At 38.9% G+C, this 72,089-nt stretch overlaps 2 protein-coding genes across 8 annotated transcripts; one reads left to right on the forward strand and one right to left on the reverse strand.

Annotated features, from left to right (window-relative positions):
* The first annotated feature begins 24,277 nt into the window (after window positions 1-24,277).
* Window positions 24,278-28,260, forward strand: LOC104211267 (inorganic phosphate transporter 2-1, chloroplastic). Its single transcript, XM_009760299.2, has 3 exons — window positions 24,278-25,313; window positions 26,888-27,079; window positions 27,215-28,260. The coding sequence occupies exons 1-3, from the start codon at window positions 24,567-24,569 to the stop codon at window positions 28,037-28,039; spliced, it is 1,764 nt and encodes a 587-aa protein (XP_009758601.1). The 5' UTR covers window positions 24,278-24,566; the 3' UTR covers window positions 28,040-28,260.
* A 422-nt stretch (window positions 28,261-28,682) lies between these two features.
* On the reverse strand, window positions 28,683-34,010 carry LOC104211265 (beta-arabinofuranosyltransferase RAY1). Of its 7 annotated transcripts, XM_009760293.2 has the most exons (7): window positions 33,690-34,003; window positions 32,880-33,196; window positions 32,617-32,692; window positions 31,871-32,123; window positions 31,012-31,785; window positions 30,544-30,790; window positions 28,683-30,328 (listed from the first exon to the last, which is right to left on the reverse strand). In XM_009760293.2, the coding sequence occupies exons 2-7, from the start codon at window positions 33,076-33,078 to the stop codon at window positions 29,886-29,888; spliced, it is 1,992 nt and encodes a 663-aa protein (XP_009758595.1). In that variant the 5' UTR covers window positions 33,079-33,196; window positions 33,690-34,003; the 3' UTR covers window positions 28,683-29,885. The 7 variants fall into 7 exon arrangements, with proteins under 7 accessions (XP_009758595.1, XP_009758599.1, XP_009758598.1 ...); XM_009760297.2 differs by lacking the exon at window positions 32,617-32,692 and having other exon boundaries at window positions 31,012-31,779; window positions 31,871-31,920; XM_009760296.2 differs by lacking the exon at window positions 32,617-32,692 and having other exon boundaries at window positions 31,871-31,920.
* Between the last annotated feature and the right edge of the window lie 38,079 nt (window positions 34,011-72,089).

Consider the following 72,089-nt stretch of genomic DNA (forward strand, 5'->3'; position numbering starts at 1 on the left):
ACTCCGAGCTCACGAAAAGCGGCCTTCAAGCCTAAACAAACTCGATGACTCGGAGACTGTCATTAATTGCCATGCGCTGGAAAACCCAAAACTGTAAGACCCCGAGCGGAAAGACTCGACGTAACCAGATATATTCTACATTACAACAAAAACTGAAAGACCTCAACAGGCATGACAAACTGTAAGACCTCAATAGGCATGACAAACTATAAGACCTCAATAGGCATGACAAACTATAAGACCTCAACAGGCATGAAATTTAAAATCCCAAAGTTTAGGCTATACATCATATTTGTAAGAATCCCGAAAGGGCATACCCTCGGTGTAGACGTCGAAACTATTAATTGGGATCAAAAATAGCTCCGGCTAAACACATGTACGGTCAAAACGATTGATACAGCCAAATTAAACGCGACTTAGGGACGCCCGACCATCGCTAATCAAAATCGCATGCCATTACTTCAAATATACTTCGAAAAGAACTAGTTAAAACAGGTTTCCCTCAACAGGCATAAACGAGCTTCGTCCATGTCAGCTCCAAAATCACAAGGCTTCGACCTACTCAACCTATGAGCTAAGAACCTTTCGAGGTGCTCTAACACCGCCGCTAACGACTTGAAATCGAGATTCTTCCAGAACCGACGACGGGTCAGGCAAACTCATTTCAAAAGACCTTAACGAGCGGAAAACAAAGCCTACAAAAAGCCCACGGGCAAAAAGCGTAAGAGCCATTGTTGCCAGCCAAACGAGCCTCCGGGCCGCACATTAAAAGGTCTCAAAGACCCAATAACGTAAGAGCCATTGTCGCCAACTTGCAAAATGAAAACTTGAGGATTAAAATGAGCTCGAATCGTAACCCGATTTGGAGACCGGATCCAAAATAGTTAACTACACATGCCTAAGGGCCACATATATAGAAGGTCGCTCCGACCCAAGGCGTAAGAGCCACTATCACCAGCCCATACAAACGCAAAACTTGAGGGTAAATTAAGCTCGAGTCAGATCTCGACTCGGAGACTAAACCCGAAGATGGTTAAAGCACGCAAGCCTAAGGGAAAGTCCGAGGTCGAATCGACCCAATTGGAACTCCAACAAGCAGAAATACAGAAGATACAAATTGCGGGGTTCCCCCTCTTATTTCTACATATTGACGATGGAGCACAATCTCAGCCTATGACATATAATGAAAGCTATATACATAAAAAAGAAGGAAGGGAATAGACATTCCCCCCTTTTTCCGGCAGCTATGGCCCGGTGGTCTCCTCCTCATCGTCCTCAACATCAGACAGTAGGAACTTGGCATCATACTCCTCTCCTTTAGCTTGCTCGATCTCCCCCGAGAGATCAAAGCCCCTGGTATGAATCTCTTCGAGGATTTCCCTCCAGGATCTGCACCTCACATACTCCTTGCTATTGTTTGCACGATCGAGGGTCTTCTTCAGCTCAGCTTTAGCAGTGGCAGCGCTTCTTGAATAAGCCGCCATTTTCTATCCCGCCCTGGTATTATTCATCACAACCTCGGCCTGGACATTCACCACCTCGATTTTCTCCCTCAAAAGCTCGGATAAGAGTCTTGCGATCATCTTTGCCTAAGCATAATCATTCGCACGGGCGACTTGAATTTGCGCCTCAAGAGCGGAAGCCCCGGCCTGAGCCCTCTCTTTGGCCACAGAGTGGGCATTCATATGTGCCTGCAGCTTGGTGAATTCGCATTTGGCTTTGGCAACCTCGTCCCAGAGTTGTTCTAGCTCATCCGCCTTATCCTTCAACTAAAATAGCAAAACATCAAGGCGGCGAGACAAAAAGGGAATGCAGGCTAGCGCGAAATGCAGGGTACCTATTTCTCCAAGAGGGCCTCCTAGGCTCAGCTCCGGTCCACCTCACACCGTAAAGAGACGAGCTTTTTTTCCTTTGCTGCACAAAGAAGTTTGAGAGATTTCTCCCTATCTCGACCCTCCCACAATGGGGCCTCGCAACAGAGCAGTTCGGCTTTGAGCCTATCAAAGGCCTGAGAAAGAAAGCCAGGTAAATAAAAAAGGGGGAGGAGCATAGGGCCATAACATCCTTACAGTAGCCGAAACTCACCATAAGGCCAAAATGCTGAGCCTCGCCGAAGGCCGAAGCAACGTCCGACGGTGCATCAATCCCGGAGGGTTGCCGGTCGGCCGAATCGCTTCCCCTTAATGTCTGCAAAGAAGTCACCTCACTACAAGCCTTCTCGCACCCCGGAGCATCTTTCCTTTTATCGGCGCTCCTTGAAATCGGTGCCAGTAGTCTCTCCTCCTCTCTCGGGGAACTCATCCTCGCTTCGAAAAGATTCCTGACACCTGCAGCAGATAAATCAGATGAGCCAGCAAGAAGGAAGCCATCTTTTAGGGGGGTAGAATGCCAGGCACCTACCATGATGTTTTGCCTCCCATCTCCCTTTTGATAGATCTCGCCACCGGCGCCTATCGTAAACCGAGCAAGCTGCTAGCTTACGAGACCATTCGGCTAAATCGGGGACCTCGTCGGGAAACCAATGAGTTGCTATAAACAAAGAATAGAAAGATATCATTACGGGGCCAACCTCATGTTGAGATAAAGGCAGATCAAATGGAGCACTTACGTGTGAAGTTCCATTTCTCAGGAAACGGCAAAAACTTTCCAGGGATAAAATAGGTCGTCCGGATTCGAATGAACCAATTCATCCATCCACTGTCCTCATCCTCTATGCTGCCAATTACAGAAGCTCGAGTGGATCTGTGCTGAAGAGAAATCAGGCCCCGATAGCGCAATAGCCGGTATAATCTCACGAGGTGGCTGAGGGTGAATTCTATATCGGCCTTGTCAGCAAAATATCTTATCGACTACACTATTCTCTAAAGAAAGGGATGAACCTGCGCCAACGTTACTTGATATCTTCTACAGAAATCAAGCACGACCTGGTCCGGGGAACCCGACGCAAGAATGTGAATATACACACTCAAGAATACCTCAACATATGTCATGACACTCTCCTCGGTGGAAGGTGCTTGCAAAATCGCGCCTTCCCCCATCCGCATTCTTTTCTGATCATCTCGAGGTTTTCCCCCCTCAATAATGAAATAATCCTCGACACATGCTCTCAATGGCCTAGAACACTAGGAGGCCTCCCCGGTGTGACAGCCCTCCTCGAGGCAGGATACCCCGAGCCTCTCTCTCCTGACATCGGAGGCGAACCGCTGGTACTGACCAAAAGAGAAACACAAGTGGGACTCTCCTTCGTCCGAGGATCAGGAGTCAAAGCAGTGGCCATGACTATGGCAAAATAGGGGGAAGAAGATGAGGATCCAGGCAAAATATTTTCTGAAACAGGGAAGCGGGAGGACTAGCACAAAGCGCCAGGCTCTGCAAAGGAGATAGGCTTATCAAGAACTACAAAATCGCCGCTTAAGAGGCAGATGAGAAAATATATAGAGGCAAAGCGACAACTGCTCGCTTGCCCAAGAGGTCCAATTAATTCTGCCCGTGTTAACGTCACCCTCTCCTAGGGGAGTGTACTGGCAGAATCACCCCGGCTCTCACATGACTCATAAAACTGCGAGACCTCGGGAGATCCCCGACGTCATAAAATTGGTTTGGAGGAGCTATCGATTTAACCTCAGGACGTGTCCAGTCTCGGGGCCACGGTTTGTCCAAAGAAAAGGCCCCGAAGGGCCGACGCTGGAACGCAAAAGAAAAAAGCAAAGAGAAGGGCTGACAGAATGAAAGCTCCTTTTATACATTGACAAAAAGGAAAAAATGTCTTTACACTATCCGTTTCCCAGGGGAGGGAAAAGCATACGAAGCAAAAAGAAAGGCATACAAAAGGACTCAGAGACTACTCCTCATCACTATTGTCTTCGCCCTTATCAAGGGCAATCAATGAATATATGAATCCAAAACGTATCTGAATACGGGGTAAAAGGTCAGGTATGAGCAGCAAGATTGGCCTTCTCCCGGAGCGCCGTTTCCAAAGTGACCCGAAGCTCTCCCAACTCGTTATCTCCCCGGGAAGAACAAGCCTCTGAATCCTGTAACTTCGAAGCAATTTTCTTACGCTCCTTTTCATGACAAGAAAGTTCCCCGCGGAGCCGAAGGATGGTATGGTCATACATCTCCTTAGACTACGGCACAATAGAAAAGTTAGAGAGATGACGAATGACGCCTGAGAATGAAACAAATACATGAGGAATGACTATCACCTGCTGCATGGACTTCTCTGCTGCTTTAACGGCGCCAGAAATATCGAGATCAACTCTGTCAATTACGCCATCGAAAATGTTGGCAATAAAGTCTCCCCCTTTGGGATGAGTCCCAGCTGTGGCGCCGATTATCCCTTGGGCGCCCTTAGTTCCCCTGATTAAACTGGAAAGTTTGAAATAAAGTCGTTCGGTTCACCAATTTCTCCAAGTGGAAACCCACATTCATGGAAGGCCCCGAGCTCCGATCCCTCAGGATCAACGCCAACGATCCTCCTAGCAGAAGCTACACCAAATCCAGTTGTACGATTCGAAGATATATCAACATCCTCTTCAAGGACCCCCGGCCCACGAGCCTGGCCGGAGCCAGCCGTTTAGGACTCAGCAGCTTTCGACCGGGGCGCCTGCAAGTCTCTTGCACTGGACCTTGTTCTCCTCCTTAATGGGCTTCCATCATTGTCCTCCCTTTCAATATCAGGATTCGACCTCGAGGTTAGAGCAGTAGTCCCACCAATGGCTCGGCATTCGGGTGACCTAGTTTTTGTTGCCGCAGAACGGGCAACGGCTGCCCTGCTTTTCCTCTTCTTATTCGTGCCAGGCTCCAAGGCCCCTGCTTCACCATCAGGGGACAGCCTCATGTGCATATTCTCGCCAAGACCTGCACCAACACAATAACTGCGATACGCTTTCGCTAAGGGCTCAAAAGGAAACACAAAATACGAAGCATAGACGTTAAAGGAACCTCACCGTGATTCTTGGCCCCCAATGCTTCTTAGCCAGGACGGTCCAAGATCGAACGCGGTACGGAAATTTCTCGCTTAACCGCATGATCCATCCCGACAAATCTGGGACCACCTCCAAATGCCAAGCAGCGGCTGTAGAAAGCACAAAGAGATTATTATGACAAACGAAAGAGTAGTTGAAAAAAGTGGCTAAAGGGAAAATCACTTACGTCGGCCGTTCCTCCGCTCCGGAAAGGGAATTCTCCATGTTGGGATGATATACAAGGTCCTCACTCGGATAAACCTACTCATCTATCCTCGGTCCTTCTCCTCGTCAACACTCATGAAAAAAGATTTTTTGGACCGATGGCAGAGCTTGATTAAGCTTCGATACAGTTGAGGGCTATACATTTTGATCAGATGAATAAGGGTAAAAACCCCACCTTCAACCCCTTCGGTGAAATGTCGAAGCATCAACACTATCCTCCAAAATGAAGGGTAGATCTGACCAAGTGTCACCTGGTATCGGTCGCAGAAGTCAAGAATAAACGGGTCGATTTCCAAGGGAGGAGACTCGACGGACTTATTAGGACCCAGGGTGAATGGGTAAGTGTATACATAAAGGAATCCAACCTTGAAGTCAGTAATATTATCGTCGGGACCGGGAATCTCCACCTCCACTGCCTTGCTCCATCGGTAGTCCTCCCTCACTTTGCTGACATTGGTCACAACACTAATGTATCGGGACGCATGCTCACACCGGCCCAGCGTAGATGAGGTAGTCTCGACATCAAAATCCGTTGACGTGTCGAGATCGGGTGGGGTATATTGTTCCAAAGTGGGAATCGATCTGGTTTCTTCCTTTGGTAATCGGGACGATGATGCAATATTGTTCCGTCGGGGAACCGTCCTAGAAGTCCTAGCCATATAAAATGGTAAAAACCCTTTTGTGAAAAGAAGAAAGAGTGTCAAATACAAAATTCTGACTCACGGGCTTGTGAGTGGGGTGAAAATGGGAAGTATCTAGCAACCGATACATTTATAGGAATCGCTGGGGAAGTAGAAGGGATGAGCTGATGGCAGTTCGTGGGTGTCTTGATTACCGCATCTGACAGTGGCCTTGCACGGTTCTCTGGGGCATGGCATTTAATGCTCTTAGATGGTTGATGTCACGACAATAATGACCTCGAGACGATGGTTCAATATCATTTCTTATTACTTCATTCTAGGAAACGCGGAGACTATCTGTATGCGGTGAAATCAGGGGGATCTATTTCTCGCCGTTAAGGTACATTCGGAAAGTCATATCAGCGTCTCGAGGCTGTAGGATTACGATCGAGCTCCCTCCCTCGAGGTTCGTCCACGACCCAGCAAAGATTTCGAGGATAGGGAATTTGTCCGCGGCCCAACGAAGGTACCAAGGATGGGGGATTCCCGAGGCGAGCAGCTAGAATCAACAAACACTAGTACCATGCCTAGCTGTCCCATCCCCGTATCTTTACATTCAATGCACTTTGTACTATATGGTATTCCCTCTCCTATATAAGGGGAATCCAAGCCACTTTGTAAAAGGCTGATGTTGCTCCATTTCTCCACAAGTGCAATAATATCTCTCTCTCTCTCTCTTTTCTTTCTAACTTGCTCGTTCTCGCTGGCCCGAGGACACTTAAATATTTATCGCTTTCTTACTTGTTCTTCATTCTATCGCTTAGTATTGGCCATATTGAGCTTTATTTGATCATAATTTAGCTGTTATCCCATTCTCGGCTATCTCCGATAGCTCGAGCTCGACCCGGACATCGACCCCGAGGTCCCCATCAACCAGTCCTATATCCGGGCAGCAGGCCCTTCGGTTTGATTACTGCCTCATTTTAGCTTGCATTTCATCATTAAACTCCACACTCTTAGCATCAACTGCTCTAACAACTAGCATAAAAATAGATCACGTATTTTTAGAATCCTATTTACAAATTTGATTTATGTTACCATTTTCACGGTAAACAATACCGCATCTTATGACTCCAGATGTCATAATTTTCGCCATTCAGTTTGTCACCCTTGTTCAAGTCAGCAATGATACTTTTCAATGTCATGTCTGTTATTAGAGACAATACTACAAGTTTAACTCATCAATATATACTTCAGCTAATTTATGCATGTGATTACACACTCAAGTAAATTAATTATAATATTAATTCTACATTTAGTATAGAATCGAACGGTCACTACATTTCCATTCATTATCTATATCTAAATATTTTAATTAATATTAAAATCACTTCTTAGTGTGTACTTTATTTCAAGTCTCAATCCATTACAAACAAAAATATGATAAACAATGTATGTAACCGGTAATACAAGTAACATAATTTAAATTTTATTAAGATAAATCACATAATAATAATTCACATATTTGACCGGACATACATGTATCAATCGAACACTAACTCTTGCACATACACGCTAAAAGGTGCACTAGGCCAAATATCATGATAAATCTCAGTTAAAATTTCACCCCAAGGCTCTCGAAGAGAGTCCGCTACAATAGGTGATGCTTCTCAATTAGTAATTTCTGTGTAATTAACCAATTCAGCTCTTTTTAACTGAAAAAGGTGTACATGTTCAGGAATAGAAACATCAGGGCCCATTTTAAATTCATTAAACTCCCTAAATTTCTTTTCTCTTTCCGTTCGTTCAGCCCTTCGATTCCTTAACTTATTTTGTCTCTCCCTTGGGACATTCCTGATGACTTCAGGATCCGAGTCTGAATCATTATAGAAATAAGTCCTGCGATGACGTACCCTTCTACGCTGTCCCCTTCCTTGACTTCGAGAACTCCCACTTGGAATAATTCGAACTTGTCCATGTTCAGCCATATCTGAAATAGGACCATGGAATCAGAAATATGGTTATCACTATTTAATGCAACAACGTATGTCACAAATTTCGGGTAGAAGACAAAAATGATCATAAAAGGGTTTTTAAAGTTGGAAGATTCCGTTTCACATAAAAAATATTTTCGGAAAGCCCAAAACGAGTATGTCATGAATATATAAGTTTTAGGCAAAATATTTAACAAGTTATTTCAAAAATGATGAAAACAGAAGCAGTTTTTCAACAAAAATAGTCAAAACTTATCAATTTTCAAAAAATCATATCTCACTCATTTTTAATCCGTTTTTCACATATATTATATTTTCGGAAAGCCCAAAATGAGTAGAACATGATTATATAAGTTTTAGGCAAAAACTTATAACAAGTTATGGCTAAAATGCTGAAAAAAGAAGCAGTTTCGTCAGAAAAATAGTCAAAATATTTCAATCTTCAAAAAATCAAATCTCACTCGTTTTTAATCTGTTTTTCACATATAATATATTTTCGGAAAGCTCAAAACGAGTAGAACATGATTATATAAGTTTTAGATAAAACAGTTTAACAAATTATGGCCAAAACGCAAAAAAAAAAACAGAAACAATTTTCTCTTAAACTTGTCAAAAATTAGCTAACAACAAAAAAAATCTCAAACTAAACTTATAAAACAACGATTTCAAGACAATTTACATGAATAACTGGATCATTCATGTCACGCCCCAAACCTAGGGAGGCGTGGCTGGCATTCAGTCCCGTACTGGCCCGAGCGAACCATTATGTAACTCATTCTTTCTGTGACCATCGTGGGGTAACATCGCAACAACTCATAGTGCATAACTGTAAGTAGGCGAATACTGTATCAATAACTATCGTTCTTAAAACATGAATACATATGAGCCGTCACGGCCTCTGACATACTATACAAAATGAACCTCTGTGTCTACAAAACCTCTAAGATTATTCGACATCAATGGGACAGGGTACCTGCCTACCCATAATCTGTAGTAAAATTCTGACACGATGACTCATAGACTCGGCTGCACTCCGAATGACGTGGAGTCTTACCAATCCTTCACTGAATGCTAACCTCGTCTACCATGAGAGCTCGTCAAACTGATTATCTATACTTGCAGGCATGAATGCAGCGTCCCCAACAAAAGGACGTCATTACGAATAATGTACCGAGTATGTAAGGCGGAACTGTAACATAACAGTAAGTCAATATTAATTAAAGAAATAGAAGAAACATGGAGTAAATGACTCAATCTGTAAGTCTGGATAGCTCTGTAAATCATGAAAAATTTATAGTGTCATGCATATGCGTATAAATATCATGTAATGCATAGGTCTGTACGTACATACATCAAGCCTCTGAGGGCATCCCATTATATCATTTCAGCCATTGTGGGCAATATCATCATCGTATACCACCTGATCAGGTGGTGGTGCGTATATAATACCATAACCTTTTTTCATATCCCATATATATGCGTATATAATGTCATCTGAGTCATGGATAAATGCACATGTATAAATGAATACAATGCATAATGAAGTAAGTTAATATGATCTCTTGGAATATTATGAGACCCATGAATAGACAATATGGTAGTAGGACATATGGGGAATCAGGAACATGCAACCTTAGTACTTCTAAGAATAGAATCATTTCTGAAACTTGCATGCTTATTCATTTTGTTGTGCCATATGGATCATGTTAAAAAGGAAAGAAGGGATAATCTTAATATACTTGGGGTAAGGAAAAATCCGTATGATATTCTTGAAAAAGGTTGTACCATATTCCTTTAGATCCGCAAAATTTTACGTTGCTAAGGTCGTAGCAATTCTCGTTGGAATTGTTTGGTTGCAAGAAGTCACGTTGTAGTATTTTTGTAGGAATGTGTAGGGATTTGCAAGAAATCATATTACTAATGTATATAAAACTTCACATCTGATTGGTATTGAAAATGTTGGAAACGTTACTAACTTTTGCCAAAGCTTCATATTTGATTGTATGGAGAATATAATGTTAGAATTTATGTGTCTTACTTAGCATCTTATACATGTATTCAAACTATCAGATGCTACAATGCTTTCACCACTACCTTCACACAATTTAGCAAAAGTTAAAGAAGGTTGTTGAAACTTTACACTGTTTGATCAACGTAAAAAGGGAATGATAGACAAGAAAGATAAGTACCACTCTCTTCCTTTAGTTAGAAAATCAAACAACCCTTCCAATTTATTTATTTTTTTCATTTTTTCCAGCAAGCCAAAGTGGGACAAAAAACTAAGTGACTCTAAATTATTTCCATCTTGAACCGACCAAGATACAAGAGGAGAAAGACAAACACTTGTACTTGCCAAATTCTCAAATCTTGCCACATATATCAATTAATGCATGAGTCACAAATTTTGCTAAGGCAAAATCTGCCACATAATGGTCTTATCTTAGATATTTTAAATAATTATCAATTACCCGCATAATTAAGAATTATCTCAAACTACTTAAAATACTACTGGCTTTTAACATACTTTATATAACTTACTATTATGGTCATGTGGTACCATATAAAATCAATAAATACACTACTATTTTATTAAAATATTCATGTAAAAAATACATATATATTTTCAACTTATAATTTTTCTAATCTCATATAAAGGGTACAAATTTACGTACGCTTCTTTTCTTATGACGAAAAAAATAATTTTTATCTTTACAATAAAAAAAATCTCATAAACTTTCTCATATCAAGCGTATAATTTAAAGCATATTCGAAAGTAGGAATATTAATAACTACTATAAAATCATATTTTTCAAACTATTTTTAAAAAATATTTCACTCAAAATATCATAGCAAATGTATACGGTATCAAGGTTATTAAATTTACGTGGTCTTATAATAATCTAGTCATGAATCCTCTATAATCTCGTGAATGGTCTTAATCCCTTCGAGCTAATATGGGTTACTAGGACTTATCCTAATATAAAAGTACGGGATGCAACAATTCAACCATTGCTCTGATATCAATGTAATAAAAATAATCGCGGGGCGAGAACAACATTAGCGTACCTGCCAATGCAACGGAAGAATTGTTGAACTCACCACCAAAAGAATTGCACCAAGTCGAACTTTGAATCTCTTGGAAACAAAGTTAGAATTTCACGAACTAAATGTCTTCTTGTGTTGAGTGGGAAGAGATTTTTGATCTCACTCTTACTTTTATCTCTATTGTCTTTTAGAAAAGAAGAAAGCGTATGTTTATATGGAGAGGGAAGATAACAGTTATGGGAAAACTGCTCCCACTACACTTAAACATGTAGTAACCTCTTTGAAGAGTCCCACTACACTTAAACGTGTAGTAACCTCTCTTTAAAGAGGTTATTTTAAATCCTATCTCTTCTAAAATTCTTTCTTTTCCAAATGGGTTGGGCCAGTCCTCATGGAGCAACCCGATACCCGAATCCAATATCCAACAGTTACTATCTAATTTGGCATGGTGTTAGTATGTTTGACTTGTTAAGTCGTAGGGCCTTATTAATGCTTTTATTGCAATTTCTTACTAACGATTTTATTGCTTGCATGAATACTTCAAGTGGATGATTGTGGTGGGAATGAGGAACTAATAAGAAATTTGACTTGAGTACTTTTTTGGATATTTCTTTTTTTGTACGAAGAACGAAGAATGATCTACTTATCGGCTCAAAGTTAAAAATTCGAAATATCCAATCCGGTAATCCAAAATCGAACTCGAAAAATTCTAGCCAATCTGATCTTATTTGGATTGAATTTGAATTGTAATTTTCAATTCAAAAATTCAAATCGAAATTTTCATATCCAATCTGAATTCTTCGAACGCCTATCTGTGACACTTTTTAGCCCAATTCCCTATTTATTGTTGATTTGGCGTACTTTATCTATTTTTATGCACTATGTATCCCCCTTCCCAATTCATCTCCTGCTTCCACCCATTTCTATCGCTAATTCGTACGTATAAATCTCCATGTCTTACTCTTTCTCTAAACCTTTGTCCCTCAATTTTTGATGTACGCTTCTGTTTTTTGATAATTGGAAAAAAAAAGTAATCCAAAAGAATAAAAGGTTGAAGAAACATGAAGGTAGGGGTGTCAATGGATACTTAAAAATCGATGATCACGCCCAATTATGCCTTATAAAAAGGACAATGCGGTCGTTGCAAATATGATCCGGTTTACAAGTCCGGAGTCGAATCCCACAGAGAGTTAACCTATCAATCACAATATTTAGACCCACTAAACTCTTCAGAACCAGCTTCCCAAATGTTTGAATCACAAGTTGATGGTTTCTTTAGTAACTAAGATTGCAAGTAAATTAAACAGGTTGTAAACTAAAATGCTAAGGTTGTAAACAATGATGAGATAAAGCTAAGGTAAAGATTTCCCCTATTGATGGAATCCCTTCTGTTTATGCTTCATACAAATGTACCAACACTTCTCTATCAATCATGAACGCTCGTCTTACCATAAATCTCTCCCGAGTAATCACAGTAATATACTATTGCACTCTCCCGAGATACACTAGCTAGCTTTAATTAACACAGTTCACTTAAGATTGCACCCAAGGCTTCGTTATCCCTAATCCCGCCTTTAAACCCGCAGTTATAGATTCCTCTTATACTTTAGGAGTGGTGTTATTCAACAATAACCTAAATATGCACTCTCTCCCGAGTTATGCACACTAAATAGGCACAGCTAATTGAGGATCCTGTCAATTAACTACAACAAGAACATAGTTGAATAAATAAAGATTGAAACTAGCAATTTGTATTCACATAAACAAGAAGTTCATCCCCCAATAGGTTCCATCAAAACCTTAGACAAAAGATTTAGCTACTCATAACTATGGGTAAACAAACTAAGATAAGATCCATCATAAACTAGCAATCAAAATCAAAGAAAAGAAGAAAGATGTTTTGGGTGATCTCTCACAATTGTTTTTCTTGCCAAGATACTCTAAAAATCAATACATCCTCTCTTGGGCGGAGTCTAGTGTTTAAAAATAGGGGTTTGGGCTAAAAATCCCATGTTTTGCACTTTAGTCCCTGAAATTTCCGCCTCCTTCCGCGGTTCTACCGCGGTCGCGGTCAAACCGCGGCCAAACATGGCCTCTGATTCTTCAATTGTCTGCGTCTGCACTCTGCCGCGGTCGCGGTGAAACCGTGGTTTTTCATCTTGTTCCGTTTGTAATTTGGAAAAATACAAACATGAAAGTTGTAGCCATTTGAGTTATCTTTCCAACCATATATTATGGAGCCAAAATGGAGTTCTTATGAAATATTTATGTGCATTTTACTAGATAGTGCGCAATATTCCTCATCGAGTCTTCGTTTGTTCTCAACTATCAAATTTGACCCCCGAACACGATCCCGGCTTAATTCCTTGAGCTTTTACTCTGACTTCAAAGCTTAAAATCACTTAAATTCATTCCATAACATCTATATAGCTCGGAATCACACCTACAAGGCATAAAACATATAATTAGTGCAAAACACTAGCGATTAAAGCGCAAACTCAACTAAAGTGCAGTAAATTAGAGTGTAATAATCAACTAAAACACGTAATTATAGCCAATCATCAACACCCCACACTTAAACCATTGCTCGTCCTCGAGTAATCAAACTACACTTTATATAGACACGACCTTTTTAAAGCAATTTTCCTAACTCATCACACCAAGAATATTTAAAATAGACTAAGCACAAAAGCGTAGCATCTTCACCTCAAGATTTGACTCACAAGTACCACGTATTATTCACAACTCACCCACTTACTCTAATATAGAGGTCACTGACATTATCTTTCCTTCATGAATCAAGTGCCCTTACACAACAAAAAAAAAGTGGTTTCACACAATAAAATTTAAGAACACTTAGGAACCCAAGATAGAAAGAATTCACTCACTCTCAGAAATAATATTCATATGCCACAAAAGATGCACCATAAGCTTGCCCGTAGTGTACTACTCCACTAATCGAGCTCATTCAATCTAGGATCAATTAGGACTTTATTTGGTTGTAATGTAGGCTTACGGGACGGGTAGGATACATTTAGATATAAGAGTGACTACACCTCCCTAAGCACTTTAATACATATAATTTAACATTCAAACCCCATACTTATGTCAAACCAAACTCCACCTTCACATCAATATACATCAACTCCCACATTATTTAAGCTCAATTATATCAAGAGTCACCACTATCAAAGAATATTTTTTTTTCTTTTCCTTTTTTTTCAATTCAAGTGGCTCTTGCCTTTTCAAATCAGTGCACCTTTCTCCTTATTTCATTGGTTCCACTCAAAAGCCAAACCAACCACCCCACACTTTAACTTTTAGAAAGTTCATAAACAATTCAAGTGCTCATGAGAGGTTACAATGGTTCACAAAGATGGTTAATTCAAGCAATTGGGTAAGGCTTGTAATGTGGTTGCCAAAGAAACAGGATTACAGGCTCAAAGGGGTTAACTACGATATATAACAATTAGGTGGGTAAAATATAGATATCTGGCTCAACAAAGAAATGCCTATATCACTTCCAAGACTGAACAAACTACTATTTCGCTTTGCAAACACACAGGGCAAGTTCTAGACATCAAATGCAATGCACAGAATACAACAAACCTCACACACGCATGGCACATAACTCACTCAGGATTGGATTCATCAAGACACTCTAGTCAAAGCAGTTGAGCAAAGTTAAGATAATACAATTTAAGGTACTTCTACAAGAGTCAAAAACTGAGCCTAAGCGTCACAACCAAAGTACTCACTATTCTCAAGGCATAACAAAGTCAAGAGATATTGCTTCACTTCAAAACACAACACAATGGCTCCTACTCCCAAAAAAAACTAACTACACCCGGTTCAAATAAAACCCTTGGAAAAGAACCGTGGTTTAAAGAAAAACCAAGGGGGAATTACTACACTACCTAGAAAAGAACAATAAAATAAAATAAAAAGAAGCTACATGGACTACTTCCCTCAAGAGTACTGTCCAAGTGGTCCGTCCTCAAGAAGAGTCCTGTACCTTTGTTTTTTTAGATCCGACTTTGACCCTCAAGAGACCCGTCGACAAGCGTCCGTCGTTGGGCCAAGTCAGTTACTCCTAATGTGAGTACAGTCAACTATACGCAACAACACATATACAATACTAGAACATGTTCCATGTCTATGTACACTACAATACAGTATCAAGGCAAGTCTCCCACCCCACACTTAAAATTGTGCATTGTCCCCAATGCACACCATACTAATAAGAGGGTAAAAGAAACTCCCTGGTAGGCCAAAGGCCGAAGCACTAGCAGCTCATGGGGTACTCAGACTTCTCCCAATCTTGGTCCTTCGTGCGGGTACCTCACACTTAGTTCCAACCAATGGTTTTTTGTTACATCCTTCCAATGACTTTGTGTTCCATGTTCCTAAAAATAAAAAATCTACACTACAAGAATAATACAATAATAAATAAAAATAAAATAAAATAGGGTTGCCTCCCAACAAACGCTTGATTTAAAGTCGCGGCACGACGCAAGTAATTTTACCACTTTTCTCGCCACTTGGACGATATGAACTGTGTACCTAGCTTGGAATCAAGCTTGTGACCACGAGCGATAGGGGGTGGTAAGTTGATTATCGAGCCGAGCCTTAAATTCTTCATTTTGCATTTCTTGGCTCTCATGTGAGGAATGTCATTTTGATTTTTTGTTTCCTCAAATTGTAAAATGTATGGTTGTTGCCTTTCCTCCTTGCAGTCCCTCACGGACTCATGTAGTTCAATTTTTATATCACTACGCAATTCTAATGTTGAAAAATGCTTGGAATGTGACTTCAAACCTTCATTTTGCAATTTTTCTATTCTGACATCCTCTTCTTCCCCCGGACTAGAGTCATTCTCAACCAGATTTTTATTTACACCGGTTGATTCTAAGTCCATGTTTTTCTCGGCATCATTGGTACTCATGGGGTCGGTTGGCGGAGGTTCAATTCTTGACTCTTCAAATTTTAGCTCACATTCTTCCTCATTTTCAAGAATGGTCTCCAACATGAGCATTATTTTCTCATTTTGGGCATTTGAGAGTTCTTGGTTTTGATTAAGTGCCAAGGAATTTTGGAGACTATTTTCCAAAAGCTCCTCCAAGGCACTTTGTTCTTTGTGTCCTCCTTCAAGTAAGCACTCCAACATGAGCTTGAACTCTCCCTTTCGGCCATGCTCAACTTCTTCCAATTCGTTAGCCCTATCATTTTCATCAAAAACAATAGAATCATCATAGCGGGGGCTTAGGGAAGGGAAGGACCAATGACCATTTTTAAAACCACACTTATCACGAATACTCTACTCATGGGTTTGAGATTGTGCGCACAATCCACCCCCGGGAAAATTTAAACAATTTTGCCACGAGTGTGGTCCTCCACAATAAAGACAAGGGTCATCACAGTATGAACAACTACCATCCCACCAATTTTTATTATATGATGCCATTTTTCAAAACTAAAAAAATAAACAAGACCCAAACAATAAAAATAGACTAATGTAAGAAAACTTAATTACACAAATATTCACAAGTTGGGTATAGAGAAAACTGACCATACTAAGAATTTTGGTATTTCTATCAATGGTAATTGATAATTCTGTTAACTCCCCGGCAACAGCGCCAAAATTTGATCACGCCCAACTATGCCTTATAAAAAGGACAATGCGGTCGTTGCAAATATGATCCGGTTTACAAGTCCGGAGTCGAATCCCACAGAGAGTTAACCTATCAATCACAATCTTTAGATCCACTAAACTCTTCAGAACCAGCTTCCCAAATGTTTGAATCACAAGTTGATGGTTTCTTTAGTAACTAAGATTGCAAGTAAATTAAACAGGTTGTAAACAAAAATGCTAAGGTTGTAAACAATGATGAGATAAAGCTAAGGTAAAGATTTCCCCTATTGATGGAATCCCTTCTGTTTATGCTTCATACAAATGTACCAACACTTCTCTATCAATCATGAACGCTCGTCTTACCATAAATCTCTCCCGAGTAATCACAGTAATATACTATTGCACTCTCCCGAGATACACTAGCTAGCTTTAATTAACACAGTTCACTTAAGATTGCACCCAAGGCTTTGTTATCCCTAATCCCACCTTTAAACCCGCAGTTATAGATTCCTCTTATACTTTAGGAGTGGTGTTATTCAACAATAACCTAAATATGCACTCTCTCCCGAGTTATGCACACTAAATAGGCACAACTAATTGAGGATCCTGTCAATTAACTACAACAAGAACATAGTTGAATAAATAAAGATTGAAACTAGCAATTTGTATTCACATAAACAAGAAGTTCATCCCCCAATAGGTTCCATCAAAACCTTAGACAAAAGATTTAGCTACTCATAACTATGGGTAAACAAACTAAGATAAGATCCATCATAAACTAGCAATCAAAATCAAAGAAAAGAAGAAAGATGTTTTGGGTGATCTCTCACAATTGTTTTTCTTGCCAAGATACTCTAAAAATCAATACATCCTCTCTTGGGCGGAGTCTAGTGTTTAAAAATAGGGTTTTGGGCTAAAAATCCCATGTTTTGCACTTTAGTCCCTGAAATTTCCGCCTCCTTCCGCGGTTCTACCGCGGTCGCGGTCAAACCGCGGCCAAACATGGCGTCTGATTCTTCAATTGTCTGCGTCTGCACTCTGCCGCGGTTCTGCCGCGGTCGCGGTGAAACCGCGGTTTTTTATCCTGTTCCGTTTGGAATTTGGAAAAACACAAAACATGAGAGTTGTAGCCCTTTGAGTTATCTTTCCAACCATATATTATGTAGCCAAAATGGAGTTCTTATTCAAAAGTTATGTGCATTTTACTAGACAGTGCGCAATATGCCTCATCGAGTCTTCGTTTGTTCTCAACTATCAAATTTGATCCCCGAACACGATCCTGGCTTAATTCCTTGAGCTTTTACTCTGACTTCAAAGTTTAAAATCACTTAAATTCATTCCATAACATCTATATAGCTCGGAATTACACCTACAAGGCATAAAACATATAATTAGTGCAAAACACTAGCGATTAAAGCGCAAACTCAACTAAAGTGCAGTAAATTAGAGTGTAATAATCAACTAAAACATGTAATTATAGCCTATCATCAATCGACTAAACCGACCGAACCATATCGAACCGATTTTTTGGTTTCTTTTAATAAAACGATAGATTTTTATATAAATCTATAACCGTACCGATAATTAGGGTAGATTTTTTTATTTTATAAAAATAAACCGAAAAAATACCGAACCGTACCGAATAAATTTACATGTGAAAAAATATATTTATATATTAAGTTTAAAAATAATAAAATATTAAATTTTTCCTCGGGTTTTGGAATTATGAAAATAATTACAAACCAACAAGTAATAAATGCAAAATCATAGTTCTCAAACCTATTATGTTATTCCCAACGAAAATAAATTATTTCTAGCATATTCACTAGCAAGACACAAGGCATTATAGCGATTATGAGCAGCAAACTACAATGTATTGATTATATTTCCTTTCGTATGATTAAAATTTATCTTTTTGAATATTTAATCTTCGATAGACTTTATTCTTGAGTTTCAGTCCCGGTTTGGTTAATATCTTTCCACTCATGTGATTTATATTAATTTGTTTAGTTTCTTTTACACTATTGTAGAGTAGTTGATGGATCTATACTCTAGCCATCTTTCATATTTTCTTAATTCATCACCCTTTAAAATGTAAAAATGTCTAGAGAGTTTTGCTAAGTCCTATAAAAGTATGTATATTATTGCATTCTACTTCTACTATTGATTTTTACATGACATTTTAAAAAAAATACCGAAAATTAACCGAACCGTACGGATACCGAAGAGAAACCAATATAATTGGGACGGTCTCGAAAAGTATAATTTTAGTTATATATAATGAATAACCGAAAAATAGGTTTGGTACAAAATTTATAAAATAACCGACCGAACCGAATCATTGATACCCCTACATAAAGGTATGAAATTCATATATGCAGCAATGCTAGTTCATTCCAGCTGTCTAAGAGCCCGTTTGGACATACAAAATCTTTCCTTTTTTTCAATTTTTTTTTTTTTTTGAAAATAATGTTTGGTTATCTCATTCTTACCAATTTTTTTTTCACTTGAAAATCTATTTTCAAATTTGAAAAACTGGTTCTCACCACTTTTTCAATTGAAAATGGGAATTTGCTAGTTTTTAGTTTTACAAATTTACCCTATATTTTTAAAATTTATAAAATGACTCCATCAGTTTGATACTTGAATTCTGCCTACTGGAAGTTTGATTATATGGTTATGAGAAATATGTGGCTATGCCTGCTTTTGCACCTTCTATGTGTGTTAGTAGAATTAGAAAATGTGATATTGATTTTGCATCTTCAGTGTATTGCAGTAAAGCATAATATGATAACATTTAAACAGTAGTATTTTGTTTGTTTATTTCAAGTAGGATAATCAAATTGAGTGATTTTGATATTTTTTACAAGTTATGGGGTATAAATCATATTTCATGGTTTTGAAAAAAAAGACATTCAAATATGTTGCAAAAACTATAACCAAACACAACTTATCTTCAATTCAAATTTTAGTGAAATTTCAAATTTGGCCTACTAAGTTTGCAAAGAAGATGTTCAGAGAAATGAAACACGGAAAGAAAGTGAAATAGAAAGGGAGAGAAAAAGCAAAAAGAGAAATGGCTCATTTGACTCTAAAAATAAGAACTTTAGAGCATGAAAAAGGAAATAGTACCTCCAATTTTCATCAAATTTTATACTCCATATAACTTTGTCCAATATTTTAAAGAAATTTAACCATACCCACCCATAAAACAAGCACTAAGAAATTTCAGATTTCGAATTCAAACAGCAAATGTGTCTTTAATTGTATGTAGTTCTTCAAACTATTCACCAAATCAAAAGGTATTCACCAAGAATATTTTTAATTTGACGGAATAATGTGGTGGAATCAATTGAAGATCACAAGAAAAAGAAAATAAACGCAGGGTTAAGATCTCCTCTAGTAACTTTTGCTCTAGTAATGCTCAATGGTTGCTTAAGATCACAACAACTCATCAAAATCATATCAAAGGTCATCTCCGACCCTAACACCAAATTTCACATCAAAATGGTATAACATCAAATTTACTCCAACCATTATACCATTTTTTACACCAAATCTTCTCTCTCTTCTATATTATATTATTATCTTCTATTTACTTTTCATTTTTTATTTCCTTCAAACTAATACTATTTTTTTTCTTTTTTCCATATTCATTATATATAATTCACATTCACCACTTATATAATCATTTATTACAAAATTATTTTAAAGGATAAATCAACTAAAAGTGAAATCATTGATAAAAGATAATTAAATAAATATTACATCATAGTCAAATTTAATTTAAGTACCACATAAATATTTAACTTTCGCCTCTATTCTCCCATAAATACTCGATTAATGCATTATGAAGTACGAAATGCGCATCATTAGATATCTTACATTTGTATTTTTTTATTTTTAAATAATGGTTATATCTCTTTTTATACAATTGTAATAATAATAAAATTAACTTATAATTTTATATAAATATAATATATACAAAATTAATATATCAAAAAATAGGATATAAAATTAAAATTATAAAGATCTTAATATAAAAATTAATTATATACACAATATATGATAAATTAAAAGTCCAAAAAATAAAAAGATTGAATAAAATAATAATAAACCAAATTTGGAGTGATAAATAGTGTTGCACCAAATCTGGTGCAACACTATTCATGTTCTATAATAGTGCAAGATTTAGTGTTGCATTGGAGCGAAAAACATGGTGCAGCCTTGGAGATGTTTTAAAGGCTGTAGTTTATTCCTTACTAAAATCCTAAACAAAGTTAAATCCTCTAATTTTTCACTCTTCTGAACACCAAAATATTTCCTGGTTGCTGGTGTTTCCTTCCTCATATATCTCTATTTCTCTTGTGGTATTCATGTTTCTTTGTTAAGTTTTCTCATCAGCCCACACTCATATTTGAAGACATTTTTCTCCAAAACTGGTTGGTTGAAGGAATTTCGAGAGAATATACCTTGAATGCAAAGCTCTAAAAGCTTGTTCCAACCGTACCTGCTGCATTCTTGCTTTTTATTACTTTGACTTTGTCATCCAAACAATCCAAGAATTTGAAAATGGGCAAGATTATGACAAAGGTTAATGATTCCATGAGAAAAGTTTAAACTAAGTTCTCCTAAAACAAAAACTCTCTCTCTCTCTCTCTCTCTCTCTCTCGTTTTTTTTTTTTTTTTTGATTCGAGTTTTAAACCTTGTCATCATGCTGGAAAACAATGGTTTTGGTGGCTAATGGAAAGCCAATACCTTCTGCACTCTTTTTGTTGAAAGAATATAGGAAGAAACTAACAAAGAAATTGACAGATGTTAAGTTGGATTTGAACATAAATAAATTACAACCTTTAGATATGATCTTGAAGAGTTGTCACACTATTAAACAACCATTGAGTATTACTTGAGCAAAAGTAATTTTATAGTGCTTTTTTTTCCAGTTGGCTACCGATTACAAGTTTAATTTTATAGCTAAATTTATCTTCTTTTTATATTTTTACTAGTTTCTGTACACGTGCGTTGCACGTGTATCCCATATTAAATTTACATAATGCATATTTAGAAATTGTTAAAATTAATGCATACATATTTTAAAAATATTTGATTGAAATATTAATATTTAAAAAGCTAATTAGTATTGTTCCATCTTTAATACCTCTTATGATGAGGTTAAAGGTCATACTGTCCGACCAACTCTATCTCTGTTATAATTTTCAACGATGACACGATCAATTAAAATTTCTCTTTACTTTGAATTATGCAACATATATATTATGTAAAGACGATTTAAAAATGAAAGTAATTTTACAAATATTTCTAAAAGAATTTTCTTTTCCCAAAATGGAAATGAATATGCAGATATTTTGACACGTTGTGGGCAAATATGCTAAAATTACCACGATACTATTTCATATTCCATGAAAATTCTATCCACATGACTGAAGTAGGATTTATAATGTTCTCTAATAGCGCTAAATGAAGTTGATTTAAAGCCTAATATTAACATAAATATAAGTTGTACTAAGTTTTCAAAAGTAATAACGTTACTGCCAAAATAGCTTTGAACACTCAAGATCCAAAAAATTAAGTATTCGCGAGAAGCACAGTACATATAAAGACATTAAAGTATAAAGAGAATTAACACTTGTTTTACAAAATTGTAGGATCGGAGTAGTTCTAAATAGCTAGCAGCAAAATTGGAGGTGTAGTTCCAAAAAGCTAGTACGTATGATACCAAACCACCATAGCATAAAATTGAAGAGTAATTATTTTACATAAGAAAATGAATCTAATAGTTACCAAAACGTCATTATCAGATTCTTAACATTCGAAGAGTGAGTGATCCAGGTCTTGTGTATATGCTCATGCGGCTTCTTAATCCAAGGCTTAGTCTGCATCATTGCTGCATATGCAATTAATCTTTCTGAGAATTTGAGAAAAGAAGTTCATAGTGATGCAATGGATAGTAATTATGTTGCCAATGCCATCTCAACTTCTCTTTATAGGCAACTTCTCTTGTGTAACTGAAGATTTAATTATGTAAAAGAATTTTGGGAAGAACGATCTTAAATAGAGAGATGAAAGATAATTAAGTTGGACAATTGTAACTTAAACTTTATGCTATAACTTAAAGGGAACTGAATGAGAGATTGAAAGGTAACGTGGAAAAGAAATTCTCCAAACCATTGTGTTATAAGCTCTCCAAACGTCCTCGGATTTTTATTATATATCTACATTTAGTAGATGAATATGGTCCATTTAATGAATTAGTTAAATGAATTTTGTACATTAATTATTCAAGGCAACTCCTCAAATTCTCCAAATTTAATTTTCTATAACAGCAAAGAGAATTTTGGTTAATGTACTATTTTATGAATGAGGTAATATATTTATTTTTCTAAGGGGTATTGCAGTTGTTAGCCTTTTATTTCCTCATTATATAGAGGTTAAAATGACTTTTTATATGACTTATCATCAATAACCCAGGTTATTCTATAATTGTTTGCAGTTTCCATGTTCATATACATTGTATATGAACAGATATCGGTAGCTTCATAAATTTGCTATAATGTGTATTTACTTTTTTGTATAAATATATTGTATATATAATATATATTTGATTGAGGATAAAATAGGTATTCAATTTTTCGTGGACATTTTAGTAAATCAACTTTACCTAAAAGTTTTCATACTTATAATATAGTATGATGATGATGATTAAATTTAAAGTTTATTAATATTTTTAATATGTTATCTTGTTGAGTGAATTGGATCAATATTGTTCTTTTACTTATTAAACTTAAAATATTATGAACCACGTTAGGAAACAGAATAACAAACATAAATAGATAGAAAACAGGGTATTCCAAATGAAAGGCTTGGATTTTCATAGTATTATCACCGCTAATGAGAAATTTAAGCTGAGTTAACTTCTTGTTGTGTAACACCATTAGTGACATGAAATAGCGTAAACAACGTATCTCTAATAAAACAACGTACCAACAAGGGTTGTGATGGAGTGATAACTACTCTTTCATCTTTAACCAGAGGTTTTAGATTCGAATCCCTGGGTATGGAGTCGCCTCTGTTATGAAACACTTTACCCCCAATGTGAAACTTCCCTGTGCGAATCCGGATTTAATCGTACCCCAATATGGATACGAACACAGGGTGGAAAACCAAAAAGTTAGATATTGTAGAAGGTATTTGCTTGAACTAAAACTAAACCTTATTAGGTTTGTTCAGTTTTGTAATAAGGCTAAATGGATGACAAGCAGCAGAAAGATATCAAAATTAGAGATTCTTTTCTGTGGATAAACTACACATCTGTTCTGCCTTATATGACATGTTACAACATGTTTGGGCATTATTTTATCAATTTGATTTTTCTGTGTACTAACAATATATAATTTTTACACTCATGTTAAAGGAGATCAACACCATTACTATCTATGGCTATCCTAATTTGACAACAGAAACATGCAGTAAATAATATGGTACAATATGTAAAAATAATGTATCTTTATTTTGCACTATTACTGTACATAAGTTAAATTTAATATTCTATTATAACTTTTCAATTTTGAAGAATTCTATTTTATCTAACTGTTCAACTTTTAAAAGTTAATAACTCCCCCGCTATCATTTTAATATTTCTTTCACTATCATAAGTCAAATTAATTTGTTTTAGATTCCTTATCCAATCCAATACCTATAAATGTGTTTCATTTATATGTCGTTTTAGTATTTGAAAACAAGTGGCCATGCAGATGAACTTGCAGTTGAGAGAACCCATAGCAACCACTCATTAGAAATACAACAAAATCTAGCACCCAAATCCATTCTCACCCTTAGCTTTTCCACCACTAAACCTATAGATCAAAAAGAGAAAATTAAATTCCAACAGAACAAAAAAAAGAGACTATGCATTTTGTTCTGTCACAATTCTTCCTCCACCAACTAAGCCTCTCTTTACTTCCTCTTATTCTTCATTCCATGGCCAAGAATCTACTTGAATAATTGCTTCCCTTTGTCTCTTCACTGTTTTTTTCCCTTCAAATTTTTTCTTCCATTTAAGCCATGACTTCTTCTTACAATTTATCTAGTATGAGAAACACTACTAAATCAGAAGCCATGTTAGTAGCTCAAAAATCTTATCTTTTCTATCCAAGACAAAGGCTTTGTGTATTTTCCAATGAAACCCAATTTCCCAAGAAAGATTTTCTTGTACTCAAGCCCCAAATTAGCTCTACCTTTTCATTTTTGAGACTGAAAAATTCCAGCTTTAGACACCCTTTTGCTGCCTTATCATCATTTGCTGAAGCAGATGGTGATAAAGGTGAGAACTTTGAAGTCAAATCCGACCAAGAACATGCAAATTCTTCTTCTGAGGAAGATGATGAGTTGCCTGGAATGGCACAAGCTTTTCACATATCTTCAAGCACAGCTTCTGCTATATCAATATGCATTGCATTAGCTGCACTGATTTTGCCATTTTTCATGAAGTCTTTGGGTCAAGGATTGGCCTTGAAATACAAGATGTTGTCTTATGCAACAATCTTGTTTGGTTTTTACATGGCTTGGAATATTGGAGCGAATGATGTGGCAAATGCAATGGGAACATCAGTTGGTTCAGGGGCATTGAGTCTGAGGCAAGCAGTAATCACAGCAGGGATTCTTGAGTTTGCAGGGGCACTCTTAATGGGAACACATGTTACTAATACAATGCAGAAAGGTATTCTTATGGCTAATGTTTTCCAAGGAAAGGATACTTTACTCTTTGCTGGTCTGCTTTCTTCTTTGGCTGCTGCTGGAACATGGTTGCAGGTGCATTTACATACTACCATTCCCTTTTTATTCCACAACGTATCCATAGTTCACGTTACTTGCCTATTGTTCAAGTAGTGGTTGAAAACTAGCTCCACAAGAGGGGTTACTCACATGGTCAACACTTCCCCATACAAGCCAGGGTCATGGTTTCGAGTCAACAAAGAAACAATAATTCCAACAAAGGGGAATCTAAGGGGAGGGGCAAATAAAAATTACCTTTACTTTTCATTTTCAAAAACTAGCTCCAGATATAAAATGTCGGAAAATTTAGGATGAAGGTATTAAATTATATACACCGATGATGCATTGAATTATAGATTATCGATGCATGAACTTAAAGTAGAGTTACTTGAATTACTCTTTAGGTGACGTGATTGTGTATACATTTTATATCGTCAGTACATATAACTTAAACAGAGAATGGAATAAGATGGAATAAGTGACATAAGTCAGCCTAGTAATTAGTGAAGTCAGCCTAGTAATTATAATCGAGTAGAGATTCAAAAATACTAGTAGGTGATTTCTTTCTATTTACCTCGGCCTTGATGACAGAATTATCCGAAACTTGTGCTGGTGGAGTTAATTGAAGTGTGCTCGAACTGCCTTAAACACCACTGTTATTAAAACTAAAAGCAGAATCAGTGACATAAATTGGAAGAAATGGAGTAACAATTTAATCAATTTAGCTTGTGAGAGATTCTAGTAATTTTGGATGTTCTTGATTTCTACAAGGCAGTCCTATACTAGGTTTCAGTTTCTGAATTTTTCAATGAGACAAAAAGGAGTTAAAAACTAGGATTCCGCAAGCAAACATTGAAAACCCACTGAAATACCTGACCTATAGAAGCCGTCTTGAGTTTCTTGTAATTGGACAAATCTAAGAACAACTTAGGCCAGCAATTGTTTAGCCGTTGGTCCAATAGTAAACTAAGGAAACATTGTCAAGAATATTACTCCCCTGGAATAATCTGCATATATTATAACTAGGAACACACTTAATATATGTGCTTGACATAACTTTATTTTATATTCTTATGAGAATGGCACAAGTAATTACTGAACAAAGTCTTGTGTTTTGACTATCAATCTAGGTCATTAGCCTAAAGTGACAAATAGTAAACGACATTTCAAACCGTGCCAATTATTTTGTAGATTACTGAACTTAGAAAAGCCTAAAAGTCATGTAAACTGTCATGGTTGTTTTCACATGTGTCTTTTCTAGATTGATAAATTGCACATCACGGAAGCCACACTCTGAGAAGCTATTGAAATAATAAATTCTAGATAGTACACCAGTGGAACTTCATTCCAAATTGCATGGGAATACATAGACTACCCTAACATTAAAGTGCCCGACTGAATAACTTTTCAGGCTCTAATGCTAAAAATGGCTAATAAGTCTTAGCTAGGACCTCTGCCTATACTTTACATTTCGTTCGGATGAATCTCCGCTATATCACTCTGCATCTATCTAATCACGCATTTGACAGAAGAAGCACTGCTGTCCATTTAGCAAATCACCAAGTACTCTCGTATGAATTTTCTGGTAAACTCTTTGTGTTCTTGCTCAGGTTGCATCATATTATGGTTGGCCAGTATCCACTACACATTGTATTGTAGGATCTATGGTTGGTTTTGGTCTTGTTTATGGCGGACCTGGTGCAGTCTTTTGGAGTTCATTGGCAAGGGTAACTTCCTCATGGGTGATCTCGCCTTTACTGGGTGCAGCAATGTCCTTTCTTGTGTACAAATGCATCCGGAGGGTATGTTCTTCTGATATATACACATAATTTTTTCCTTTATTAAAAAAATGCATACTCCGCCTCAGGCTATTGTGACCAAGACTTTTTCTGTTGCAACTTACAATTCCTAATCCTGGTGTCTTTTACTATTTTTAGTTTGTGTACAGTGCTCGGAACCCAGGACAAGCGGCTGCAGCAGCTGCACCAATTGCTGTGTTTCTTGGCGTCACGGGAATCTCTTTTGTAGCTCTCCCTCTGAGCAAGATTTCAAATCTAGCTCTTGGCCAGGCTATAACCTGTGGCGCTATTGGTGCTTTTGTAGTTGACAGGATCATCCGGGGCCAACTCGGTCACCTCCTTGCCAAGTCCAGTTCAAAAGAACCAGAACCAGAATCAGAAACTACCGACACTAAAAACATTGGATTTCTTTCAGATATTGCAGGACCAAAAGGAACACAACTGAAAATAGTTTATGGTGTGTTTGGCTACATGCAAGTGTTATCAGCCTGCTTCATGTCATTTGCTCATGGTGGAAATGATGTCTCCAATGCAATAGGACCATTGGCTGCAGCATTGTCCATTCTACAGGGTGGGCTCAGCGGAGCCGATATTGTAATTCCAAATGATGTTCTAGCATGGGGAGGCTTTGGAATTGTGGCAGGGCTAACAATGTGGGGATACAGAGTGATTGCAACTATTGGAAAGAAGATTACAGAATTAACACCCACCAGAGGATTTGCAGCTGAATTTGCAGCCGCGTCTGTGGTTTTGTGTGCGTCCAAGCTGGGGCTACCAATATCAGGTACGCATACCCTGGTGGGAGCAGTCATGGGTGTCGGTTTTGCCCGAGGACTTAACAGTGTAAGAGCAGAGACAGTGAAAGAGATTGTGACTTCCTGGTTAGTAACAATTCCAGCTGGTGCTACCTTTGCAGTTATCTACACATGGATATTCACTAAGCTCTTATCATACATACTCTGAGTGTAAATTAACAGAAAACGCCACCACTCAAACTTCTTGGATTAATTATAAAATCACACAGATAACGTTTCTGTCGTGATTTGAGAAATGCAATTTTTGAACCTTGTGGAGGATCCATGATCAAGAGTAGTAGTCCATTCAGTTAGGAAGACGAACAAGCTTTGGTTTCTGCCTAGCACTTTTGTGTTGGATTTAAGCAAATGTGATTTTGTTTCTTTGTATTTTACTTCCATATCAGGTTGTTGATCTTAGATATTAAAGTTTGAAACTGTTCTTCACATGCCTGGGACCAGTAGGTCAACATCTCAGTGCTCAATTAACAAGAAATTAAAGTTAAGATCTTGTAGACTGAAGGCACAGGTAGTAAGGGCCATTTACTATGAGCAAAGAGAAAGATGGTCTGAGGTAAAGGATAAAGGGAAGCAGTTGACAGGGAACACAAGAAAATGAGAAGGCAAAGTAATGTCTGAAAGAGTGTGTGTGTGTGTGTGTGTGTGTGTGTGTGTGTGTGTGTGTGTGTGTGTTCTTTATCCAAGCAAAAAGATCAGTCTAACTTCGACAAAATGGTTAAGATCTAATGCAGTCCAAAATTTGATCACACTGCTCATGCATAATGTAAACCGGAAATATTGTTCCATAACTGTGGAAGATAAAGATCTGTTTATTTCTTCTAAAATCAGAGCTATGTATGTTTTATATGGTATACAACTACATAGCACAATGTTACATGGTACAAATGTTTCTCCTTCCTTGTCTTTCCAGCTGCTTTCCTTGTAACTAACACAAATAATGACATCCAAATCTCCCAAAAAAAAAAAAAAAAAAAAAAAAAAATTGAAAGAGAGCAATGGGAAAAGAACACAAACTTGCAAAACTGACCATTATCTCTCCTTAGCTAAAGATAGAGCTTTGCAGTTAAACTTCATGAAAAAATTGACATACCGGGAAAGATACTCATGAAGAAATCTCCTCTATTGAATATAGATTAGGTTCCCATCTCGAATCCTTCCACGTTTTTGTTGTTGGGATAGGAGGTACAAATTTCTCCTGCTGCCTTTTCTTCCATAACCAACCAGACCATCTCTCTTTGGAGGCATAGAAGTCCTTTGCATAAGATATAGAGTCCTCTAAACAATCTCTGCTTACATCCACAACTTCTTCGCGGTCCAACTTAGGCTCCTCACTTTCAGTGAAATGTTTTGCTTTATGAGAGTAGTGTTTGCGCTTCAGTTTCTCTACAGTAGTAGAGGGGATTAAAAGGTATTTTTGCCCTGGCAAGAGAATATCATCTGCAGTGAGAAGAGATTCATGGGGACCATCAAAAAAATCCGGCAAAGCAACATGCCTTCCTGGATAGTTCTTTAATAACTGAGCTGCAGAAATGGCACATTCGTACATATCTACCTTCCCACCGGGATGAACTATCCGCACTGTGATATCCTTAAGTTGTGAACTCAGGCTAAATGAATCAGTTTCCTTCAACTTTTTCCTTTTTCCAAATTCTCTGTCTCTATTCTGGCCTAGTCCTGACTCGTTACCAAAAAGCTTAAGCATTTCCAGCAACTAGAAGCCTGCCACAACAACTACAAGCATCATAATAGGAGTACAGTTGTGGTCAAGATATCTCTATAAACAAAGATTCCAGAGCATGATAAACATATTTTGTGTTCTCTAGGCCAGCCTTTATGAATTTAACATTATCCCAAATGAACCAAATGATAACTCCAAAGGCCAAATGGAAAACTATATCCTCCAACAATAATATCTCTTTGGATTCTCCTCAACCGGCAAAACCAAAGTTTTCCATGATACAAGAAGCAGCAAAAAGCATCCAAGTTTTGTTGTTTCAAAAATACACAACTTTTGTCTTGTGCCACATCTGAAAACACATTCTTGTGCTCATATCGTATTCCCAGAGCCCTGATGGCACTTGACGTTCTAGCTTTTTCCTTCTCCCACTAATCCAGTTGTTATGAATAATAAAACAGCCCTTCATCAAACAGGCTTCCTTCACATTGCTTGCTTGCCAAAGATCTTTGTATGCGCCATTCGGAAAGAGGTTTCTGTCCAGGAATTGAACGGTCAAGTTCGTTTGAGGTTCTAAGCAACTGCTATCATCTATGCGATTGTATCCACCTTCCCCGCACAAAGTATCATAGAAGCTTGGTTGCTCAGAAAGATTTGAGTTTGCTGCATGCTTCACAACCTTCTCAAGAGCAGCAATAGTCGTAAAATCCGAATGAGCATAATAGAAACCAGAATTCAGACGTCGAGGTAAGTTTATAGGCCCTGTAATTGAGCCATAAATATTTGTGCACAAATAAAGAGACAAATTAGCTTAATCAAGGGTGATAACAGTTTATCTTCCAACAGCACAAGCATGTGATACGTAGATATCTTCCTCCTGAATATTAATCCCACTACTTAACTAGTTGTTCTTTGCACTCAAAATTTCAGCTTTCAACAAAAAAGATAATGTCCTTAAAAGGGAAATACATAAATACCTGTCAACTTGTATTCATCTGATTGTGCCACAAGAACTGCCGGGCCAAATGAGCTAAGCAAGGGAAGTGGATTCTTGAACCAATAAATGTCAACATCGCTCATTAATACATTGTAACCAAGCTTCAGTATCTGCAGAACGATTCTGGACTTAACTTTGGTTACTTTTTGAAAGCATTCAGTTCCAAAATGACAGTTGTCGAAGCTGATCTTGGTTTCAAGATTGGCATACTTGAAGACGGGAAGGCCCTAGCAACAAAAGTTCATCTTAAACTTTTAGTAAGATGGTAAACAGAACAGAGGGAGACGAAATCTTAACATTCTACGCATGGTGTAGGACATATATTTTTCCACAGAAATTGAGGTAGTCATGATAAATGAGCGAGCTATTACCTAGCTGCACTAATGGATTTTCAACCTATCAATCACATTTAGTGTGGCAAATATCAGCTAATAAAAAAATAAGTTACCTGCAAGATGGAGAAATCATATATATCATCGTCAAGAGCACAGACCAAAAAGTTAGAGATCTGGAGATGGTTCAGCCTGCAGACCCAACTCATTAGCATCTCTTTGTAACTATACCCAACAACTGCTAGCACAACTGTCTTATTTTTGTCTGCACGAAGTGACAGTAATATATCTAAAGATAAAGGAAGCGAAATTGGCGTCGACACATTCCAGTAGTTCTCCACAGAGCAGTCATTAGCTCCCTCGGTTGATCTGATAGTATCAATGCATTCCAAAGTTTTCTTCTCTCTTGTTGACTTGAACATAACTTGTTTTCTTAAACTCAATGATCCTTTGTACTTCAAAGGGTAAACAACCATTTGTGCGGAATTTATGAAGAGATAGTGTCCTCCACACTGAAAAAGCCTAAATATGTTAGAGAAGTTCTGCTCATGGAAATATAATGATCCATAAAGCATTGCTAAATTGGAGTTCCCCGTAACTTCCCAAAACCTTTTTCCAGTAGCCAGGCCAAGAAAATATTCACTTGCGCGATCGAAATCCTGGTCAAGATCATTAACGTACAAATTAGAAATGGCCCAACTAGCATCAAAGACAAATCTGAAATCAGAAAGCAGAGCTTCATTTATAAGCCAGCGGTTATGAAGCCCCTTTCCATAAAGAAACGGAGGGAGGACTCCTTTATGCAAGGGAAGATCTCCATTGTTCCAAGCTATTAGCATTTTTCCATCACAAAGGTTCCATTTCCAATCTTGTGAAAGGAAATCCTGCAACTAGAGGAATGGTGTACTCAAGTTAAGAAGTTTCCTCATGACTTATCCTGTCCAAATCATTTCTAAGGTTCCCCTTTAGCCATACCTTTAGGGTCTTCACTCGGCTTCCATCATCTTGAAACCAACGTTTCCCATCTGCATCCAAGTGAAATGGGAAGTGGGAAACACTTTTTGAAGAAGAAAACAGGAGCCAATCATGATCAAGTTTATGAGCATATTTCATAGTTTGAATGAAGTCTGGCAAGAGAATAGTGTCTGGATCAATCACAACGGAAACATCTGAAGAGGATGCTTTTGACCTTGCAACCATGGAATGAAAAAATGGTGTGCCTAGAAACCTAAAAGACAAAGGACAAAGATATAAGAGTAACAATTCAAACTTTCCTGATCAATTGAAGCCTAAAACTGAAAAGAACTAATGTAAGTTAACTTTCAACCCCATAACAAATCATTTTTCAGCAAAGTGATTATCTTACGGATCCTCTTTTAAAACTCTTCCATTAAGGTTCTCTTAAGTTACCGTTTAGATGCATTTGTTTTATCCATAAACAATGAGTAAGCTTAATCCTGATATTAAGAGCTAAAATACCAACTTATACAGTGCTATATTCCATTTCTCAGTGAATGCCTAATGCTTGTGTTAACTATAAACATGTCCGGCCACTCTTGTTTTCCTCCTCCCTTCAGTCCAATTAGAGATATAAATGTCATTTCAAAATCAAGCTCGTTTAGAAATTGCTACTTTTAGCATCAAGAAATTCAAGTGTCAGCCTATACCAGAGATTTTTATGCAGCCGAATACTGCATACAGTATACATCCACTCTTCTTACCGCTTACTAGCCAGACGCACTTCGGACACAGGGTACGCCATTTTTATGCAGGATTGACTGATTATAGTCTTTACAACTGTAAATTTCATAAACGAGAAAAAATGTACGATCACAGAACTTATCCATTGTGATAATAAAGTTAAAAAAAACTAATGTTTTGTGACTTTACCGTTATAGAGGTAAAGTTCATTTAGGATACGAAAAACACCAATACTAGTTGCAAAGATGAGACTAACTAAGAAATAAAAGTAAAATTTTCATACGTGAAATCGACGTTGGGCTCAACTGAGACGCGGGGACTAAATAATTCAGCAAAGGAGAAAACAGAAGGTTGTTGGCTGAACAGAACAACACTAATGTCTGGTGATAAGCCAAGCCAAGATCGAATAGCAAGAGCTTGCCTTTCCCCAATGGAACCCACAAAAGGCCTTGGCGCTGTAAATATGGTAATAGTTGGACCATCCAAAAGTATCTGACCTTTAAAAGAAGATGGCAATATCATAAGTTGAGTAGCATAAAAGGAGACACCAATTAAGGTAAACCCCCATAGCCAAATCAACCACAACCCAAGTGGCTTTGCCTGTAAATCCACCAAAAGAGAAAGAAAGATTCAATATTGGCTGAGAATAAAGAACACAATAGCATATTAAATGCATAAGCTAAAAGCTTTGTTGAAGCGGAAAAAATAATCAATTTTGATTGATGCTAAAGAACATTATAGCATTATTAAATGTATTATTAAGTTGAAAACTTTGTCGAAGTGGAAAAAGTAATCAATAATTTTACTGATGCCAAAGAACATTAATAGCATTGTAAATGCAGAAAGTTGAGAACTTTGTTGCAATGGGAAATCTTGATTGACAACAGAGAGCATAGTAAATATATAAAGGTGAAAACTTTTTTTTTCAATGGAAAAAAAGTTCGATTGACAACAGAGAACAAAGTAGCATAGCAAAAGCAGAGAGCTGAAAGATTTAGTGAAGTGGAAAAAGAAATCAATGTTGATTGATAAAAAAAAGAACACAATAGTAGCATAGTAAATGCATAAAGATGAAAGGTATGTAGAAATGAACCTTGTTGTTGTAGAGAAATGGGAAGAGAATAGATTGAAAGAAGTTCATTGTTGTTAGTGATAAGAATAAGGAATTGGAGATTTTCATGATCTTGGGTTTTATGGAACTTTAACAGCTTGTTTGGGACAGCAGCAGCAACGCCGTGGGAAAAGCATGGAAGTGGAAGAGGAGCTAAAGGCATGTGAGTGTGTGAGGCATTTGCGTTAGGCAGCCGTAGGTTTCAAGGGTCAATGAATGTGTCACCTTTTTCTTCACTAAATTAATGGGTGAGTGCAGATGCAACTATGAACTGGAAATGGAACTTCAACTGCCCAATTCGCAATTGTCACACATTTTGTATTGCTAGGGGTGTGGCGGCACCCCTTTCAAGTTTTTTCTAAAGATTTGACCTCTAAGGATGTGTCTGGTACGACAAACTTTGAAAAATATTTTTCTAGATATTATATTTTTTTGAAATTGGAGGAAAATAATTTCCCTATAAAAACTTAGGAAAATATTTTTCAAAAACTCCATCTACCTTCACATCTAACCCCGACCCTCCAACTTTAATTTTCTGTACCAACCTAACCCCTTCATCCCCCAAGCCCCCCAAAAGTACTTTTATTTTTATTGTATTTTCAATTTTCTGTTGGAGGCTTGCCTCGGGGGTTTTGTGTGATAAGAGTGTGCCACCTAGACTTAAGGGCAAGTTCTACAGAGTGGTAGTTAGACCGGCTATATTGTATGGGGCTGAGTGTTAGCCCGTCAAGAAGTCTCATATCCAGAAGATGAAAGTAGTTGAGATGAGGATGCTGAGATGGATGTGTGGTCCTACTAGGAAGGACATGATTAGGAATAAAGTTATTAGGGACAAGATAGGAGTGACATCTGTGGAGGACAAGTTGCGCGAGTCGAGGCTGAGATGGTTCGGGCATGTGAAGAGGAGAGACATAGATGCTCCGGTCAGGAGGTGTGAAAGGTTGTCCATTGCGGGTCTGAGGAAGGGTAGGAGCAGGTCTAAGAAGTATTGGGGAGAGCTAGTTAGGCAGGATATGTCATTGCTCCAGTTTACCGAGGATATGACCCACGATAAGAAGACGTGGAGGTCGAGGATTAGGATTGAAGGTTGACAATTAATAGCGTCTTTCTCCTAGGCTTACCAGAAGTACTAGGACTATTTTTATATTATCTTATTCATGATTCTTTACTATTATATGTTATGTCATTCGCGCACGTCACCTTAATGTATTGTTGTTATTATTGTTTGCTACTTGTTGCCTTATCTCCAATGTGCCTTGAGCCGAAGGTATATCGGAAATAGCATCCTTATCTTTATAAGGTAGGGTAAGGTCTACGTACACACTACACTCTCCAGACCCCATTTATAGGAACACAATAGGTTCGTTGTTGTTATTGTTGTTGTTCGTTTTTCTGAACCACCCATCTCCAACCCCATCAACCTCCCCTCCCCCGCAAAAAAAGTTATTTTTAATATATTTTTAATTTTTTGTTTTTTTGTTTTTCTGAACCACCCACCCCCACCCCTCCCCGCCCTGCAAGTCCAATTTTTTTTTATGTTTTTTGTATATTTAATTTTTAATTTTTAATTTTTTTGCACCACCCACCCAGCCCAACCCCCTTAACCCCGCCCTCTCCCGCGGCAATTTTTTTTTATATATTTTCAGTTCTGGTTTTTTTATTTTTCAGTACGAGTTCTAAAGTTATATTTGAGGTTTATGTGTTTGGAAGTTTGTGGGTTTAGAAATTACAGAGTTTTCGGGTTCGAAAGTTATGAAATTTGTGGGTTTGGAAGGTTGTTGGTTCGAAAGTTTAAGGCTTCATGTATATTATATTTAAATTATTTATGAATACTCTCGAGAAGTTATTTTCCTTAATTTGTGTACCAAACAACAAAAAATGAATAAGATTACTACTTGTTTTCCAAGAAAATTTTCCACGAAAAATATTTTTCGTTATCCCAAACACACCCTAAGTTTTAATTCATCAAAATTTAGACTCCTTTCATTAATTAAGCTAATTCCCATTATGAAATACTCAAAATCAACCCCAAAGTAATTATAACTACAATTTGGTCCAACAAATAATTATTGCAAATTTGCTAAAATGGAAAAAATTCAGGTGTCTCCATATTGCTCTTTCTTCCGCAATTGTCATAATAACTCTTCCTCTCCCAGCTCGTTCCATGATGTAAAATTGTTTGGATTCAGTAGTTGTACTCACATTTCTTCCTTGTTTAATCCCCCGAAGCTCCTTCTATTCGTCCTCTTCATCCTGGTCGGATATCTTCATTTTGTTCTGGAAAGCTCTATTAAAATCATCGATATTCGGAGGCTGTTTCTTGAGTATATTTGCTTGGGTATTAATCACAATAGATATATTCAACCATATTTTCATCAGATAAGTAATAAAATCTCTTGTTGCTTTGCAATTGGAAGGATATGATATTCTAGTTCTTCAGATTTATTGTACTAGTAATTGACCATTCTTTTTTATTATAAAAAATTTTACAAATCTCCGTCTATTAGGCATATTAAGACTTGGTTGAGGATATTCTTAGTTTATTATTGTCACGACCCAAAATCCCAATATATCGTAATGGCACCTAACACATTACTAAGCAAGCTGACAATCACATAACAACTATGCATTGAGTTAAAAACATGGTAAATAAGTTCAATAGTGGAAAGTCTCATAAATAACTGAAAAAATAACTGCAACTCAACTACAACAAATTCCAAAATCCTGGTGTCACCGTGTACATGAACTACTAATGTCAACATAGTCTAAAACTCTAGTACAACCGTTTGAGAAAATAGAACAGTACTGAAATAAAAAAAGAAAGGAAGGAGAGTCAAGGTTTGCGTGCGTCATAGCAGCTACCTTGAGGTCTCCGAACGGGTACTATCACCACTCGAGCAACCACCGCGTCCCGATATTCCTGGATCTGCACACAAAGTGTATAGTGTAGTAGGAGTACAACTGACCCAATATACTCAATAAGTAATAGGACTATCCTTGAGCTGAAAGTAGTGACGAGCTCAGAAAGATACCGTTTGAATCAAAATAATGACAACACATATGTAACACGATAATGACAGTAATAACTGAGAGGTCTTCCATATTCAGCTCGTACACAGTACATAAATTTAGGCATGCTTTCATGTTCAACAATTTAAGCTCAACACCAATAAAATACGCTAAGCACAACTAGCATGAGGAATGTCACATCTTTATGACTACTTATCAAATATACATGTCAAATTTAATGCATCACAGTGATAATCTCAGGTACTCATACTCTCAGAGTACTCAACCTGTTTGTCTCAAATTCTCACTCATCACATACAATCACTCAGCATTGTACGGGTACCTGCGCTCACTACTGGTATGTCAGATTCCAGAGGGGTGGATCCTACCCAAGATCTAATATAAATCTAATATGGCCTACTGCTGCATGCAGCCCGATCCCATAATAATAAATAAGCCAATAAGGTTTGCTACGAAGCAACCCGATCCCCAATATCACTCATAATCCGGCTCTTAGGCCCAACTCAGTCATCAATCTCTCCAGTCTCACGGGCTCACAAATCTCATACCACTCAACCCAAACATTAATAACATGATGTAACAGTATATAATAGCAGAGACTGAGATATGATATACAAATGAATAAATATGACAGAGTACATAACTGCAACTTAAGCAAATAACTCAACATCATAAATGACCTGAGTGGGTCCCAACAAAATAAGCACATAGCTTAAACATTATTTCTAGCATAGATCACAGCTCAATTACTCTAACACGTAGGTATTACATGGATGGAAACAAGACTAGATAACTACACAGTACCACAGAATAAACCGAGTTATAATTACTACGGTGCACTCCTATATGCCTGTCACCTAGCATGTGTGTCACCGCAACACCAACCATATAACACTTATTCTAAGGATTCATACCCTCAGTACCAAGTTTAGAAATGTTACTTACCTCAAATTGCGCAACTCAATGCTCTAACAAACCCTTGCCTCGTGGATCACCCTCCGAATGACTTGAATCTTGTCAAAAACAACTTAATGTAATCAATACAAGCTATATGAATTGTTTTTATACGATAAAGCTAAGTTCTTTAACCAAAATCAAAAAGTCAACCTAAAAAGTCAACGCCAGGCTCATGCCTCGGAACCCGACAAAATTTACAAAGTTCGAACGTCCATGCAATAACGAGTCCAACCATATCAAAATCATCCAATTCCGATCACAAATCGACCCTCAAATCTCCAAATCCTACTCTCTAATCCCTAGCCCAAAATCTCCCAAATTTTACCTCAAAAACACACAATCCATGTGGTAAAATCAATGGGTATTCAATATTAATGGACAAAAGTGATTAAAAGTAGCTTACCTCTTGATTTGTAGTGAAATCCCTCACAACAATCGCTCCTAGCCGAGCTCCCCAATTCAAAATATGAAATAATACTCTAACCCACGATTTGGGGTTTTTAAATTTGCCGTGGTACGCCTCCTTTGCGAACGCGAAAAATGCCTCGCATTCGCGAAGTACAAAATTTCTCAGCTGAAAATTCCTCTTACGCGAACACGGCATCCCAGTCACGAACGCGATGACCTCTGACCCAAAGCCTTTCACGTTCATGATGCCCAAGACAGGCTCACCCTTCTAAGCAAACACGGAATCCCTCTCACGATCGCATTGAACATAACCACTTAACCTTCGTGAACGTGTGGCCTTCTTTGCAAACACGAAGAACAAAATCCCCCTGCCCTTGAACAACTCTACGCGAATATGATCTCTCATCATGAACACGATAAAGACTGCACCAGACACCAAATCAATAATTCTATAAGGCCAAAACTCAATCTGAATCTCACCTGAGACCTCTAGGACCCCATCTAAACATACCAACACATCCTAAAATATCATACGAACTTATGCCTTGGTTAGTTCGTATGATAAAGTTTCTGGATTAATGATTATGTGGCGTGTCTCTATTGTGTTAGCAATTTTCACGTTGTGATTGGTTTATAAAATTTCGTAAAATCAATACATTAGAATGTTCTACAATAATATTTCGATTAGCGAATCAAATTTCGTAAAACTGTTGCACTATAATGTCCAAAAATTAGACCATGGTCTATAATAATGTAACTAAAGTATTGCATTACTTAACTCAAACTATTTTATAATAAACTGCTAAATAAGAGAATAATCTAAACCTAAAAAATTATGTATTCTAAGGGGGAGATTCTAAATGACTGTTGAAGTGATAGGTTATATGTATCCCTGTTATGTTTTGATGATCTAACAAACTGACTTGGTCAGCCTATCCACAATTACCCAAACTGAATCAAACTTCTACTGAGTCTATGAGAGTCCAACAACGAAAGCCATAGTGATCCGGCCCTATTTCCACTCCGGAATCTCTAACTTCTGAATCAATCCACCTGGCCGTTGATGCGCATACTTCACCTACTCACAATTTAGACACTGGGCTACATATTCCACTATGTCCTTCTTCATTCTTCGCCACCAATAATGCTGCATCAAGCCCTGATACATCTTCGTGGCACCCGGATGAATGGAGTACCGCGAGTTGTGAGCCTTTTGAAAAATAAACTCACGCAATCCGTCTACATTATTAGGCACACATAGCCTGCCATGCATCCTCAATGCACCATCATCCCCAATAGTGACCTCCTTAGCATCACCGTGATGAACTGTGTCCTTAAGGACAAGCTGATGGGGGTCATCATACTGACGCTCCTTGATACGATCGTAAAGAGAAGACCGGGACCACATCTAGTTCCAATGGCCTCTCTACTACTGGAAAATATGCTAAGCTCCCCAAACTCCCTGCCTTGTGTCTCAAGGCATCGACCACCATATTGGCCTTCCCGAGATAGTATAAAATAGTGATATCATAATCCTTAAGCAGTTCTAACCACCTCTGTTGATGCAAGTTGAGATCCTTCTACTTAAATAGATGTTGCAAACTGTAGTGATCAGTGTAGATCTCACAAGGTACACCGTACAAATAGTGCCTCCAAATCTTCAAGGCATGAACAATAGCTGCTAGCTCAAGGTCGTGGACATGATAGTTCTTTTCATGAACCTTCAGATATCTGGACGTGTAGGCAATCACCCTATGGTCCTGCATCAACGCCACGTCGAGACCAATCCGCGATGCATCACAATAAACAGTATAATACCCCGAACATGTTGGCAATACCAATATTGGGGTTGTAGTCAAAGTTGTCTTGAGCTTTTGAAAAATCTCCTCACACTCCTCTGTCCACCTGAATGGAGCACCCTTTTGGGTCAGCCTAGTTATATGCGCTGTAATAGATGACAATCCCTCAACAAATCGATGGTAATACCCCGCCAAACCAAGAAAGCTTCGGATCTCTGTAGCTGAGGATGATCTGGGCCAACTCTGCACCATTTCCGCCTTCTTTGGATCCACCTTGATCCCTTCACTTGACACAATGTGATCCAAAAATGCCACGGAATATAACTAAAACTCACATTTTGAGAACTTTGCATATAATTTCTTCTCTCTCAAGGTCTGAAGCACAGTCCTCGGGTGCTGCTCATGATCATCTCGACTTCGGGAGTACACCAGAATGTCGTCAATAAACACAATGATGAAAGTATCAAGATAAGGCTGAAATACACTGTGCATCAAATGCATAAATGTTGCTGGGGCGTTGGTCAGCCCAAATGACATCGCAAGGAACTCGTAATGACCATACCGAGTTCTGAAAGCAGTCTTTAGGATATCTGGCTCCCGAATCTTTAGCTGGTGATAACCTGAACATAAGTCAATCTTGGAAAACACTATAGCACCCTGTAACTGATTAAATAGGTCGTTAATACGAGGCAAAATATACCTATTTTTCACTGTGACTTTGTTTAACTGGTGATAATCAATGCACATACACATAGAACCATCTTTTTTCTTCATAAACAAGACAGGAGCACCCTAAGGTGACACACTGGGCCGAATGAAGCCTTTATCAAGCAATTCATGTAAATGTTCTTTCAACTCTTTTAATTTAGGAGGGGTCATACGATAAAGAGGAATAGATATGGGCTGAGTACCCGGCAATAATTCAATACCAAAGTTGATATCTCTGTCGGGCGGCATGCTTGGAAGATCAGCTGGAAACACATTAGGAAAATCCCTCACTACTTGGACTAACTCAACTGTAGGGGTATCAATACTAACATCTCTTATATAAGCTAGATATGTGTCACATCCCTTCTCAATAATTCGTTGAGCTTTAAGAAATGAAATAACTCTACTGGGAGTGTAATCTACAGTAACCATCCACTTTAATTGCGGTAATTCTAGCATATCCAGTGTCACGGTCTTGGCGTGACAATTAAGAATAGCATAATGGGGCGACAACTAGTCCATGCCCAAAATAACATCAAAGTCTACCATGCTGAGAAATAATAAATCAGCTCTGGTCTCAAAACCACTAAGACCAATCAAACATGATCGATACACATGGTCCACAATAAGAGAATCTCCCATAGGAGTAGACACATATATAGGGGAACTCAAAGAATCTCGAGATACGTCCAAATGCGGGGCAAAATAAGATGACACATAGGAATAAGTGGAGCCTGGATCGAATAGAACCGATGCATCTCTATGATAAACTGAAACAATACCGATAATGACAGAGTCGAAAGCAGCTGCTCTATATGAGCAGGAAGGGAATAGTATCTGGCCTGGTCTCCCCTCTAGGGCGACCTTTACCTCCCCCCCTCCACCTCAAGCTGGCTGAGAAGGTGGAGTAGTAGCTGGTGCTGGAATCATGGCCTGAGAACCCGGTGGAGCACACTGTAGCTGAGTAGTCTGTGGAGGTGCACCCCTCCTATGTTTGGGGAAATCCCTCACCATATGACTAGTGTCGCCACACTCGAAACAAGCTCTAGGAGGGCATGGCTATTGTGGCTGACTCAAGCTAAGTCTACTAGACTGATCCCTGAAAGCACCCCGTGCAGGAGGCATACTAGATACTTGTAGTGCATAATAAGGCTCCTGAGGTCTAAGAGGAGTTGGAATAACACTGGCGGCTGGAAGAGCTAAATGAACGGGGTGAGTCACATAGCCCCTACCATGTCGAGATGCAGTTGGGGCACGGGCACCAGAATAATGGCTAGACTCTCGAGACCTCTTGGCCTCTCTCTCCTCTATCTCTCCCGAGAAAGCATGCCCTCCACTCTCCTAGCAATACTCACAACCTGCTGATATGAGATATTCGTCTCTAATTCCGGGGCCATGCTAGTTCTGATACTGGGATGGAGTCCCTCAATAAACTAGCAGGCCTTCTCTCTAACTGTAGAAACCAAGGTCGGTGCATGTCTAGCCAAGTTAGTGAAACGGACTTCATACTCTGAAACAGTCATAGCACCCTGGTACAACTGCTCAAACTCCATACGCCATGCGCCCCTAAGGCTCTGAGGGACATACTCTCTCAAAAACATGTCTGAGAACTAAGTCCAAGTAAGTGAAGCTGCCTCAACCGAAATGTCTATCTCATAAGCATGCCACCACTGATAGGCTGCTCCTCTAAGCTGATATGCTGTTAAAAAAACCCCATTCGATCTGCTATGCCATAGTATGGAGGATATGGTGGCACTCCTCCAGAAATCCGTGAGCATCCTCTGATGCTAGACCACTGAATATAGGAGGGTCATACTTCTTGTACCGCTCGAGCCTATGCTACTCCTCATTTGAAACTGTTGCCCTACCCTCGGGCTGAATTGGGGCTAGAGGTGGCACCAGTATAACCTCTGGGATCTGATCAACCTGAACCCACTGCTCTGGGGTGCTGGCGGCGGGAGTCTGTGCTCCTCTCCCGGCCTGAGATGTGGCTGGAGCAAGGGGAATCAATCTTGCCTGAGCTAGAGTACCAAACATGCTCAGGAACTGTGTAAGGGTCTCCTAAAGAGCTGGTGTAGTAGTAGTAATAGGCGTATCAGATGCCTGTGCTCCGACTGGAGCTACTGGTGGCTCCTCTATAGCAGCTCGCTCGGGTGCTCTGGCTGCACCCTATGGGTGTCCTCGGCCTCTACCCCGATCCCGACCTCTGGCGGCTCTAGAAGGGGGCATGGGTGCCTGTTAATCTTAGACTGCATGTGTCCTCACCATCTGTGAGAGAATAGAAGACAGAAGTTTAGAATTTCGAAGTCAACAATTGCACACGACAAGGAATTAAAAGAAGTAAAATTTTCCTAATAGTTCCATAGCCTCCTGAAGATAAGTACAGATGTCTCTGTATCGATCCACGAGACCTTAATAAACCAGCATGTAACTCACGACTCCTATGAACCTAGAGCTCTGATACCAACTTGTCATGACTAAAATTCTCCCTTCGTAAATTTATCGTGATGGCACCTAGTCTCTACGACTAGGTAAGCCTAACAATCGCGAAAAAATGAGATGAAAACATAAAGGATAACAACTAACAGTAATAGATAACTTATATAACACATTTGAGATGCCGCTCGACATATACAAAGTCAACTCTCGTATTGTACATAAATTCTCCCAAAACCCGGAACATTGTAAGTCACAAACTACAGAAAACAAAATAGTATCTTTATACTCCAGAATCTAACAAAAGGAAATATAGGAAGTGTTTGACATGAGGAAGAGTAGAAAGAGACTCTGAGGTCTGCGGACGTGGCAGATATACCGTGAAGTCTCCAAAGCTATCTCGACTCATTGATAATGCAGCTGATAAGCGGTACCTGGATCTGCACACGAAAAACATGTGCAGAGAAGGGCATGAGTACACCATAACGGTACCTAGTAAGTGCCAATCCTAACCTCGGTCGAGTAGTGACGAGGTCAGGTCAAGGCCCTACTGGTATATATATATATATAACTACAACAGGGGAAATTTAAAGAGTGAAATTTAACAAGAATGAAATTATAGAAGATAACAGCTTAGTACAAAGAGATAACAATAGGGTATCTCCCGAGATACTGTCTCATAGTCCCAAACGTAATGTGTAGGGGGATCTCCTGGAATACCGTTCTGTAGTCCCAAAGTAAATATACAAGACAAGGGGATCTCCCAGAATACCGTTTTGTAGTCCCAAAGTAAATATGTAGGGGGATCTCCCAAAATACTATTTCGTAGTCCCAAAAGTAAATACACAGTTCAACCAATAGAAATATAGCTACAACACGAAAATCCTACAATTTAGACTAAGAACAAGTGAAGGAAAAAAGCAAGGGATTTACTAAGCATGCTACACATAGTTTAGATAATCAATTTAGACAAGTGGACATGTTGTTCTAAACTAAACAAGATAATTACATATGCTAGAGTAGCTCACTTAAAGTGAAACAGGTTATTCCTTAATGAAAACAGAGTTTTACAACAAATAGCCCATGTTCGCACTCGTCTCCTCACGTACATGGCGCTCACATGTCAAAAACAGTACCAAATACTAAGGGGAGTTCTCCCACAAAAGATTAGTTCAATTAGTCACAATGCCTTTCCCACGAATATCCGTCTCCGAGTGGCCCAAATCTAACCAAAATCAATTACATAACATAAATATAACTACAAGAAACTAATCTAGCTAATAAAATCAAAGCTAAAGCAAGAAATTAGAAAATCGCCCTAAACGTCTCTCCGAGCCCACGTCTCGGAATCGGGTAAAAGTCACAAAATATGAACACCCATTCTCTTACGAGTTCACTCTTACAAAAATCATCTATATCTGATGTCAAAATCCTAATCAAAAACCAAAATCTTAGTTGAAGAACTTCTATCATTTTTTCCCAAATTTCTCAACCAAATTCCTTAATTAGATAATGAAATCAACCATAGATTAGTGGAATATAACCATAAAGGAGTAAAGAATCATTACCCACAAGCTTCCTCTAAAAATCCCTCAAAAGTTTGCCTTAATCCGAGCTCTCTAGGCCCAAAAATGGAGAGTGAAATCAAACCTTTGCACTTAGCCCTTTTTTCCCAGCGATCTCGCACCTACAAGCCAAGAATTGCACATGCGACGCCGCACTTGCGAAATTCCCATCGTAGGTGCAGAAATGACTTAAGTCCCCTGGGTCTGCATCTACGAGAGGAGGGTCGTATCTGCATATGCGCTCCTGCGACCAAGGAGTCGCACCTGAGAGCACACTGCTCCTGCACAACTTCCCTCCACAGAAGCGAGGTCGCTTTTGCGTATACCATTCCGCACCTGTGAACCCATCCTGGGCTACCCAAACCCACTTTTGTGCTACATCTCCCGCACGTGCGATCCCGCACCCACAGTGTCCCCACCGCAGGTGTGAAAACACATGAACTCAGATAGCTTCAGTATGAACGAAATTCCAACTTTTGATCCGTTAAGCACCCGAATCTCACCTGAGGCCCCCGGGACCTCAACCAAACATACCAACCAATCCTAAAACACCATACAAACTTAGTTTAGCCCTCAAATCACATCAAACAACACTAAAATCATGAATCTCTCTCCATTCAAACTTAAAGAACTTGAAATTTTAAATTTTTACAACCGATGTGGAAACCTATCAAACTATGTCTGATTGACCTCAAATTTTGCACACAAGTCATATTCAACATTAAGGGCCTACTCTAACTTCCGAAATCAGAATTTGACCTAGATATTAAAAATTCCACTACCGGTTCAAATCTTCAAAAATTTGATTTTCCCCATTTCAAGCCTAAATAAGTTATGGACCTCCAAAATATAATCCGGACATTCCCCTAAGCTCAAAATCACCCAACGGAGCTAACGGAATCGATGGAACTCTATTCTAGAGTCATCTCTACACAGCTCCAACTACGGTCCAAATTCTAAGACTTAAGCCTCCGTTTAGGGATCAAGTGTCCCAAAATACTCCAAAAAAACCAAAACAAAACCTCCTGGCAAGTCACAATAGCAGAAATACATACGAGTGAATCAGTCAATAGGGATAGGGGTTATAAATCTCAAAACAATCGGCTGGATTGTTACATAGGAGAAGTAGAACATGAGAGAGATAGTAGTCGTTGTGGTAGATTTAAAAGAAACCATTGAGAGTTTAAAGAAGGAAAAAGATTCCTTAACTGAAATAATTGCAAACATATAACATGATAGAGATGATCTAGTGGTTGTTGTGGTCGATCTAAAAGAGACATTAAGTGTGTTAAAAAGGAGAAAAAAGTTTTAACTAAGAAGGTTGCTAACATTGAGTATGAGAGAGATGACCTATTAGTAGTGGTTGTAGACCTAAAGGAAACAATTGAGGAACTAAGAAGGGAAAGTAGGCTTGTGAACACTCAAAAAGGAAAGGAAGTTGCAAGTGAGGCCCACCTTAGGCTTGAAAATGAGTTAAAATCAGTGAAATCTAGTCGGTGTGCTAAGCTTGAGAAAAACAGACAACTTCAGGAAGATTTAGGCAAAGTGAAGAGTGACCTAGAAAAATCTCTTAAGTGGACATGGTCCTCTGATGCAATCACTGCTATGTATACAAACAGTGAGGGAAATAGGCCGGGAATTGGGTTCAAAAGGGAAAAGACTCCCTACAAATCTCATAGCAAGTACGTCACTGTACCTGATAACTGGCTTTGCACTCATTGTGGTAACATCGGACACTTTAAGGAAACCTATAAGGCTAGATTTCAGTCTCAACAGAAAAATAAAGTTTTTGCTGAAAAAATAAATACTGCTAGAGAACATGGTCCCTTATACAAAAAACGTGTGATGCCTGCTTGGACCAAAAGAGCCCTCATTCACCCCTTTCCTCATTACAAGGAACCCAAGGTTCCTAAGTCTAACTCTTGATTTCCTTGTGCAGGGAGCAGTGAAAAAGAGCAACTGTCGCGCCCCCTTTTTCCCTTCCGTGGAGAGAGAAGTACGGGTTTCGACATTCATGGGGGGTAATAACTCATTTTCTTTTGGAAATTTGGGTTATTGAAGAGTCGCCACCTAACGGGTTATGGTGCGTTAGGGCACCTAGAGCAATTAGCTCTTGGATTGGTTTGCATTACCAGATATTAGGGTAAGGTCTCGAAATGACCTCGAGTGGAAGGTGTTAGGCACCCCTCTTGGTCTACAACTGTGGGTTCCGATTGAACTTATATTTATGAATTAGTCCATTAATAGATAAATAGTTGAATCAAATAGGTTGTAAGTAAAGCATTTTGTATATCTCAAATAATAATATAAAGATTTTGAACAAGTTGTATAAAACAAAGTTTTAAACAAAATGAATTTTGAGAAAAGGAGGAGTCCTAGGTTGGTTAGCCTATGTCCTGTAATCACTCCTCAATGAGGGGCTACACGTGACATTAGCGCGCAGTCATCATATCTCATATCTACCCTTCCCACCCCCTTAGTGGACATTAAAGCGAGTGTTGGTCAGCGATCTTTATTGCGTGCTGTTATCCGTCCCTTCTTAATGGTCCTGGAGGGATTTAGGACCTATACCTATAGGTGGTTCTATACAGATCCCTAAGGTTTAAAGGAGAAAATACTAAGGTGACAGGCAAGAACAATTAGGACCTTAGCACATAAGGCAGGAAAGAAGCAATTGAAGGCTCAAGTTTACCTCCACAAACAATGAACATAAGCAGCACGACTCAAATACAAATAAGGGCCTTTTGTTAAATAGTATCCTAAGATATAATGTGTAAGTGAATATCAAGACATAGAAGATAGGCAGTTTATTTTATAAACTCTGAAGTAATGGCCCTATCAGTTGCCTACTGATTTTTAAAACTGTTAAAATCAGAACGACATTAAGTCACAGAAACAGCTTTAGAATTGCAAAATTTTGAAAACGTCCTATAGGCTTGCCTATACGCGGAATACTGATAACTACATTTTATATAGTAAAATAAGGCAGGTTTTTTTAAAACAGACTCTTGAATCCTTATAGGCATGTTGTCTAATGATAGATTAAAGTAGTTTTTTTTAAGAATTCATTTTAGGGAAAACAAACCACTAATTAAACTAGTTTCGAAGTGAACTAATCGTGAACTAGATTGATTTATTTAAGCTAAACTGGTTTAAACCTATAGGCAAAATTTCTAGTGTTGTTCCTTATAGACATGATATCTAATTGTGTCTAAAAACTGATGTTAGAAACTGGTAGGCATGGTAACAACTAAAAGCACATATAATATCCGTTATAACAAAAGTTGGATTAGATCATATCCTATAGGCATGGTATCTCCTTGTGAGGTTGATTTTAAGACATATATACATGATTTCTATTATCAGAACCACCTGAGACCTATAGGCGTGATTTCTAACATGGTAAGGCAAACATAGCAAAGATGTAAAAGTCCTATAGGCATGGTTTCTACCCGTATTACCCCACAAATATGTAACTACCCACCTTTTCACTAGTTACTCCAATATTTGTTTACAAGTAATTACAGACCATCTGAATTAATTACATAAATAGATAAAAAAAAGAAGTTATTGTGACGACCCGGCCGGTCATCTTAAGAATTTATGCCATATCCCCTATTAACTGCCTTTCCCGTATTTATTTCTGCTATTTTGATTTGCCGGGATGTTTGGTTTTATGTTTCGGAGAGTTTTGGGATACTTAGTCCCTAAATGAGAGCTTAAGTGTTGCTAAGTTAACCGTAGTCGGAACAATGTAAAGACGGCCTCGGAATGGATTCTGATGGAGCTTCGTTGGGTGATTTTGGGCTTAGGGGCATGTTCGGATTGTATTTTGGAGGGCCGTAGCTAATTTAGGCTTGAAATGCCGAAAGTTCGAATTTTGAAGTTTCCGATTCGATAGTGAGATTTTGATCCGAGGGTCGGAATGGAATTCCAGAAGTTGGAGTAGCTCCATAGTGTTGAATGTGACGTTTGTGCAAAATGTCAGGTCATTCAGACGAGGTTTGATAGACTTTTTGATCGAAAGCGTATTTTTGAGCTTTGGAATTTTTAGGCTTGAAACCGTGGTTGATTCGTCGTTTTGATGTTGTTTTAGGTTTTTTAAGGATTGGTATAAGTTTGGACAATAGTATTAGACTTGTTGGTGCCTTTGGTTGAGGTCCTGGGGGCCTCGGGATGATTTCAGATGGTTGACAGAAGGATTTTGGAGTTTGGAGTTGCAGCTTCAGTTGGTTTTCTGTCATAATCACACCTGCGAGTAAGGGACCACAAGTGCGGCGCCGCAGAAGCGAGATAGGCCTAGAGCTCCAGGATCTGCATGTACGGCTGGGTTTTCACAAATGCGGTGCCGCAGATGCGACTAAGCAACCGCAGATGCGGACCCAGCCCGTTAAGTGACTTTTCGCACCTGCGACGCATTCTTCCGCAGGTGCACTCCCTTAACCGCAAATGTGGTAATTGCTGGGCAGAAACATATAAATACTTGTCTTCGCGAACTTTAGCTATTTTTCATCTCTTTTCAAACGGGAAGAAGCTTGGGGAGCATTTTTCAAGAGGTATTTTCAGAGGAGTTCATTAGGGTAAGGTCTTTAGTCCCTAAACCCGTTATTGGAATGATTGTTATCAATTTAAGCATGAAAAATTAAGGAAAATTGGGGGTTGGGGCTTGACTAATTAGAGACCTTTGAGTGATGATTTGAGGGACCCTTTGAGGTTTGATTTTTGTACTTTTGATATGACTGAACTCGTGAGAGTGTGAGGATTCCGGAAATGTAAATTTTACCCGATTCTAAGACGTAGGCCCGAGGGGCGTTTTGTTCATTTTACCTAATTTCGCATATTAGCTTAGAACATAATTGTAGAATCAGTTACTTGAAGTGTTATTTACATGATGCAATTGAATTGAATAGATTTGGGCCATTTGGAGTCGAGTACTCGTGGCAAGGACGTGGTTTTGGGTTGATTTTGAGCTGGTTCGAGGTAAGTGGCTTGCCTAACCTTGTGTGGGGGACCTTCCCCTTAGGATTTGGTATATTTGATAATTGAAATGCCATGTACGTGAGGTGACGAGTGCGTACTTGAGCTAATTGTTGAAAATCCAGTTTTCTTTAAGTAATTTTAATTGTGTTCCTTTTTCCTATTTCATTTTACTTGCAATTTAAACCTGTTGTTAGCTTAGAAAAAGCATGACTAATTGACTTAACTATTTATTTGCTTAAATTGCCTTAATTGAATTATGTGAAGCATGTTAAATTAGAATTACCTGTTTTACTTGGTACGAAATTGAGCTTGATTGAGTATTCTTGTGTTGCTACTGTGTGTTTTAATTTGGGACTACGGGACGGCATCCTGGGAGATCCCCTATACGTATTTATGACTTGAACTGAGGTGCGGGATACCAAGAGATCTCTGGCACATATATTGAGGATACCAAGAGAACCTCGGGTTACCAAGAGATCCCTAGCATATATTGAGGATACCGAGAGATCCTCGGGATACCAAGAGATTCCTTGTATACATTGAGGATACCACGAGATCTCTGGCATATATATTGAGGATACTAAAAGATCCCTCGGTTATCATCCTTGTTATGAGTGGTATTTCCTTGTGATTGTCTTTATCTCTGTTTCAATTATTGTATTCCTTATTATCCTTTATTAAATTCTTACTGTAGATTCTCAAATTGTACTGCTTATCTTATTTTGTCATATCTATATTTATTTAAGCTTAGTAGGGCCCTGGCCTTCCTCATCACTACCTGACCGAGGTTAGGCTTGGCACTTACTGAGTACTGTTGTGGTGTACTCATGTCCTTTCTACGTATATTTTTCATGTGCAAATCCAGGTACTTCGAATCAGACTTACCATCCTTGAGGCGAGGCGACCCTTCGGAGATTTTGAGGTATATTTGTTGCGTCCACAGACCGAGGAGTCTCTTCTATTCTCTCTTGTAGTTACAGTCCTTCTGTATTTACTTTGTTTTAGACTATTCTGGAGTTAGAGCACTATGTAGTATCCTTAGCTTGTGATTTATGGGTTTCCGGGTTTTGGGAATATGTATTAGATTTTGAGAGTTAATGTGTCGAGCGACACTTTTAAACGTTGTTTTATTACTCTATTTATATTTAAAATTGTTTTCTTCCGCAAATTGGTTTGTTCTTCAAAATTATTAGGCTTACCTAGTTGTAGGGACTAGGTGCTGTCATGATGGTTCACGAAGGGCAAACCAGGGTCGTGACAAGTTGGTATCAAAGCTCTAGGTTCATATGAGTCATGAATTACAAGCCAGTTTATTAGAGTCTCGCTGATTGGTGCGGAGACGTTTGTACTTATCTACGAGAGGCTATGTTACTATTAGGAAAATTTCCACTTCATTTGATTTCCTTGTCCTGCGATATTTTGACATCACAATTCTAAATATTAGTCTTCTATTCTCTCACAGATGGTGAGGACACACGCTACCTGAGATGATCAGGCACATGCGTCCCCTACTACAGCCGTCAGAGGCTAGGGCCGGGGTAGAGGCGAGGACACGTACGTGGTGTAGCTAGAGTACCTGCGTGAGCTGCCACCGAGGTACCACCAGCAGATCCAGCCGGAGCCCAGACACCTGATATGCCTACTGCTACTACTACTCTAGCACTTTAGGAGACTTTGGCACAATTCATGAGCATGTACACCACTTTGGCTCAGGCAGGGTTGCTTCCCCTTGCTGCAGCTACGTCTCAGGCCGGGGGAGAGCACAGACTTCCACCGCCCGCACTCCTGAGCAGTGAGTGCATGTTGAGCAGGTTCCTAAGATTATTCATGTACAGCCTGCAATCCAAGATCAGCCCGAGGACAGGGCAGCGGATTTTGAGGATGAGTAGCTGAGGCTTGAGAGGTTCAAAAAGTACAAACCATTTGTATTCATTGGTCTAGCATCGGATGATGCTCTGGGATTTCTAGATGAGTGTTACTGAATTCTCCATACCATGGGTATATCAGGATCGAGCGGGGTTTCCTTTACTACTTTCCAGCTTCGAGTAGCCGCCTATGAGTGGTGGCGCACCTATGAGTTAGACAATCCAGATAAGGCTGATTCACTGACTTGGACTCAATTCCTGAGAGAGTATGTTCCTTAGAACCTCAAGGACGCATGGCACGCAGAGTTTGAGCATTTGCGCCAGGGTGCTATGACTATCTCAGAGTATGCTGTCTGCTACACTAGTTTGGCTAGGCATGCACCAGCCTTGGTTTCTACTGTTCATGAGAGGGTTTGCCGGTTTATTGAGGGCCTTATTCCTAGCATTAGGTCTAGCATGGCTCATGAGTTGGAGATGGATATTTCTTATCAGTAGGTGGTGAGCATTACTAGGAGGATTGATGGCATGCATGCTAGGGAGAGAGATGAGAGGGAGGCCAAGAGGTCTCGAGAGTTGGGCCATTATTCTAGTGCTCGTGCCCCATCTATAGGTCGTCATGGTAGGGGTTATATGAGTCGCCTTGTTCATTCAGCTCTTCCAGCAGCCAATGGTATTCCAGCTCCTCCTAGGCCTTAGGAGCCTTATTATGTAGCTCTGGTATCTAGCGCGCCTTCTGTGCGGGGTGCTTTTAGAGGTCAGTCCAGCAGACCTAGCCCAAGCCAGTCACAACCACCACGTCCTCCCAGAGCTTGTTTTGAGTGTGGTGACACACGCCATGTGGTGAGGGATTATCCTAGACTTGGGAGGGGTGCACCTCCATAGACTTCTCAGCCACAGCATGCCCCGTAGAGTTCTCAGGTTATGGTTACAGCTCCAGTTGCTACCCCACCTGCTCAGTCAACTAGAGGTGGAGGTTGGGGAGGTAGAGGTCACCCTAGAGGGGGATGCCAGGCCAGATACTATGCCCTTCCTGCCCGTATCGAGGTCGTTGCCTCTGATTCTGTCATCATAGGTATTATACTAGTTTGTCACAGAGATGCATTGGTTCTATTCAATCCAGGCTCCACTTACTCTTATGTGTCTTCTTATTTTGCCCCGCATTTGGGTGTACCTCGGGATTCTTTAAGTTTCCCTATTTATATTTCTACTCCTTTGGGAGATTCTCTTATTGTGGACCGTATTTATCAGTCGTGTTTGGTTGCTCTTAGTAGTTTTGAGACCAGAGCTGATTTATTTTTGCTCACCATGGTAGATTTTGATATTATCTTGGGCATGGACTGGTTGTCACCCCATTACGCTATTCTTGATTATCACGCCAAAACCGTGATGCTGGCTATGCCAGGTGTGCCACATGTTGAGTGGAGGGGTACTATAGGTCATACTCCCAATAGAGTTATTTATTTCCTTAAGGCTCAGCGAATGGTTGAGAAGGGGTGTGACATATATTTAGCTTATGTGAGAGATGTCAGTATTGATACCCCTTTGGTTGATTCAGTCCCAGTAGTGGGGGATTTTCCCGATGTCTTTCCAGCTGATCTTCCGAGCATGTCACCTGATAGAGCTATTGATTTCGGCATTGATATATTGTCGGGCACTCAGCCCATTTCTATTCCTCCGTATCGTATGGCTCCTCCTGAATTGAAGGAGTTGAAGGATCAGTTACAGGAATTGCTTGATAAGGGTTTTATTCGGTCTAGTGTATCACCTTGGGGTGCTCCTATTTTGTTTGTGAAGAAAAGGGATGGTTCTATGTGTATGTGTATTGATTATCGCTAGTTGAACAAGGTTATAGTGAAGAACCGTTATCATTTGCCTCGTATTGATGATCTGTTTGACCAGCTTCAAGGCGCACGGGTGTTTTATAAGATTGATTTGTGCTTAGGTTACCATCAGTTGAAGATTCGGGAGCCAGACATCCTGAAGACTCCTTTCAGGACTCGGTATGGTCATTACGAGTTCCTTGTCATGTCATTTGGGCTGACCAATACCCTAGCAGCCTTTATCCATTTGATGCACAGTGTGTTCCGGTTGTATCTTGACTCATTCGTCATTGTCTTTATTGATGATATTCTAGTGTATTCCCGGTTTCGGGAAGATCATGAGCAGCACCCGAGGACTTTGCTTCAGACTCTGAGAGAGAAAAAATTATATGCTAAGTTCTCGAAAAGTGAGTTTGGTTGGATTCTGTGGCATTCCTAGGACACGTGGTATTGAGTGAGGGTATTCAGGTGGATCCATAGACGGTAGAGGCCATGCAGAGTTGGCCCAGACCATCCTCAGCTACAGAGATATGCAATTTCCTTGGCTTGGCGTATTACTACCATCATTTTGTGGAGGGGTTTTTATCGATTGTAGCCCTTATGACCAGGTTGACCCAGAATGGTTCTTCATTCCAGTGGACGGAGGAGTGTGAGGCGAGCTTTCAGAAGCTCAAGATAACTTTTACTACAGCCCCAATTTTGATACTGCCTACAGGTTCAGGGTCTTATATGGTCTATTGTGATGCCTCGAGGATTGGCCTCGGAGCGGTGTTGATGTAGGACGGTAGAATGATTGCCTATGCGTCCAAACAGTTGAAGGTGCACGAGAAGAATTATCCAGTCCACAACCATGAGTTAGCTGCCATTGTTCATGCCCTGAAGATCTGGCGCCATTATTTATACGGTGTGCCTTGTGAGATTTATACTGATCATCAGAGCTTGCAACACCTGTTCAAGCAAAAGGATCTTAATTTGCGCTAGAGGAGGTGGTTAGAGTTGCTGAAGGACTATGATATCACTATTTTGTATCACCCAGGCAAGGCCAATATGGTAGCCATTGCTTTGAGTCGCCGGGCAGAGAGTTTGGGGAGTTTGGCTTATTTACCAGCATTGGAGAGGCATATGGCGATGGATGTTCAAGCCTTAGCCAGCCAGTTTGTGATATTAGATCTTTCGGATCCCAGTTGTGTTCTAGCTTGCGTGATTTCTCGGTCTTTATTATTTGATTGTATCATGCAGCGTCAATATGATGACCCTAATTTGCTTATCCTCAAGGACAAGGTTCAGCACGGTGATGCCAGAGATGTGACTATTGGTGAGGACGGGGTATTAAGGATGTAGGGTCAGATTTATGTACCCAATGTTGATGGGATTCAAGAGTTGATTCTAGAGGAGGCCCATAGTTCGTGGTATTCCATCCATCTGGGTGCCGCGAAGATGTATCTAGATTTGAGACAGCACTATTGGTGGAGGTGGATAAAGAAATATATAGTTGGGCTTGTAGCTCGGTGCCTCAACTATCAGCAGGTAAAGTATGAGCACCAGAGACCGGGTGGATTGCTTCAGCAGATAGAGATTCCAGAGTGGAAATGGGAGCGGATCACCATGGACTTTGTAGTTAGGCTCCCACGGACTTTGTGAAAGTTTGATGCTATTTAGGTGATTGTGGATCGGCTGACCATGTCCGCTCACTTTATTCCTGTGTGTACTACTTATTCTTCGGAGTTGTTATTAGAGATCTATATTCGGGAGATTGTTCGTCTGCATGGTATTCCAGTTTCCATCATTTCAGACAAAGGTACTCAGTTCACATCACGATTCTGGAGAGTCGTTCAGCATGAGTTGGGTACTCGGGTGGAGTGATTACATCATTTCACCCTTGGACGGACGGGCAGTCCAGCGCACTATTCAGATTCTTGAGGATATGCTCCATGCGTATGTGTTGAGTTCGGAGGGTCTTGGGATCAGTTCTTGCCATTGGCGGAGTTTGCCTACAACAACAGCTATCAGTCCAGCATTCAGATGGAACCATATGAGGCTTTATATGGTAGGTGGTGTAGATCCTTGGTGAGTTGGTTTGAGCTGGATGAGGCCAGTTATTGGGCACAGACTTAGTTCAGGATGCTTTGGAGAAGGTTAAGGTGATTCAGGATAGACTTCGTACAACCCAGTCTACACAGAAGAGCCATGCAGACCGGAAGGTTCGTGATGTTTCCTATATGGTTGGAGAGTAGGTTTTGCATCGGGTTTCGTCTATGAAGGGTGTCATGAGATTTGGGAAGAAGGGGAAGTTGAGTTCGAGGTTTATTGGCCTTTTGAGATATTGAGGCGTGTTGGGGAGGTTGTAAACTTGCCTTACCTCCCAGCTTGGTAGGAGTTCATCCGGTATTTCATGTTTCGATGCTCCGGAGGTATCACGGTGATCCGTCACACGTATTGGATTTCAGTTCAATCTAGTTGGACAAGGATCTATACTATGTTGAGAAGCCAATGGCAATATTGGAAAGGCATGTTAGAAAGCTAAGGTCAAAGAATATTGCATCAGTAAAGGTTCAGTGGCGTGGTCAGCCGGTCGAGGAGGCGACCTGGGAGACCGAGCAGGATATGCGTAGCCGCTACCCTCATTTTTTCACTACTTTAGGTATGTCTCTATGCTCGTTCGAGGACAAACGAATATTTAAGTGTAAGAGGATGTTACGACCCAGCCGATCATCTTAAGAATTTACGCCCCGATCCCCTATTAACTACCTTTCCCGTGTTTATTTTTGCTATTTTGATTTGCCGGGATGTTCAGTTTTAAGTTTCAAAGAGTTTTGGGACACTTAGTCCCTAAATGAGAGCTTAAGTGTTGGAAAGTTGACCGTTGTCGAAACAGTATGAAAACGTCATTGGAATGGAATTCCGATGGTTCTGTTAGCTCCGTTGGGTGATTTCGGGCTTAGGGTTGTGTTCGGATTATGTTATGGAGGTCCGTAGCTAATTTAGGCTTGAAATGTCGAAAGGTCGAATTTTGAAGTTTTCGGTTCGATAGTGAGACTTTGATCTGAGGGTCGGAATGGAATTCCAGAAGTTGGAGTAGCTCCGTAGTGTTGAATGTGACGTGTGTGCAAATTTCAGGTTATTCGGACGAGGTTTGATAGACTTTTTGATTGAAAGCGTATTTTTAGAGTTTTGGAATTTTTAGGCTTGAATCCGTGGTTGATTTGTCGTTTTGATGTTGTTTTAGGTGTTTTAAGGATTGGTATACGTTTGGACAGTGGTATTAGACTTGTTGGTGCCTTTGGGTGAGGTCCCGGAGGCCTCGGGATGATTTCAGATGGTTGACGAAAGGATTTTGGAGTTTGGAGTTGCAGCTTCAGCTAGTTTTCTGTCATAACCGCACCTGCGAGTGTGAGACCGCAGGTGCGGCGCCGCAGAAGAGAGATAGGCTCAAAGCTCCAAGATCTACAGGTGCGGATGGGTTTTCACAAATGCGGTGCCGCAGATGCGGCCAAGCGACCGCAGATGCGGACCCAGCCCGTTAAGTGACTTTTTGCACCTACGACGCATTCTTCCGCAGATGCTCTCCCTTGACCTCAAATGCGGTAATCGCTAGGCAGAAACATATAAATACTTGCCTTTGCGAAATTTAGCCATTTTTCACCTCTTTTCAAATGGGAAGAATCTTGGGGAGCATTTTTCAAGAGGGATTTTCAGAGGAGTTCATTGGGGTAAAGTCTTTGGTCCCTAAACTCGTTATTGGAATGATTTTATCAATTTAAGCATGAAAAATTAAGGAAAATAAGTGGTAAATTTGGGGTTAGGGCTTGACTAATTAGAGACCTTTGAGTGATGATTTGAGGGACCCTTTGAGGTCCGATTTTGGTACTTTTGGTATGATTGAACTCGTGAGAGTGTGAGGATTCTGGAAATGTAAATTTTACCCGATCCCGAAACATGGGCCCAAGGGGTATTTTGGTCATTTTACCTAATTTGGCGTATTATATTATAACTTAATTGTAGATTCAGTTACTTGAAGTGTTATTTACATTATGCAATTGAATTGAATAGATTTGTGCTATTTGGAGTCGAGTACTCATGGCAAGGACGTGGTTTCGGGTTGATTTTGAGCTGGTTCGGGGTAAGTGGCTTGCCTAACCTTGTGTGGGGGACCTTCTCCTTAGGATTTGGTATATTTGATAATTGAAATGCCCTGTACGTGAGGTGACGAGTGCGTACTTGAGCTAATTGTTGAAAATTCGATTTTCTTTAAGTAATTTTAATTGTGTTCCTTTTTCCTGTTTCATTTTACTTGCAATTTAAACCTGCTGTTAGCTTAGAAAAAGCATGACTAATTGACTTAACTATTTATTTGCTTAAACTGCCTTAATTGAATTACGTGAAGCATGTTAAATTAGAATTAACTATTTTACTTGGTACGAAATTGAGCTTTATTGAGTATTCTTATGTTGTTGTGTGTTTTACTTTGAGACTACGGGACGGCATCCCGGGAGATCCCCTATATGTATTTATGACTTGAACTGAGGTGCGGGATACCAAGAGATCCCTAGCACGTATATTGAGGATACCAGATCCTCGGGAATTCCAAGAGATCCCTAGAACATATTGAGGATACCGAGAGTTCCTCGGGATACCAAGAGATCCCTTGTATACATTGAGGATACCACGAGATCCTCGGTATACCAAGAGATCTCGGCATATATATTGAGGATACTGAGAGATCCCCCGGTTATCATCCTTGTTATGAGTGGTATTTCCTTGTGATTGTCTTTATCTCTGTTTCAGTTATTGTATTCCTTATTATCCTGTATTAAATTCTTATTGTAGATTCTTAAATTGTATTGCTTATCTTATTCTGTCATCTCTATATTTATTTAACCTCAGTAGGGCCCTGACCTTCCTCGTCACTACCCGATCGAGGTTAGGCTTGGTACTTACTAAGTACCGTTGTGGTGTACTCATGCCCTTTCTGCACATGTTTTTCATGTGCAAATCCATGTACTTCGACTCAGACTTACCATCCTTGAGGTGAGGCGACCCTTCGAAGACTTCGAGGTATATCTGCCACATCCGCAGACCGAGGAGTCTCTCTCCATTCTCTCTTGTAGTTATTGCCCTTCTGAATATACTTTGTTTTAGACTATTCTGGAGTTAGAGCACTATGTAGTATCCTTAGCTTGTGATTCCTAGGTTTCCGGGTTTTGGGAATTTGTATTAGATTTTGAGAGTTAATGTTGTGTATGCCGAACGACACTTTTAAACGTTGTTTTATTACTCTATTTCTATTTAAAATTGTTTTCTTCGGCAAATTGGTTTATTCTTCCGCATTATTAGGCTTACCTAGTTGTAAGAACTAGGTGCCATCACGATGGTTCACGGAGGGTGAACCGGGGTCGTGACAGTTGTACTATAGGGAGCCTGCAGCAGGCCCAAGTGATTTCCCAAAACCTCCAATAGCCTCAAATGCCAATTTCATAGACAATATCATTGTCTAGGCGCGTCAAAGTTCCCTAATGATCTCAAGGATCCCGGGCAGTTCTCACACCTAGACTTGGTAACCAAATTGAATAAGTGCGGTGTGGAAGGGCCAGCCTCAGTGTGCCAGAGTTCATAGGGTTCTCAAGAGGATCCCAAGAAAGTACACACACTGGAGGGGCCAGAACCTAGTGACTTAGGAGTAAGGTGATAGTGCTTGACATAGTTTGAAAGGTTTCAGTAGGAAAATAGTATTAAAAGACATTTGCTTGAAATGGTTTTGTAAAACACATAGGGTGTTATTGAATAATACAATTTAAAAAGGGTAAGTGATATCAACCAAACCAAATACAGAATTAGAAGAAGTTCATCAGCACTTCAATACATGAAGTTAGACAGGTGCACACATCCACTTAAGGGGTAATGGGGATTTGGGGTAAGCATAAGGCACATAGTAAACATAGATACACATAGGTACAGAACTAGAGGGGCCCTTAAAAGGGGGTCAAGGCTTTTTAAAGTATAGCATGAACTATAGAGTTAATACTGAATCAAGAAGCTTAGGATAGCCAATTACCTTACATAGGAAGGGGGCATGCCAGGGATTAGGGAAACATAGACACATTAAGACATACTATAAGGAGATCCTAAGGGGTATATAGCATGCAGTAAAGAAGACAATGAAGTAGCCATACTAATTGCAGGTTGAACAACAAAATCATAGGTAAAAGCATATTAGAGACATGACAAATTGAAGTAATAGGAGAAGCACATTGTTTTTGGGACTTGAATTAAAATTGGAACTTACCAGTAAAGGGGGTAGTAAACAGAAAGTGAAAGAGAACCTAGTAGTCAGCCTTGGCTTACAGCCGGCTGACTTTAGACAGTAGTGAGTGACACAAAAGAGAGCAGAAAGCTTTTTAGTGTGAAAGAGAGAGTTTTTTAACTAATGTTCGTGTGTTTGTGTTAATGAGAGAGTGTGTATATATAGTAGTTCGAAATTAGATAAAAATAAGGCAAGAATCATAGTAACATAGTAATTATGGAACCAAATACTAATCAGAATCAAATTAATGCAAGTACTCCTTTAATTAAGTGGCAATCAAGTAGAGCATAAGGTACAAAATATACAATTAGGGGTAAGTAGATAGGGGTTCAATTAAAGAAACAGCTAATGAAGAATCAGTAAAATACTCAGTTAACCAAATAAGGTAAGAAAACAAAATAAAGTTGTAGAATATGGAAATAATCGAAAATCAGCATATAGTAAATCATGGAATCAAGGATTCGAAATTACTGATTTAAGGAGAGTAACATGGGTTCCCATGAATAAGCAAATAAACAAGCTAAAACAGGAGAATCGAAAGTCTAAAGGGAAGTTTTTCAAATCAAGCCAAGAAATAAGGAGCTCAGAGTTAATCAAGGAGAGAGTCATGAATCAATGTTTTAGCATATAAATAGAGTGAGATAGGAGTAACCAAACAGAGCAAGCAAAAAGGCAATTCTTGACCAGTCAAGACAAACACAAGCACATAGAACTAATGTAGGTTAGGCATAAGAAAATCAGTAGAAACACATTCAAAGCGAGATAGTCACAGAAACTCAAACAAGAACATGCCAGTCACAAAATCAAACGAAGAAACATAGAAAAATTAGGGCTTTCAACATAGGTGAGTTGAAAAGGTAGTAAAATCATATAATCAGTCGAAATATGCAAGAAATAGAAGTTTAAACATAAAGAATTAGTTTAAACAAAGTTTTAAAAGAAGTTCTGAAACCCTAATTTTTCAGAAGAAGGTGAAAACACTTGAAATCACATGATTCTCGTAAAGAGTTACAAGGACAGTGTAAAACATCAAAGATACAAACTCAAATTGTTCTAGATCTACACAGATCTAGGAGATATAGACAGAAATTAGGGTTTCAGAAGAAACCCAAATAGAGATGAAAGAACCTGTCTAAAATCCCAAAGATCGTAACAAATACAGCATGATTTTGCTCAAAATCACACTGGAGTAGCCAAGAACAGACAAGTGATAAACCCTATATGCAAGTCGGCGTGGCCCTGGGCCCTTGAAGACCTTAGAGAAGGCAAGCACGACATTAGAAGGGCCATTGGGGGCTTAGGAGTTGATGGGAGATCACCGGAGAAGACCGGAGAAGAGAGGTTGGCAGTTAAAGGGTCTAGGGTTAGGTTGGGTTACTGAGAGAGGAGAGAAGATGAGAGAAAATAGAGGCGGCGGATTTGGGAGAATGAGATAGGGTTAGGGTCGTTTAGGATAAAAAAAGGAAGGAGTTAATACGAAAGATCAACGGCCATGATTTAATTAGTTCAGGGTTGGGTAGGCGGGTTTAGGGTTTGGGTCGGGTAATTTATTACGAAATTGGGTTGGGGTTGGGTTAAAATTAAGGCTAAAATTGAAATGTAATCTGGCTATATTTTAAATAGCCAATTTATCCCTATATAATTTATAGTAAATAATAAATAATTTCTACAAAATACTTTCATGTACTAAAATGATTTAAAATAGATTTTCAACATTTTAAAAATATAGAAGGTCAATTTTATGCATATAAATGTAATTATACATTAACAGGGCTAATATTACAATTATATGCAATTTAGCTTTAAAAATACAAAATGCAATTATAAAAATACATAAAAAATATTTTAATCATATTTTGGCATAAATATAGAAATTAAATGACTAAATCACCACAACAACAATTTGAGGGATAATTATTTGGGATTTTATGAGTAAAAGGGAAGGAAATAAATCAATTAAAATATTTAAAATTATAGGAAAATTTTTCAAACCTTGTACATGCTTATATATGCATATATAGGCTATTTTGAAAGTATTTATGCGTATAAAAAATATAGGAAAAAATTGGGTATCAATAGAACCAACAATGGTACATGGATAGTGGCTGCTCGAAGCACATGGCAGGAAGCACAAATGATTTCCTTTCACTTAAGGCCCTGCAAAGAGGGAGTGTGTCCTTTGGAAATGGCAAGAAGGGATACATTCTGTGAGTTGGAAGGATTGGGAAGTCTCTCTATCACTCAATTGAAAATGTGTACTATATGACGGGTTAAAGTACAACTTGCTGAGTGTTTCCCAAACTGTAACAAGGGAAAAAAGTGAAATTTGTATCAAAGATATGTACAATCACTAAACTTGTGACTGGTGATGTGATCCCGATAGCAAAAAGATACAAAAACATCTATGTCGCTGATTTTGAGTCACTACATAATGGGGATCTCACGTGTCTGAGTGTTGTAGATGATGATGCTGAACTATGACACAGAAGGTTAGTCCATGCATGTTTTACATTACTGAACAAGTTAGTCAAGAAGGACCTGGTTCATGGATTGCCTAAGTCAAGCTTCAAAAATCACAAGGTATGTGATGCATGTATAAAAGAAAAGCAGATCAAGTCCTCCTTCAAACCCAAAAAGGAGGTAAGCACCTCAAGGCTACTTGATCTCCTCCATATGGATCTATGTGGACCTATGAGAGTACCAAGTAGAGAAGGAAAGAAGTACATTTTCGTGTTTGTGGATGACTACTACAGGTTCACAGGGACCTTGTTCCTCAGAACCAAAGATGAGACCTTTTTAGTGTTTGCTGTTTTGTCAAGAAGATCCAAGTAAAGATGAGCCATAATGTTGTGAGTGTAAGATCTGATCATGGTACAAAATTCGACAGTGCAAAGTTCGACGAGTTTTGTGCTGAAAATGGTATTAGTCACAATTTTTTAGCTCCAAGAACACCTCAACAAAACGGTATCGCGGAAAGGAAAAATAGGACTCTTGAAGACATGGCTAGGAAAATACTGATTGATAATGGCATTGAAAAAGGCTTCTGGGCAGAGACAGTCAACACTACATGCTACGTAGTGAACAAGTGCATGATTAGGTCCCTCCTGAACAAAACCCCATATGAACTACTGAATGTGAGAAAACCTAAGCTAACACACTTGAGGACATTTGGTTGCAAATGTTTTGTCCTCAACAATGGTAAAGAAGCTCTGGGAAAGTTTGATGCAAATAGTGATGAAGGAATATTTCTTGGATATTCATCACAAAGCAAAGCCTTCAAGATATACAACAAAAGAACTCAATGTGTTGAGTAAAGCATACAAGTCATCTTTGATGAGGCAGAACACCCCCTTGGAAAAGTTGCACATGATAAGGCCGATCAAGATGGAGAGTTATCAAATGTCCCTGGTGAAGTCATTGGCATGACAAATGGAAAGGCTGATATGATGAGTCAGGTCAAGGAATCAAATGGCAATTGCATAGCTGAAACTCCAGCTGATGTAGAGGAACTGGCCCCTCAATCACAATAACTAAAGCAAAAAACAGAGTTGTGGATGTTGTACATGGAACCCTAGTTGTAGAGGTGAGGAATAGGACACATGGATCAAATCTAGAAGAACATGGATCCTCTCATAATGAGACTCAGGTGTCTAACTAGAAGCACAAGAGCTCACACCCTTTTCAAAATGTGATCACTCCTCTTGATTCAAGAATTTAGACCGGATCAAAGTCAAGAAACTCACTTGCCTTCTCAGTATTTCTCTCTCACATTGAGCCCAAAAATATCAAGGAAGCATTGAAAGATGCTGACTGGATTACGGCTATGCAAGATGAGCTTCATCAATTTGAGAGGAATAATGTATAGCACCTGGTTCCTCAACCTGCTGGCAGAACTATCATAGGAACCAGGTGGGTATTTAGAAACAAACTTGATGAGCTTGGAAATACCACAAGAAATCAGGCAAGGCTAGTAGTTTAAGGGTACATTCAAGAAGAAGGAATTGACTATGATGAAACTTTTGCTCTAGTTGCTAGAATGGAGGCCATCAGAATCTTTATTGCCTTTGCATCTCATATGGAATTCAAATTATTTCAAATGGATGTCAAGAGTGCATTTATGAATGGCTTTCTGAAATAAGAAGTTTTCGTCAAGCAACTGCCTGGTTTCGAGCTCCATGAGCATCTTGAGCACGTGTTTAAACTTGACAAAGCATTATATGGACTGAAGCAAGCTCCTCGTGCATGGTATGAAAGGTTGTCCAAGTTTCTTCTAGAAAATGGCTTTACAAGAGGGAAAATTGACAACACTCTATTTTTGAAGAAACGGGGGAGGAACCTGCTCATAGTGTAAGTCAATGTTGATGACATTATCTTCAGAGCAACAAATGATTCTTTGTGTGAAGAATTTGCAAAACTCATGGGAAGTGAGTTTGAAATGAGCATGATGGGAGAATTGAATTTCTTCTTAGGTCTACAAGTCAAGCAAACTCCTAAGGGAACTATGATAAGTCAGCAAAAGTACATCAAAGAGATTCTGGCATGGCACATTTTTTGGGTTCATGTCTAATCTCATAAGGCACAAGGAAACAAAACTCAATAGCCCTTTCAACTGCTGAAGCTTAGTATGTGGAGTTGCCTCTTGTTGTGCTCAACTGCTGTGGATCAAGCAGCAACTAGAAGATTTTGGTGTGTTTTCTGACTGTGTGCCCTTACTATGTGACAACACTAGTGCTCTCAACATGGCAAAAAAATCCAGTTCAACATAAGAGAACAAAGCATATTGATGTGCGACATCACTTCATCAGAGACAACGTTGAGAAAGGGTTCATTTTCATGAAGTTTTACAACACACAAGATCAAATTGCAGATATTTTTACAAAATCACGGAGCAGAGAGCACTTTGAAAAGAATCGCTTTGCACTAGGGTTGATGAAATCTAGCTAGGGACCTGGTCCCTCGATGATTGGCTAAGAAAGAAATGTACAAGTAAAATAGCTAAAAGTATTTTCTGGCAAAGTCTAACTCATCTCTATACCATTACAGGTAGACACGCATGACGATTACATGACAAACAAGTAGCTATGCATTACACTTTGGTCAAAGGATGAGGCTTACATTTGCAAAATTTGTTAGGGAACCTGGTTCCCTTGATATAGGTTAGTAGTTCCTCTGTACTCTCATGCACAATTTTTAAATGGCTAAAAAGGTGCCATGTCATTAAAAATGTTAGTTTCTCTCTTTCCTTCTTTTTGAACCCAAGCGTCTCACCCGTTATGAAGCGACCTGACTACCCAAAATCGATACTCGTTCCTAACCGGTCCCTCACCCCTATTAAATAACTCCTCTCCTTGTAGCTTTCATAACTTTTCACATCAAAAATCCAAAATTCCTCTTATCCTTCTCCAACCCAAACATTTTTTCTTCAACTCACTACACTCCACCATGTCAGAAAATCAGGAAACCCAAAATATTCCAAGCATCGTCCCCACTGTGTCTTCACCCGTTGAAGCACCAGTGATAGAGCCCACACTCCCCACTATAAATTTTCCTGGTCTTATGATAGAACACATGAAGAAGGTGGCAAAGTTCAAGGATGGTAGTCATGGGATGCCATACGGTTTCCTATTCACTAAGGTTTTTGAATTTTTCAAAGTCCCCTTGGGAAAAGCTAAGGTGGGAACTCGCAAACAAACCTTCTCCAAGACCACCTTAGAAGAGTGTGAGTGCATTAACAGAAGTGGAGGGGTTGGCAGCAATTCTACTATCTCTCAGTTGATCAATGCTCAGAATAGTGCCACTGAAGATATAAGGAAGCTGAAGGCAAGGAATTCCATTATCGAAGGTCCGCTAAGTCAGGTTCAAGAGGCACATGGTTCCAATAGCTCCCAAATAAAAGAGGTTACTCGTCTTACAAAGGAGAATGTTGACCTCAGGAAACAGGTTGAGGACCTAAAGGAGAGATTTCTCAACGAGCAGGCTTCAGCTAATGCTCGAATGGACATCATTCTTCGAATCCTTGCCTCTTCATTTAGGCCTTTTTGTCACGACCCAAAATCCATTAAAGGTCGTGCTGGCGCCTAACACCGCTGTTAGGTGAGCCAACAATACTTGATTAACTTATATACTCATTTTAGTAATTTTAAAATCATAATTTCCTTCAATTAAATAATAAGAGGTAACATTTATAGAGTAAATAAAGATGTTTTCACAACTACAATACCGAACAACCAATAAGTACCCCCAAAACCCGGTGTCACAAGTGCATGAACATCAACGGGGGAGTAAAATAAAATACAACATCTATCCGGAATATAAGTTAGAGAGGAAAAATATAAATAACTCTGAAGGAGACTCTGCTGGCTGTGGATTGTAACATGAAATGAAGCTCACCTAAGTCCCCGCATTAACCATACCTCTGCGCCTACAAGGCCACTAGACATATATGACCTGCACAAAAATGTATAGCAAATGTAGTATGAGTACGTAAATCAACACGTGCCTAGTCTAACCTCGAAGAAGCAGTGACGAGGGGTCAACTCCGACACTTACTATGGGCTATCAATAAATTACCGATATTATAATTAATCATGAATTATATAAAATAGCTGAAACTCAATAATAAGAAGTAAGTAAACAATTCTTTTATTATTAGGAAATTTCCAGACTTATTTTCGTCATTCAACAATTTATATCTCAAGCCAATGAAGCAACATCAATTATTATTAGTTCCAAAGATTTATCATGCGCAAATCATGTCGAGGTCGTACGCCCTGATCCAACATATAAATATAAATTGTGCACTACTGAAGGTCAAACGACATGAACCATGGATGCATCTATTAACCTTCCGAAGCGAACGTCCTTCTCCCATGAGAGTAGCAGAAATTTACCCCGCTCGCGGAATATATTTGCGACGCAATTGAACAGAGATTTCTTACATTATTATAATATTCCTCAATTCTTTTTCAAAAATACGAAATTCAAATGAAAACTTTCAAATCTCGAAATCCTCAATTTCAACTCTTTTCAAGGCAGTTAGTAAGCATACTCAATCTCAACTCTTTTCAAGGCAAATAATAAGCATAATCAAATAATGGTATCAACAAAGCATGGTGTAAATCTAAAACTACCCAGACATAGGCATAATTAGTAGCTATGTACGGACTCTCGTCACATCGAGCGTATGTAGCCATTGAAAAAAAGAGCACATGTGAATTCAATTCACATATGGGGTTAATTCCCTCTTAGAAGGTTAGAAAAGAGACTTACCTCGCTCTGAAGTTCCATAGCCAGCTCCCAAGACTTTCCATCAACTCAAATCGATGTCCAACGCTCCAAAGCTAGTCAATAAATGTACAAATTCATAAATATATACTCTAATACTCATTATAATCCAATTTACAATACTTTTCAACTCCGATCGAAAAGTCGATAAAAGTCACCCTCGAACCCACGAGCCCGGATTCTGAAATTTTTTGAGAATAAACTTTACCCATAACACCACAAACTCAAATATATAATTTATTCTAAATTCCATGTCCAATTTCGTTGTCAAAATCCAAAAATATAAATTTCTAGGTTTTACTTCAAAATCCCAAATTTCTACTAATTTTCATGTCTAAATCTATATATAAACCTTGTATGTAACTCACAACTAGTAGAAATCACTTACCTCATGCTTGATAATAAAAATGGCACTCCAAAATTGCTCCTAGGTCGGCTCCTATGGAGGAAATGGGATAAAATGGCCAGACTCCTGCTTTTTAAAAGAACAATGCCCAGTCCAACCTTCTTCGCGAACCCGGCAAGCCCCTCACGTTCGCGAAGCAATACCAGCTCCAGCTCCAAAATTACCCTTCGCGAGCGCATGTCCCAGCTCACGAACGCGTTGCTTAACCAGGAGACCCTTCAGAATGCATTGCACTCTTTGTGAACGCAAAGGCCAAAAATCTATAAGCCCAGTTTCCCCTTCCCGAACGTGATTACCCAACCGCGAACGTGAAGCACAAAAATTAGCAGCCAACAAATTCTTTTTCGCGAACGCGTGAACTCCTTCGTGTTCAAGAACAATAAAACCAGAACCAAATATCAGCAACAACAACTCAGCCAAACTTGGTCTGAAACCATTCCGAAACACACTCGGGGCCCCCGTGACCCCATCCAATCACACCAACCAGTTCCATAATATAACACGGACTTGCTTGAGGCCTCGAATCACATCAAACAACATCGAAATCATGAATCGCACCCCAATTCAAGCTTAATGAGCTTTAGAACTTCAAACTTCTATATTCGATGCCGAAACCTATCAAATCACGTCCGATTAACCTCAAATTTTGTATACAAGTCACATTCAACATTACAGACCTACTCCAACTTCTGGAATTGGAATCTGACTCCGATATCAAAAAATCCATTCCCGGTCAAACTTTCCAAAAACCTTCAAATTTCTAACTTTCGTCAAATGTACCCCGAAATGACCTACAGACCTCAAAATCCACATCCAAATGCGCTCCAAATACCAGAATCATCATACGAAACTATTCCCAAACTCAGAATCCCAAACGGACATCGATAACATTAAAATACACTTCAACCCAAATTTATGAAATTCTTCCAAAATGCCAAATTTCCACAATATGTGCTAAAACGTTCTCGCTTCATCCAAAACTTGATCCATACGCCCAAGTCCAAAATTATCATACATACCTGTTGGAACCTTCAACTCCCGATTTTGAGGTCGTTTACTCAAAAAACAAGCCATAATCAATTCTTCCAACTTCAAGATTCCGAAATGAGAATTATTTTTTGTCCAAATCAACACTGAACCTCCCAAAATTCAATTTTGACCACGCGTACAAGTTATAATACCTGAAGTGAAGCTGCTCAAGGCTTAAAACTGCCAAATGATGCGCTAGAGCTCAAAATGACCGGCCGGGTCATTACATTCTCTCCCATTTGAACATGTGTTTGTCCTCGAACGTGCTAGGAACTGCTCTGGAATTGTCCAAAATCACTGTTTAACACATCATGCACCTACCCATGCTAGCACAACCCATGTAACTCCCCGTACATTCAGACTCGGTGTGGATATGTTAAATAGGTATTAGTTTGAAATTTTAGATATATGAAGTCCTACCGAGATGATTAGGAGTGAAAATAGTTGTTTTGGAATCAAGACGGAGAGTGAGGTGCATAAGATTAGTCAAAATTGACTAAGTTTACAAAAGGCCTGTCTTACGGCAGGATTTAGTGAAATTGTGTGTTAGGAATTTGGGAAAACTCAAAACATGAAAGTTGTAGGTCATTGAAATAACTTTCGAACGATATATTGAGAGCCCAAACGAATCTTTGTGCAAAAATTATATGCATTTTACAGAGTAGTGCGCAATATGCGCGCCCAGATGTGCGGCCGCACACTGTGGCAATGCTACTGCCATTTTGCATGGTCAAGTGTGCGGGGGCACACCCGGGGGGTCATTTTTAAATACCTACTTTGTCCCTTACACCCCAAAACACAAAAACGTGCTCTAGAAAGGGAAGCGCTCAAGAACCTAACTCCTTAAAGGTCCCTCCACCATTTAAGGTAAGTTCTAATGGTGATTCTAAGTTACTTTAATTTTCCAACATCTTATTAACATAGGCAAACCCTTCAAATCATTAGATATTCGATTGGAACATCCTTGTTGAGAGAAGGAACTCTAGAACTCGAATTCAAGAGGAATGAACTTCAAAAAGGTAATGTCTTCACCCTCTAATTTATTCTAGCATTGGGCTAATGATTATAGACTCAAGTTTATGAGATATGAATTGATGGGTTTGATAGAAAAGCATGAACGGTTATAGGTCTGGTTTGTTGATTGTTGATTATTGGTTGAGGGTGTTGTATTCCTTATGGGTGATGGAGGATGATGTTGACTATAGCCATTTGAGACTTTAGAATTTATCTAGAAGCAAGAGAATGGTTTATTGGGTGTAGAAACATCATTAATAAGGACTATGAAGCTTTATGACACCGAGTGTTTGATAAAATGCCTAAGTGACCAAAACATGACTATTGTTGCTAATTTGGAATCCCTTTTGACTTGTATTGATATAGATTAAAGTTGAAAGGGTTGGCGAATGTTGTGTTATGCTCAAGAGCATGAAGTTAAGATATGTAAGGCTAACTTTCTATGTTTGGGAATGTAAATGATTCTCCCTACACTATATTTCTTTTACCATGTTACTTATTGCCTCAAAAATATAGTTAAGCCTAGTTCCTTGAATAGTTACAGAACTTCTATTCTCTAGCTTCGTAACTCGTTCATGACTTTCATTCTAAACATTGTGAAATTAATGCGTAATAAATATAAACTTGGGCTTGATGCCCATGAGCCTCAGTCTAGATTACTCAGCATGTCATAAATAGTTGAAGTTTCAATTTTCATAATTATTTCATGAATGCATGTCTCAGTGTAGTCCTATTCAGTATTCCATTATCATGTAACTCAGTATGATTTAGTATTTCAGTATCACATATTGCATTCTCAGTTCTTGAATTTAAATCACTAAATGTTGAACACCTATATTTGGGCCTAAGGCCGTAGTTTATATGCTTTATGCATATTTGGGCCTGAGGCCGTAGTTTATGCTTTATGCATGTTTGGGCCTGAGGCGTAGTTGATACTTTACGCATTTTTGGGCCTGAGGCCATAGTTATGTATATGTATACTTGGGCCTGAGGCTGTAGCTTGTGCACATATATATTGGGCCTAAGGTCGTAGCTTATTCAGATAAACAGGTTGGTCATCATTCAGAAGGGGGAATATTCATATCCTTACTTCCTTTGTTCATTTCAATTACTAGTTATCATTTCAGTTATCAGTTATCATTTCAGTTACCAATTATCAGTTATAATTTCAGTTTCAATTGTTATTATTTCAGTTATCAATTATCAGTTCTCAGTTATCAGCTTAGTTTCAGTTTCAGACTTTATAATTCTTTCTTTAAGTTGCATTACATACCAGTACAATTCAAATGTACTGACATCCCTTTTGCCTAGGGCCTACATCTCACGATGCAGGTAATGATTTACAGGTTGACGATTTAGAGCGCTAGGATTCTCGTACCAGCTATTTGGTGATCCTAGTTCTTTTGGGGCATTATCATTACCTTACAGTCTTCAGTACTTTCAGACAGTCAGTATTTTCAGTACTTCATTAGAGACTTCATAGACTAGAGTATCAGCTAGACAGAGTCGCAAGCTTTTCATATTAAGCTATGTTAGCTACAAATATAGTAATTGTATTAGTATTTCCGCACTTTGATCTATATCATCCAGACTTTTAGTATATCAACATTTGTTAGTTTATCTTCCACATTCAGTATGTTATGATATCACATGTTGATTCAGCCAGCCAGTTGGCTCGCTCGGTCGCATGTAGTCAGGCACCGGGTGCCATGTTATGTTTAGGCCTAGGTTCGGGGCGTGACAAAGCTTGGTATCAGAGCACTAGGTTCAAGTGTCCTAGGGAGTCTATGAAGCCATTGTCCAGTGGTGTTTCTTTTATATGTGTGTGCCGGCCACTCATATAAATGGTTAACTACCAAGACATTCAGGATTTTCTCATTTCTTTCTACTCTAGATTGTGCCATGAAGCTTAGAGAAATAGGTAACCTTCTCTTCCTATCAAATTTTAGACGTATCGAATGCCCAAGTGACGTGCAAGAAAAACCCAAGGTTCTAGAGAGGATGATCGCACATTGGGGTATAATTATTGAGTAGATGTTGGTAAAAAATGAGACCAGTGAGTATGTTGAAAGCGGTATGCAATGGATAGTAGTACAGCTTACAGCATAACCTTATCAAAAAGTACGAAAGCAGATATCATGTTTTATGGTTATCAGTTTACCTCAGTTACCAGTTATACAATCTTTCAGTTAGCAGGTGTATTGTTATTCAGTATGCCAGTATTCAGTTCTTTAGTTACCGGATCTCCAATTTTTAGTGTATCCAAATTTTGGTGACTTGTAAGTATATAATGATGCATATGGGTGCACGAAGTGATTTATCAGATGATGGTATACTCTAAAGGACAAGTTTGTGTATGGTAGTGTATTAGTATGCGTTTTACATTACCGAACGATTTTATTTTAATTCTCATAAATGGAACTATAGGTTGGATGATGATACTACAAATGTTAGACCCTACGGTGTAATAGGTTAAAAATTTAATCATAACGGGCATAGAATTGATCACTATAGTTCTGAACAGAAAAGAGCCTAAGGTCAAAACCTAGGAGTCAGAAATGTTTGTTATTGCCAAAGATGTGTTTTTCGTACGACTTATGCATGAGACTAAGAAATATAATGTACGAAAATGAGAACATATAGAAACCGATATTGAATTTCAGGGAATGATTTTAAGTTATTTAGATTTATTCATATTAGAACTAGAAAGTACTACGTTAATAAGTTGTTATATGAAGCAGCTATTATTGTGAGATAAAAGATATGACATTTCCCCTTAA

The sequence above is a fragment of the Nicotiana sylvestris genome, chromosome 10 (assembly GCF_000393655.2).
Source record: "Nicotiana sylvestris chromosome 10, ASM39365v2, whole genome shotgun sequence".
Lineage (NCBI taxonomy): Eukaryota > Viridiplantae > Streptophyta > Magnoliopsida > Solanales > Solanaceae > Nicotiana > Nicotiana sylvestris.

What these genes read in the sequence shown, in the direction of transcription:
- LOC104211265 (XM_070160012.1), bottom strand. Translation starts at nt 33,776, where the DNA reads ATGAAAATCTCCAATTCCTTATTCTTATCACTAACAACAATGAACTTC. An exon ending in GCCGAGTGAAGACCCTAAAG is followed by an intron (nt 31,786 to 31,870) that starts GTATGGCTAAAG and finishes CCATTCCTCTAG; the next exon opens with TTGCAGGATTTCCTTTCACA. An exon ending in AGATGAATACAAGTTGACAG is followed by an intron (nt 30,329 to 30,543) that starts GTATTTATGTAT and finishes GCTCAATTACAG; the next exon opens with GGCCTATAAACTTACCTCGA.
- LOC104211267 (XM_009760299.2), top strand. Translation starts at nt 24,567, where the DNA reads ATGACTTCTTCTTACAATTTATCTAGTATGAGAAACACTACTAAATCA. An exon ending in CTGCTGGAACATGGTTGCAG is followed by an intron (nt 25,314 to 26,887) that starts GTGCATTTACAT and finishes GTTCTTGCTCAG; the next exon opens with GTTGCATCATATTATGGTTG. An exon ending in TGTACAAATGCATCCGGAGG is followed by an intron (nt 27,080 to 27,214) that starts GTATGTTCTTCT and finishes TACTATTTTTAG; the next exon opens with TTTGTGTACAGTGCTCGGAA.